The sequence below is a fragment of the Stegodyphus dumicola genome, chromosome 1, assembly GCF_044657685.1.
Source record: "Stegodyphus dumicola isolate Sdum_Otavi_A_Nest chromosome 1, ASM4465768v1".
NCBI lineage: Eukaryota > Metazoa > Arthropoda > Arachnida > Araneae > Eresidae > Stegodyphus > Stegodyphus dumicola.
The window spans coordinates 130,761,667-130,833,755 of record NC_140768.1 but is presented as its reverse complement, the minus strand read 5'-3'; the positions used below and the strand labels follow the sequence as shown (position 1 = coordinate 130,833,755).

At 32.2% G+C, this 72,089-nt stretch overlaps 1 protein-coding gene across 2 annotated transcripts; it reads left to right on the top strand.

Moving 5' to 3' along the window:
- Window positions 1-13,372: 13,372 nt before the first annotated feature.
- Nsun5 (Nop2/Sun-like domain containing protein 5) lies at window positions 13,373-48,125 on the top strand. 2 transcript variants are annotated; one of them, XM_085820611.1, is made up of 6 exons: window positions 13,373-13,945; window positions 27,166-27,340; window positions 27,432-27,558; window positions 33,275-33,416; window positions 37,148-37,263; window positions 46,273-48,125. In XM_085820611.1, the coding sequence occupies exons 1-6, from the start codon at window positions 13,787-13,789 to the stop codon at window positions 47,432-47,434; spliced, it is 1,881 nt and encodes a 626-aa protein (XP_085676737.1). In that variant the 5' UTR covers window positions 13,373-13,786; the 3' UTR covers window positions 47,435-48,125. The 2 variants fall into 2 exon arrangements, with proteins under 2 accessions (XP_085676737.1, XP_035205394.2); XM_035349503.2 differs by having other exon boundaries at window positions 13,374-13,945; window positions 27,073-27,340.
- The last annotated feature ends 23,964 nt before the right edge of the window (window positions 48,126-72,089 follow it).

Sequence of the window (72,089 nt, the reverse complement as noted above, 5' to 3'; positions counted from 1 at the left end):
AAAGAATTTAGCTTTCTGACATCCCACCACATAAATCGTGGAGAAGCTGTGAGTGAGCGATTGGAGAATGCGTCCTAAATGGTTGTAGGGAATATGACCCTCGTTCCAACGAAGTCCGTGCCGGTTTCTCGTCAGCCAGGCATTCGTCTTTTGGTTTTTTTCATTCAGTTGGTGGAAGGGGTGAGGAGGAGCAAACGTCAACGATCCCACGGTCAAAAAATCTTTTGTCGCATAGCCCAATTCTTTTAAAACGTAGGTAAATTCACCCTTCTTGTGGTTGTAGGACTGGAAACCCTCTAGATCGAGCACGATAAAGTTTTCTGAACACGCCATGGCGATGAATACGGTGATGTCTTCCACAAACAGGAGCAAAAAAGAGAATCGAAAAGGTATATATGTATAACAGGGAAGATCTAGAAAGGGGAAAAAAACAATAAAACGTTTTAGAGTCGTCGTCTTGAAAGAGACATTTTTCTTTTCAAAGGGTTAAGAAGTTTCAAAGTTTCAAAGGTCTTTTTAAATGAAGTTATGATTAAACCATATTCATAGGACCAAAGGGACTTACCAGCTCAGTTCACGTCTTCTTCTGTTCTCTGAAGAAATCTCGCGGAGGATACACACTTTTATACTCTCGCGGCATCTGTCGGGATCGCGACCCCATCTAAATGTCAGGGTCATTCCAACCTCTTAAAAGGATCGGAATGAAAGAAACACTTTGATAAAAAAATATATTTATGAAAAGATATCTGAGGGTCGTGAGAACATTTTCTCTCCCCACCCCGGGGCCTATTTCAAAAAAAATAAAAATAAAAAGTCTTTCTTGGATCGCGTCAAGATTACAAAACAACTCACAGGACTTGTTTATCTCGATCTCGTCAGGGTCAGCGTTTCACATAAGAAGATGGATGGACCCTGAACTTTAGACATGATAAAAATTAACTCTACCCGCCTTTTGTCTGGGAATAGGGTCTCACCGTTTCTAAAAATAGACCAGATCCCATTCTTGGAATTCTATTCTTTAGGAAAGGAGGAGTGATGTTCTATTTTTAGAAAGTGTGAGACAACATTCCCAGACAAAAGGGGGGGTAGAGTTAATTTTTATCATGTCTAAGACATGATAAAAATTAACAAAAAGTTTTTTTTTTTTTTTTAAGGCTTAAAAATTTTTCTGAGAGAGCTGAGAAAGATTTTTCCTCCCAATCTTTTTCGACGATGAAAAGGGAAAAACTACTGATCCGATCTCCCTACGCTTTAGGGAAAAAAAACAAAAAAAAATACTTATGAAATATTCATGTGTTGAAATTGGCTATTCAAATAAGTGACATTTTGTTTCTCATTGGAACTGTTCAACGGCGAGTCCATTCGTCTCATTCTTTGGGGTAGGGGATGAAAGTACAGCGGTTTGTTGAAATCGATGATAGTTTCCTCTTTAGTCGGCGGAACTGTAAATCTATCCCGTCTTAACTCTTCTAATCTCTTTGAAAGTCTTTCCACTTGCTCTGCTAAGGTTTCCTCGGTACTCATGATCTCTCTTAGTTTAGGGAAGTCTTGACGTATTGGCTAGAGAACAGAGGGTTTTTTCTCTCTATACATATATCATGTGGGAGCGTGTAATTTATAAATCCTTGTGAAATTATTCTACGTCTTGTGTAACTTGGAAAATTCGTCTTCTTCTCGTCGATTGGGGTGGAGTTATAGAAAAGAAATGGGATTGGAAAGAAATCAACATATTACAAAAAAAAAGGAACTTTTTTTTCTATTTTTTTTTCTCTAGGGATTTACATACCATTTCATTCATGAACATTCAAGGGTTCTCTCCAAGACCAAATTTTAGAAGAGGACCACAAAGAGTACACTTGAGGATCCTCTTTCAGATCTAGGTGAGATAAGGGTTGAGACCAATATTCTTGGGTCTCTAAAGCATCCCAACTTAGACATTTATTATTATTATTATTAGAAAGTTCATCCTCCTCCTCTTCCTCCTCATCGTCGCACGAGTTCTCCTGGGGAGATTCTTCCGCCTCCTCTTCGTCTTCGACAGCTTTGCTCTCGGAGGGGTAACAATGTAATTTCCGGAAAACGTAACTACCCTCCATCAAATGGTATCGAAAATTTCTCACCTTGTTCTCGGCACAATGAATCATCTTTTGGAAATATTGGTGTCGCGTGCATTTCGACTTGTTCCGCCACTCGGTTTTCCCTGGGATGTAAAACTCCTAAACGGATCGCTGGCAGAGCTTGCTGAAAAATTCGGCTTTATCGTATCCATTGACGTAGATCACCTCCACATTTTCGGTCAGTATTTTCAGGATTGTAGGAAGATGCTCGTAGGAAAGACGACCCTCGGTCCATTGCAGGCCGTGTCGGTTATTTGTAGTCTGGTTGACCACAGCTTGATTGCGGGACGATAAGTCATCGTAATGGACAGGAGGGAGAAAAATCATGGATCCGCATAAGGTTAAATCGCAAGTGATGTAGCCCAGTTCTTTCAAGATGAAACATATATCTCCCGTCTTTGGATCATAACAGTGAAAGTATTCCATGTCCAGAACAATGTAGGAATCTTTGAGAGGTTTGGTACTCAAAATGGTCCATCTTCTTCAATTGAGGAAAAAAAGAAAACAAAATTCTCTCTCTCTCTCGCTGTGTGTCCTGAAGGAAAAAATGGATAGCGTTCTCTCGCCGTCTTCTCTTTTATATATATAGAGAGAGAAGGTTGCACGTGACAGGTCGTATGAATTCTCGGAAAGGTCACATTCGTATATATATTTTTTTTGAATAATATCGTGAGTATCTCAATACACATCCATCATAATAATAACAAAGGTCACCTTGGTAAAAAAAAGAAATAAAAAACATTGAACTCGTGCTCGACTTTGAAGGTTTCTACGATTCTCAAGGAGCCTTTATTGTGAAAGAATTGGCTTACGTCACATTGGACGGTACTTCTCGAGGGGTATTTGTTTTTAAACCCCCGTTTCCATGGCAAATGCTCACCGAGAAAGAAAAACGAACCGCTGTGTGGGCAAGTGATTATTATCACGGCTTGTCGTGGTACGAAGGAGAAATTCCGTACAGTTATTTTCCATGGGTGTTAACGATGTTGACGGAACCTTTTTCCATGATTTGGGTGCGAGGAGAAATGAAACGGCGGTTTTTAGAGAAATGGTTGCAAAGATCCATTTATTGCATTTCGGGATCGACGCAAGAGATTCTCAAATACAATGGGATCGAACACATGAATTGTTCTAACCATACAAAAGGTTTTTTCCATTGCGCTCTACAAAAAGCAGTTCGGTATCATTATTATTTAAAGACACAGAGAAGAAATTCGCAAGGTCGATCCTGCACAATTCAATCTTGACAGAACTCATTAAAAAAATACATATATCACGTTACTTCTTCAACAGCATAGATGGTTCTGAAGTGAAACTTGGAATATTGAAATAATAGATCAGAGAGAAATCATTCTTAAAAAAAATGGTAAAGTCTCGAATCGGCTGGGAAAAAAAAAATTTCTCAGAGCTGAAAAAAAAAAAAAAACTTTTGGTTAATTTTTATCATGTCTTTAGACATGATAAAAATTAATGACCCTCCCTTTTTGTCTGCGAAGGATGTCTCACCCTTTCTAAAAATAGACCATGACTCATCCTTTCTCTAATGGCAATCATTCCATGAATGAATCACGATTTGTTTTTCAAAAGAGTGAGACAACATTCCCAGACGAAAAGGGAAGGGGGTCGTTAATTTTTATCATGTCTAAGACATGATAAAAATTAACAAAAAGGTTTTTTTTTTTTTTTTTTTTTTTTTTTTTTTTTTTTTTTTGAGTTGTAGAATTTTTCTCAGCTCTGAAAATTTTTTTCCAGCCGACTCAAGACTTTACCATTTATATTTACGAATAGTCTTTGGATTATTTATTTATTTTCTTTTAAAAAGAAAAATTCTGTGCTAGACCTATCTATTGGCTTAACATTCTGGTCATAGAAACAGTCTAGAATCTCATTTTATTTTTCGAGGCTAATGCACGGGTTCTCCAATCAAAAGGATTACTATAAAGGGATTGGTTTGAATGCATTTATCTGCAAATGTTGTAGGATTCTGTTGTTGAGAAGGGGGTATATTATTATTATTATTATTATTATTATTATTATTATTATTATTATTATTATGATTATGGCAGATTCGTTTTCTACATGGAAGTCTAATCTCCTCCGAAGACCTTTTCTGGGGATCGTCGATAGATGGTTTTTCAATAGGAATCGTTTCCCTCAGATCCTCAAGAGATAGAGGGGGGTCCTGTCTTGAGACATGGAGCGGTCTCTCCTCCTCCTCGAGAAGTCTTGAGAAAGGGAGAGGATTTTCGGTTCCCTTATTCTTGAGGGGTCTTGACAAATTGAGAGGTCCCGCCTCTTCGAAAGAGAGAGAAGTTTTGGTTCCCTTATCCTCGAGGGGTTTTGACAAATCGAGAGGTCCCTCATTTTCGAGGGGTCTTGATAAATGGAGAGGTTTTTCATCTTCGATGGGTCTTGAGAAAGGGAGATGTTTTTCATCTTCGAGGAGGTTTGACAATGGGAGAGATCTCTCCTTCTCGAGGGGTCTCTCTTCCTCAAGGGGTTTTGAGGAAGGGAGAGGTTTTTCATCCTCGACGGGTTTTGACAAACTGAGAGGAATCTGAACAGGCTTCTCCTCATCCCCATCATTATCGAGGAGGATGAGGATAGGCTTTTGGAAAGGTTTTTTCTTTTTCTTCTGAACAGGCTCCTCTTGATGCTCGGGGAGAGGGATGGGGTAGTTGTTCCACCATTCTATTTTTTCTTGCTCGAGGATTTTTTCAAAAGTCGTGGCCTCTCTATGATGAGACGAAGGAGGAGAGTCCTCGAGAAGAATATAATAGGTATTCTTCCCAGTCTTCTCGATCGAGAGAGGTTCGTGCAAACATTTATGCAACCATTCACTAAAATGAACGAGAATCCCTTTTGTCTTCTCAAGACGATCCATAATCCTATTCATTTGCGAGACGGTTAGAAAGTGGGACGTGTAAAAATATTTGGCTCGTTTCATTAACAAAATTTGTGCATCCAAAGGTGGAATGTCACGAGCCATCAACACGTTTTCGTCGGATAAAAATTCGTCCCGCATCTTTTGATAACTCCCCACGGTATAATAACCCGCACATTTCGAAAAATCGGAGGCTTTCAGGTAAACGACTCCTTGGATGATATAAAAGGAAAGATCAATATATTTATATTTGAAAGGAATACACGTAGTGAGCTGGGGATGCCTCCTCATGATCCACTTGGACAAAAATACGACTTTGGGGCTCTCCCCTTTTATTTATAGAGAGAAAGAGAGTGTGACCTTCCCTTCCCTCCTCCTCCTCTCTCCCTGCTTCCTCTATCTCTGGACGTCCTTGGATTGGAAAGGGTGACTTTGAAAAAAAAAAAAAAGAAGAAGAAGGTCATGGTTGGATAATTTTTTGTTTATTAAATTATTACTTTCACTTCCTCATTTCCACACACATTCATCTTTTTAAGAAAAGAAAAAGAGGTCATGGAGATAAGATTTCTTGGAAAGAAGAGAGAGAGAAACAAAAAAACAAATAAAACGGACGTCATAGAGCCTCTATGTGTGTCTGTGTGTGTCTATATAGATATATAAAAAGACGAGAGTACTGGGCGAGATCATTTCTTTTCCATTGGGAGCCATGTCGCTATTAGACGTTTTTCCAACTCAACGGATTTCGAACGGGGAGGATTTGAAGACGCTAAAGCAAATCTCCAACTTGAAAATTTTTTTGTCGTGTCATTGTGCGACATTTATTCCGCATTTACCACCTCATCAAGCGATCGTTTCTTTCAACCAAGATGTCGAATCCTCCAACCTGCTCGTTCAGAATATATACAGAAATTTATTCGAATCGCAACAAACGAAAGAGGAATCTCCCTTCTCTTGGAATCGGATGGATCGAGCTTTGAGACGCCCCATTCAAACAGACCGGCGATATACAGATCCGCGCACGAGTTTTCGGTGGAAGAATATTTTTCTCACGAAACGATATTTTACGTTTGGAGTGAGAACGACGGCTGAGGACGAAGTTCATATTGTTCAAACCACAGCCGCTCCTCTCGCCTATTACGAATCATCGTCCCCCAACCTGAAGGAAAGAAGTTTTAAAGTCAGCGACAGGATGAAATATAAGAAATATATTCTAAGACCTTTTCAAAACTATGTCGTTCCCCCGAAAACGCAATATCTCATCGTCACAACCCAGAAGAGTCTCTTTCTCGTCGATCGGTGCTCGTACTCGCTTTGGAAACAATTGAAAGAGGAGATTTCTTTCCAATCGCCGATGATGTTTCAAGAAAAAGAAGAAGAAAACCCTCCGCCACCTTTACCCATCCCGTCCTTAGATGATAAGAGGAGCTGGACCAAACCGTTATTTCCCGAAACAAAATCGACCCGGCAACGGAATGAAATTGAAGTCATCACAATTGAAGATGAGGAGGAAGAAAAAAAATTACCTCTTAAAAAACGGTCGACTTACCGGAACCTACCTGGCGTGCAAGATCCGCTTCAGAATCCAGAAGCTTCTTCTTCTTCTTCTTCTTCTTCCCCGACTTGTTCAAACAAGCAACCTCTTTCGGACTCCTCACAGACAGAACCTTTTCTAGTATCCTCTTCTTCTTCTTCTTCTTCTCCTCCAACCTGTCCCGACATCGTAGAGGTAGAATGTCAGACGGGTCCACAAGCTTCAAAAAGTCCCGACATCGTAGAGGTAGAATGTCAGCCGGGTCCACAAGTTCCAACAGGTCCAGAAATCATGGAGGCAGAATCACAGCCGGGTTCACAAGTTCCAACGGGTCCAGAAATCATGAAGGTAGAATTTCAGCCGGGTAAACAAGTTCCAACGGGTCCAGAAATCATGGAGGTAGAATTGCAGCCGGGTCCAGACATCCTAGATCCCTCCACTCATCCCAAAGAGACTCCAAGTGTTTCAAGACAGCCTTGTGAGGATCCAGCCCTTCCCGTATGGAATGATTATATGGACTTACAAAATTTGGTGCAACAGGAAGGAGAAGAAAATAATCATACGGATGGGTGGGTCAAAGACTGTTTAGATCATTTAACCTCGAATGAAATTGAACTGTTATGGAATTGCATTTCTGAAATCTCATCGGAAATGGGATAAAAACGAAAACAAAAAAAACAATTTTTTTAATAACAAATTGGAGGAGGGTCATGATGTCAATTTTAAAAAAAAAATATTATATAGGGTCCAATCTTGGTGGTTCACTTCACTTTTCCAGCATGAGGTGATCCACGTTTCCCGAAATATGGATCCCATTCCAAGAGAGATTGTGTAGAGCCTTCACTTCAGTTCTTTTTTTTTTTCTTTTTTTTTCTACCAAGAGGAGAGGGTCCCCAAAGGGTTACCCATGTCCAAAGAGAGAAAGTGTAGAGCGTTCATTTCAGTTTTTTTTTCAAGTTTAGGGGAGGGAGGTCTCAAAATGACACCCCCCCCCCATTTTCAAAGAGAGATGGTGTAGAGCGTTCATTTCTGTTTTTTTCCAAAGTTAGGGAGTTTTCAAATGGCTACCCATTTCAGAGAAAGAGAGAGAGAGAAGGTGTAGAGCGTTCATTTCAGTTTTCCAACATTAGAAGGTCCCAAAATACCTTCTGAATTCAAAGAGAGATCGTGTAGAGCGTTCATTTCCAGTTCTCCAAGATCAGAAGAAGAGGGTCCGCTTTTCCCAAAAGGGCTTTCCGCATTCAGAGACAGCGAAATGCAGACTTCAGTTTTCTCCCTCCCCAAGAATAGAGGGTCCCAAAATGGCTTCCCATTTCAAAGAGAGAGGGAGAGGCGTTCATTTCCATTCTCCAAGATAGGGTCGTCTGCTTTTTCCCAAAATGGCTTCCCAATTCAAAAAGAGAGAGAGAGAGAGTAAAAGGGTGTGTAGAGCGGTCATGTTCATTCTCCAAGATAGGGTCGTCAGCTTTTTCTCAAAATGGCATCTCCCCATTCAAAAAGAGATCGTAACCAATTTTTTCCAGTTTTTTCCAAGATGGGGGGGAGAAGAAAACCTAGGATGGAATAACACGACACACAGAGAGAAAGAGAAAAGAAAACGCCATCTTGTTATTTTCTGATAGGGTACCGGTGTTCGAATACTTTTGTGACCGACTGTACATGCATAATGTTAGACAACTCAAAATGTACTTTTTGACAAGAGATTTCCCGCAGCGGTATTCTTAATTTCCATGAGGTTATAATGGGTTTGAAATCACGTTTTCATATTTATGTAACTACTTTTCTTTTATAATTCAAGGTAGATTCATGTATTATATAAAAATTATAAGCCTTTCAATACAGTACTTGTATGATAATTCTTAATATCTTAACTATGCCATTTCAGTACTGATGGAGTTAAGCATATTACTTTTATTTACATTACACGTTAAATTATTTAGAGAACATTAAAGCTGTGGCTACAAATTTGTATGAAGAAAACTTCAGTAATTTTTAAGTTTCTAAAGCTTTTCTGAATCAAAAGTTACTTTTCTAAAATTGTAAGCAAATTTTCTATGATAAGTGGATAAATACATGCTGATGCTTTAATATATCTAGCCAGTTCGCATTTTAAACTTCTGAAAAATTTAATAGCTTGTCTGCATAATAATTCTTGTTGTTCATTTTTAATCTATTTCTTGTTTATCATTTTTAATATGCAGTTTGAAGTTTGCTCACATGGAATCGAATGTCTATTATTGCAACAATTTGGTTAAAAATGTTATTTTTAACCAAATTGTTTTCAATAAAAAGTTTTTAAGGTATACCATTTTAGTTCAGTTTTCCCCCCTATTAAAGGAGCTATCCTAAGAGACATATTTGTTTTACATATATCTCATTAATATGTTAAAAATATAGCTTAAGTGAGTTTTATGTGCATACTCTAAGGAGGGGGAAAGCCTTAATTCAAAACCTGTTTTAAAGCAGTAAGTAAATAAATAAAATACATTGCTTTTATTAGCATCTCAAAAAATAGTGTTTTGACTTCTAAAAACAAATCCTAAGCATCACATCATGATAGATAATAATCTTACGTAAGAAGAAATATCTCATTAGGAATACATTCTTTATATTTATTTGATAAGATCAAAACATATATGCAACATCACATTTTGAAAAATCCTGCGAATCATTACAACACTGTAAGACATTGATTAGTAAGGTAAACATCAGTTGATCATTCTTTCACAGTAGCAATAAATTTTTCATTCAAAATTCTTAAAAATATGCCAAAACAAATTTACGATTGGTGCTTAAGATTTAAGGTCACACAAAAGTAAATTTGATTTAGCAGAGCTAGATATCTTCCATAACATAAAAGTAACTGCTACATGATGGAAGTTTTTGTGAACAAAATATAAACATTTTATGAATACTTAACCTTAATGACTAACTTCAAATTAATCCAATAATGATGGAAACAATAACGTAATTGAGTACTGCAAATTTATTTTGTATAATATTTCTATGTAAAAGCTGAAATTTATAATAGGTGAAGGAATTTACATTATTTAAACAATGAAGCCCCACTTCTGAAAGGGAGGTTTTAGACGAGACATATAGGACATTAAAACATATATTACTATATTATTATATCACTCAAAAGGTATTTTTTCGTTTCGCCGGCGCAAATCTCGCCAAGCAGACTATTGGCGACTACATACAGTATACACATAAAAAATATTTTTAAAATGTTAGTTCTAAGATTTTTTTATTTTGAAAGCATAAACATTTTAATATCGCTTAAAATTTTATAAAAAGCCAATAAATAAAGACAATAAATTTGTAAAAAGACATTAATTTAAGAAATTACTATGCTTTCATGGTTCAACATCCTGATTCGCCCGTTCATATCACGTGACCCCAAGCGATCTCATCTCACGTAAACTACTCTACAGAAATCTAATGCTGTCAGTAGTTATCTACATTAATTTCAAGTTAAATCTGAATTTGCAACACAAGTTTAAATGCAAGAAATATTTCAATTGGTACGAATAGCTTGCTCAGAAATTTTGTAAAACTGCAGTGCTTTACTTCGCTAATGCATTCTCATAAGAATTGATGAATTGAACCCTTGCCTTTACCTTTTCTATATTTTCGGCTTCAGGTAAGCGCTGTGATTGCATCCTAATTGACTTAATTACCAAAAATGGTCTTAGACATAAAACTGAACTATCTGATAAAAATTCTATGTAATTATATGCCAGTATTGAAAGAAACGATCAATCTGATATGAAAAAGCTGCGACTTGTTTTGAAAATGAGGCGTAAAAGGTTACCAGCGAGAATATTCCGTTTGGCATCGGTTGTACCATTATTGGCGACTTTATCGCTTGCGCCGGCAAAACGGAAAAGTACCACTCAAAATTATTATTTTCAATAATACTGTTCTTTTGCTTTTGCTTAAAATTAAGCAAAAAAGTTAGCTTAATCCTGATTTTGAACAAACCTCTGTGGACTTTGAAGGCAATCAAATACAGGTTTCCCTTTTTAAGGGCAAATCTGAAGAAATGAGACCTGTGTCTAATAGGCCTCGAAATCAGTAATTTTAATAAAAAACTATATCAAATTGAGGTTGCTTGTATGCCTCATTTTAAATATGATTATTATAATAAAATACACATTTAATTATATATATATAACAGCAAAATTTAAACAGTGTTATGAATTATTATCTATTAAAAATTTCAATTTTTAATCTATTCTTAGGCACTGAAATTAAAGCTTATCATATAATGCCTGAATTTCAATATTTTGATTTATTTATAAAACAAATTAGTCCATTTTTAATATGAAACATTTTTTATGAAAACTATAAAACTTAAAAAAACATACATTTTAAAAACTGGATATCATTGAATGGTAGTTTGGTAAACCCAATGCCTTTTACATACTGTGGGGTCAACAGTTGTGTTGGATTAGGCACATTAAACAAGGCTTTAGTTTTTTAAACCCATCTTTCCTAGAACATTCAAACTGATTTTCTTCAAAATGCACCTTCAAATTTAACAAAAGCATGTATGAAGTTTAACATTAAAATCAAAAACACTAGTATTTAATTACAGTTGCATGTACTAAATGATTTAATCACACTATTAAAAATGAAATTTTGTGAAAAATTTTAACTTTTATATGAAAATAGGACAAAATTAAGAATAAATAATTAAATTTATGAAGCTTCCTGAAGGACACAGAATATATTTACCTTACTATACAGAATAATCTAAACAATTTATAATTTATGTTATATAGTCAAAAGTCGTTAATCCGGACTCGTCGGGACTTCGGCGATTCCGGATTATCGATTTTTTCGGATTATAGATCATCAGTTTAAATCTCGTAAGATGGCATGCAGAAATTCTAAAATTAAAAATATAAACCGTAATTTATGAAATAAAGAACAATTATGATCTAAAGGGTATCAAAATTTGCAAAAAGAAAAAGCTTAATATTTATTTGTTTACTTTATTAAACATTTCTTTCAATGTAAGTTGTTTAAGTTTTGCTTCGTTTCATGTGATAATACTTTCTCTTTAATTCTATTAAACAGACATAATTCACATAAACAGACATAGTAGCAATAAAGTCAGTTACAAAGTTCCGCTGTTCAAGTCCTATAATTGCTGTGTCGAGAACACCGACTAATTTGTCAATCGAAATTTTTTCGTCTTCACTAACCTCTGTCACTTTCTTCGCTATCGGAAGCGAATTATAATGACGAGGAACTTGTTTTAAATCATATCAAAGACGGAGCACATCGAGATGAAATACTAATTTGCTAAGGAATTATAAGCCAAATAAAATAAAAACATCTGCCCTGAAGATAAGGATAGTGCTGACAGATCAACTTCCAATTCATTACGCGCCCGCTGCGGCGTTCCCCCCGCCGAGCAGCGTGAAATTGATAAACAGATTTCGGATTTCAAAACATACTTTCGCTTTAGATCCTTTACATATTAACAAATATATATCGGAAATTCTATTTGATATAATCGAAAGTTTAAGCTTACTTTTATAAAATTGCTCTTACAGTCTGCAAAAAATAATAAGCCGGATCCAATTCGAAAATTAAGGAACGCAATCATCAACATTAACTGAAATAGATAATTAGATAATTTTAGCTTATACCTCCATTATACATAAAACGCGCACGCGAAAACGTATTGTGCACTTGCGCACTCTCATATGCGCAGTCGTAAAAGGTCTTACGCGCACGCGTAAACGCCTATGCGCATGTGTGAACGCGGCGCATGCGCAGAAAGTTTTTAGTTTTGAGGTCCGGATTATAGATTATTCCGAATTATGGGTGTCCGAATTAACGACTTTTGACTGTACTAACCAATTTTTAACACTGGCGTCAACTGATATATTTGGCGACAATACATCAGAATCAAAATACAGCATAGAACTTTAATTCACTATTCGTACAGTAAAATAACTAAAAAAAACGCATATTACGATCCCAACCGAGACAAAGTTTACATGAAATGTAGAATACAATTTTACAAACAGTATAAACTATTAGTAACAGTAAAAAACAGTATTGGCGATATTTTGCTGCACAAATGCACACACATTCCACAATTGATTTTTTATTTGTAAAATCATTTCAGCGTCAATAAGTGACAGCTAAATGAAAGTACACATTTTGAAAAAAAAAAATAATAAGAGAATTTTTCTAATATTCTATGGAAAAATACGAAGCTGCACTTACCTCACAAAAACACGCTCCTGCGACCGAAATCCATTGATCTCGACCAGAAAGAATTACTTCTTCTTCGTCTTTTTTCATTGTTTGCGAAACAAAACATCCTAAAGTTTTGTAAATTTTGTAAATTTACGCTGATTTTTGTTGTTTGACTTCTGAATCCTAAAGTTATTTCTAGAATGATTTGAACAATTTGGTGCAGCACATCTCTCCATATTTCTCAAAATCAGGTCGAAACGATCAAGAAAGCAATGCTGAACTAATAGCGAGTAGCAATAAAGTCAGAATAATAGAAATACTAAAATACCTGTTTATGGCATTTACTTATGAAATTAGCTGCGTAGCAGCGGGAATGATTGTTACATCCTTCACTACATTCACCCATTTTATCTGGCTGAGCAGTTTCAATACAATTATAAACAAACCTTTCGTCTTATCCGTACGCTACACGGCAGCCATGCTGATCAGTCGTGATGTCGCGCTGTCGATCCTTCTTCGGCTTCAATTTTGTGACGTCATGCTTACTCCATCTATTCTAACCTCCTTGGTAGCAACGCAAGGAAACGGAGAGCGAAGCGATCAGACGTCTATCTCGAACGCTGTCCCACCTCGGAATGCTAATACCTCTTTCGCAAGGTTCGCCTCTTTCGATCGGCGAAAGCCTTATAGTCGCTCGTTGCGTTTCCTAGGGAGGAAGTAAAAATATGCTGCCGCTCACGAGTCGCATTATACCACCCCTGGCCACCACATCAAAAAAACCGATATATTATTGTTGTTGTCGGTTTTTTACATTTGAAAAGTGGCATTTTGTCAGACATGTTTACATTATCGTTTTGCACACGTGTTTTCTGAAAATTGTTTTTTGCCGGATGTGATGAATTGATACATTGCTTGTTAAGTTTATAAATAAATAATATTTACATTTATAAATGAAATTCTTTTATGTATTCTAAATTTCTGAGATCAGTCATAGTTTCCGAATATAAAATATTAATTTAATAATTAAAAATGACTGAACAGTCTTCCAAAAAGGGACATAAAGAGCATTTATCAAAAGCTGAACGATTACCTCGAAGTTATAAAGATGCTGAAAAAGTTTTAAAAGCCGCGAAAACTTGTCAGGGTAATATAAAAACTATATTATACAGTACAAAGTTTCGTGGAGGGGTGAGTGCTGTTTTATTTTTATATTCAGTATTTGTAATTTTGGTAAAAATATACTTACGAGTGCCCCTATGCGATTTTTGGTGATATATGGATACCGAGTTTGTGCAATTATTTGACTTGTTATTTTGGCTTCACACAAAGACAGAATAAGAAGACAAAGAATAGCACTAACTCGTTATCCATGTACACATCGACCTATCTCTATCCATGTACACATCAACTTATTTTCACTTAAAATAAATATCACAGAATTGCAGAAAATGGGCATAGCGCGCTTCCTTGACTTTGTCCATGTACACATCGAAGTATATTCACTTAAAAAGTCAAAAGAGCAGCCAACAAAAAATATATAATCTCAATGGGCTAAAGTGCAGAATCATCCACTTATTTGATTGGCGTTTGTTTGGCGCTTTTTATAAGTGTTAGAAGAATTGGATTTTTGTCAATTTTCTTTGACTTTTTTAGTGAAAGTAGGTCATTGTGTACATCAAAAAAGTCAAGGGAGTGTGCAATGCCATTTTTGTGCAATTCTGGGATTTTTTTTTTAAATGAAAATAGGTCAATATGTACATGGATACTGAGTATGTGCAATTCTTAAAAACGCGCCAAGCAGTGGGTGATTCTGCACTTTCCCCTCTCAATAAACTATGTTTTAAATCAGACAATGCAAAAACATAAAAGAGGAAATTCATTTTTGCACTACCCAAAGGAAATATCCACTTACCTTATTTACGAATTAACATGTCTTCAGTAGAATAAAATTCCTTAACAGTATCCAAAAACTTCCTAAAATTATTTGAACTAGAATCTCTATACTGACATCGCCACATAAATTCACAAAATAAGTAAAAAAATATCCTTCGTAGCGCAGTTATCGTCTGACGTTTGACCATATGCATTTCCTTCATACAAACAACACATTTAATAATGGCTACTAAGTAAGCCTTCATTTACTCACCAGTTAATTAATGCTCTTTTCCCCTTTCTTTCCAAATTGCACAGAAACTTCAAATTAATCTTAACACATTCAGCCATTTTACTGTCTGAACCGTAAATAAATAAATACAAGAAATGTACTTCCTAACCAACACACACCACAAGCCCTTACAAATCTTTCCCCATACTTCAAAATTTACCGCAATCGTGCAACTGATTATGTCATAATAGGGTTTCCATAACATTCAACTACTCAGGTTATCATAAATGAAACAACAGCTTCCTTATAATACAAAGGTCACCCTTCAACCTATTCTTACCATAATTTTTAATAACATGTAAAGTTTTGAGTGATAAAATTTCTGCGAATTGCTTCTGCAGTGCTACATTTCCTAAATTCTTCATTTTAGGTTAAACATAAATTTTTAATTCGTAAAGGATAATGTTTCCTTTAAGAACTGTATATGTTATGTAAAGTGACAGAAAAATAATTTTTAAAAGGAAAATTTCTAATTATTCGAAGAATTTTCTTGCATTATGACGCTGAAAATGTATTAGTAAATATATAAAGAAAGAAATTTAGAACCAATTTTTCACAAAGGCCAAAAATTGAAATTCATAAGCAATAAATTTTAAAATATCCCATAAATTTACAAAAAAAGAATTTAACACATAATAAAACTAAAATTCTTCAAGTAAAACCAAAAATAATAAAAAAAAAAAAAAAAAAAAGAGCAAAAGGAAAATGAAAGCAGAATTCAATCAATTTCAGTGCCATGTCATCAGGAGGAGGAAACATTGAAACCAATTAAAATCTCTCTTCCATAAAAAATCCTTTCTTTTCTGTAACCAGAAATAGCTGATGAACCATTCCAATGTATTTTAATAATAATAGTTCACCAGAAAATTATGGCTCTCTCCTAAAGTGAAGGAAAATGGCAAAAATACGAAGAAAAACATGAAAAATATTGGCTGATCTTTGGAATATGGTAACTGGTAGTTTGGCGACATTTTGGAGGCGATAAAGGTTACTACCTAGGACTTTGGTAATAATGTGAGAAGTACTCAGTACCGATTATGCATTATTTTGTGTGAGGGAAATGAGAGATCATGAGATATGTCATGTGACATTAATGGATGAATTACAGTTCTTTAATTGGAAAAAGGGAGAAATCTGGAAATTTTGTATTTAGCTTTATTCTGTGTTGTGTGAAACAGTGTTGGTTAATTTTTGGATCCCATGGCCCTAACTAAAATGAATTCGAAATGGGTATTTAGTGGGATTGAAAGGGGTAGTAATAAGTGTTTTTTTAAGGTTGTGCGAGATAGAAGTAAAGATGTTTTATTAAGTTATTTATTTTACCTGGTACCTTGCTGTGATTTTAAAGATCCTGAAACAGGCGCACATATGCTTGCTTTTTATTTAGCGGAGGAAATAAGAAAAGTTTATTGACCACGTAATCAAGATTCTGAACAAGATTAGGTAAGTTAGTATTTTTAATTATTTGAGGATATTATTTTTATGCATTGTTCTAAATGTAAGGAGTAAATAAATTAATATGCTATTATTGGAAAATTGTTATTAGCAATGATTTAGTTTAAAGTAATTAGGATGTTAAGCTAATTTTTATTAATTTTAATGTGCTTATTTATATTTTAAGTAGTGTTTTTGAATTTAATTATATTTTAATTAAATGATAGTTATTTTGTGAATTATATATTTGTAGGAATTTGGTACAGTCAAAAGTCTTTAATCCGGACTCGTCGGGACTTCGGCGATTCCGGATTATAGATCATCAGTTTAAATCTGGTAAGATGGCATGCAGAAATTATAAAATTAAAAATATGAAATCGTAATTTATAAAATAATGAGCAATTATGATCTAAAGGGTATCGAAATTTACAAAAAAAAGAAGCTTAATATTTATTTGTTTACTTTATTAAATATTTCTTTCAACGCGCGCATGCGTAAAGCATACCTTACGCATAGCCAAAATTAGAAAATTGCAACCAGAAAACTATTTGATTTGTATTCGTGATATTTATAATGACGAGGAATTTGATTTAAATCATATCAAAGACGAAGTACATCTAGATTAAATACTACATTTAGTAAGTAATTATAAGCCGAATAAAATAAAAACATCTGCCCTAAAGATAACGATAGTGCTGACAGATCAACTTCCAGTTCATTGCCGGCGCCGCGACGTCCCCCCCCCCCGCGCAGAGCAGAGTGAAATTGACAAACAGATTTCGGAACCGTTAGATAAACAAAGGATATGCCTTTATCCATTTCTTATAGCAATTCATTTTTTGTTTGATGGAAATCGAAGCATACTTTCGTTTTCTAGATCCTTTGGGAGCTCCAGCATCGGAAATTCTATTTGACATAATCGAAAGTTCAAGCTTACTTTTATAAAATTGCTCTTACAGTCTTCAAAAAATAATAAGCCGGATCCAATTCGAAGATTAAGGTACAACGCAATCATCAACATTAACTGAATTAGATAATTTTAGCTTATACCGTCCGTTTTACATTAAACACGCACGCGAAAACGTATTTTGCGCTTGCGCAGACACATATGCGCAGTCGTAAATGTCTTGCGCGCACACGTAAAATGCCTATGCGCGCGGCGCATGCGCAGAAAGATTTTAGCTTTGAGGTCCGGATTATGGGTGTCCGAATTAACGACTTTTGACTGTATACGTTTCAGTGGAAGTAAACATGCATGGTAATAATTAAAATATTTGATACTAAGTATTTGTAACCATTTGTAATGTTTGAGGTATGAATTCGTTGGTGACGTTTATAATATAATAGATAATTTAGAGGTAAAAGTTTTTGGATATTTTATTTATTTTATACGTGGAAATGTTCATCTTTAGAAAGGGTATATACTTTTTCGCGATCAGGTAATTTCATATATGTTCTTTTTACCGGATTTAAAGAGTCACAAAATTTTCATGCATTTCGTGAACTTTTTCTAATTTATGAGAAAAAAGCAGTGTACATGGATATAGTGAAGAGTGTGCGCAATGCCATTTTTGTGCAATTCTGGGATGTTTTTTTAAGTAAAAATAAGTCGATGTGTACATGGTTTAGTGATATTTTAATTAAATGATAGTTATTTTGTGAATTTTATGTTTGTAGGAATTTGGTATACGTTTCAGTTGAAGTAAACGTGCATGGAAATAATTTAAATGTTTGACACTAAGTATTTGTAACCATTTGTAATGTTTGCGGTATGAATTCGTTGGTGACGTTTATAATATAATAGATAATTTAGAAGTAAAAGTTTTTGGATATTTTATTTATTTTATACGTGGAAATGTTCATCCTTATATACTTTTTCGAAAGGGTATATACTTTTTCGCGATCAGGTAATTTCATATATGTGCCTTTTACTGAGTTTAAAGATTCACAGAATTTTTTTTTCATTTTCGTGCAAATTTTTGTAATTTATGAGAAAATAGCAGTGTAGATGGATAAAGTTAAGAGTGTGTGCAATGCCATTTTTGTGCAATTCTGGGATTTTTTTTTAAGTAAAAATAAGTCGACGTGTAAGTGGTTTATGTGTATGTGCTATTCTGAAAAACGCGGAAGGAGTTTACGATTGTGCACTTTTTCCCAATTTTGCAGTTAATATTTATCATGATTAAGCAGATTTGTTACATAAAATTTCTAGCATAAGTGTAATTCGGCTAGTAGATAATTGGAAAAAGTGTTGAGTAAATAAAAAGAAAAGAAACATGTCTTTACTTAGTGAAGACAAAATGGCGGCGAAAAAAAAATAGAGGGTTGCTGTAGCAGAGTTAGTTACCAAATGTGCACCAAAAAATCGCCAAGTTACCATAATCCAAAGATCAAGCAAAATATTTTCCAATTGAAAAGGACGGTAAAACTATAATTGACAGTGCCCCCTTATTAATTTTTGGCAGTACATGGACACAGAGTTTATGCATTTCTTTGATTTGTTATTTTAGCTTTGTTTAGCGGCGATTTTTGGAGTGAAAATCGCCGCTAAACAAAGCCAAAATAACAAGTCAAAGAAATGCACAAACTCAGTATCCATGTACACATCGACCTATTTTCACTTCAAAAAACATCACAGAATTGCACAAACTCGGCATTGTGCACAAAAAATATATAATCTTAATAAACTGTGTTTTAAATCAAACAATGAAATAACACAAAAAAGCGCTATGCACTACACAAAGGAAATAGCCACTTACCTTATTTAGAAATTTCTCTGTCTTCAGCCTGTGGCACACAAAATTCCTAAACAGCATCCAAAAAGTTTCCTCAAACCATGTCCCCTTTCTAACGGAATGGTTTATATGGTGACGATTTGAACCTTTCTTCTGACAAACCCATTCAAAGCCATCTGAACGACCTTTACATTCGACCATATGCATTACCTTTGTACAAACAGGACACTTATAATTGCTATTAAGTAAACCTTCATTTACACACCAATCAATTAATGCTTCCTCCCCTTCGTCCAAATCCTAAAGAAATTTCAAATTTATCTTACCACATTCAGCCATTTTATAGTGTAAACCACAAAATAAGCTAATTCCTAACCAACATACAAGCAAGCCCTTACAAATCTTTTCTTTTCAGTCAAAGTCATGCAACCAATTACGTCATAATAGGGTTTTCATAACATTAAACTACTCAGGCTACCATAAATGAAACAACTTAGCAATAATCCAACGGGCACCCTTTACTCAGGTTCCCATAAATGAAACAACTTGGCGAGGGCACCATCAAATATAGGCCAGCCAAGAGGATTTTTCTAATCTAAAATTTTAAATAAAAAGGAAATGTTAACCTTAAAATGTGGAAAAAATTTTAATTCTGCAGTGAAAAAAATCTTTAAAATTTCACCATACTTCGACGAGACAAAAACGAAACATTGGGATAGCACAAACGGGACAAGAGCTAATGGTGACAAAGAAAGATAACAGAAAATATGGTACTTTCACCAGCGCATATCTCACCAAGCAGAAATGTTGATAAATGTTAGTTCTAAGAATTTTTTATTTTGAAAGTGTAAACATTTTAATGCCTTGTAAAATTATGTAAAAAAAACCAATAAATAAAGACAATAAATTTGTAAAAAGACATTAATTTAAGAATTTACTATGCTTTCATTGTATAACATCCTGATTCGCCAGTTTGTATCACGTCACCTCAGGTGATCTTATCACACGTATTTCAAGGAATTTTATTTGACTGAAGACATGCTAATTCGGAAATAAGGTTAGTTGATATTTCCTTTGTGTAGTGCAAAAATGAATTTCCTCTTTTATGTTTTTGCATTGTCTGATTTAAAATATAGTTTATTGAGAGGGGAAAGTGCAGAATTGCCCACTGCTTGGCACGTTTTTAAGAATTGCACATACTCGGTATCCATGTACACATTGACCTATTTTCACTTTTAAAAAAAAATCCCAGAATTGCACAAAAATGGCATTGCACACTCCCTTGACTTTTTCCATGTACACAATGACCTTTTTTCACTAAAAAGTCAAAGAAAATTGACAAAAATCCAATTCTTCTTACACTTATAAAAAGCGCCAAACAAACGCCAATCGAATAAGTGGACGATTCTGCACTTTAGCCCATTGAGATTATATATTTTTCTGTTGGCTGCTCCTTTGACTTTTTAACTGAATATAGTTCGATTTGTACATGGACAAAGGGAGTGTGCAATGCCTAGTTTGTGCAATTCTCTTATGTGAAATGAAAATATGTCGATGTGTACATGGATAAAGTCAAGGGTGTGCACGATGCCAAGTTTGTGCAATTCTCTAATGTTTTTTTAAGTGAAAATTGGTCAATGTGTACATGGATATAGAGTTTGTGCAATTCTTTGTCTTGTTATTTTATTGTCTTGTTATTATTCTTTGTCTTGTTATGAATAATGAATTTACATCTAATGAAACCATGACTAAATTTCTAGGAGAAATGCTTTTATCTTTTTTTACAAACTCTATTGAAATTTTTATGTAAATGTTATTATCTAATAGAGTTGAAAATCTAGAAACTAAATATTTAGCTAACGGGTATGAGACAGTGCCTAAATTTGATACAATAGGAGAAAAAAGAAATACCACTTTTATGAATTTCGGGAAGTGCATATAATCTAACACGATTCGCAACAGATGGAATAAGTGATGAGATGTTTTAAGTTTGTGGGAAGGATTTGTGATGATTTGATCGCAGCTTTTATATTTAAGAGGTCCAAAGGTGAAGGGTCTTTAGAGATTGGATTGTATGGTTCTTCATTTAAGTGTTTAGTGACACCATCGATTTCAGTGTTTTTGTTCATGATGGTACAAAGAATCCATGTAACTGTTTTTGTCCATGCCGACTATCTGCCACCTTTTTTGGCCTTTGAAATGATAATTTTCATGTTAGAATGAATTTCACACACTGTACATTTAGATTTGATTCCAAAGGCTTATTTGTTGAATTTCACATTATAAGCGATAAGATGCCTAATCATTTCTTTCTGTGTATCTGAAACTTTACTAAATTTGAAAGCTTTTTCGATAGGAGCCAAAATCTTTGGAATGGAGGGTTTTGAGGTTTGTGAGAAGTCTTGTGAAAAATTGCAAATACAATGCTGATTTTTGATGCCTTCTATATTAATATTTGTTCAGCGTGTTATTTTTACCTATGATAAATTTATTTGGAAGTTAGTAATCTTATTAATTAGTTTTCTTATTTTTAAGAAATTGTCTGGTTGCTTTATGGGTACATCTGTTATAATACTCAACAAAAGGAAAACAGGTGTGCCATAAATGTGATTTTTCTCCCAACTTCCTGAAATTCTTGTACATCACTTTCAAACACCTGCTGGTTAGGGAGTCACACTGTAGCTAGTTGCAATACATTGATTGATGTTATAGTGATGTTAGCCAGAATCACACTTTCAGCCTTTGAGTGGTTGGTTATGCAGGCACAGGGCAGGATATATTCATCTTGTCATTTGATACGATCTTTGGGGATCCTAGATTTTACTGCCTGATACTTCTCTAAATTATAGAAACTTTGTCACTCTTAAATTCTGCTGCCCAGTCCCTCTCCCAATTCTAAAAGTTTTTCTGTTTCTAAATCCTGACAGCTTTCCTGTTAGCTTTCTTCTCTCTGACATAAACAATAAGCAAAGCCTCAATGTTGCCATGTCTACTTGTCATCTCAGTAGATTTAAACTGTTCTAAATTTTAATTGCCAAAGTCTCAACAATTCTTGATCTTGGACTTTGTACTGTGTACATTTTTTTTCAGCATTCCATTATAAGAGTTGATCATCTTAGTTTTATTGTGGTATATAATAATATATATTTTTACAAGATATAAAAATTCTAACACCCCCAAAATGTGTCCATCATAAAAATTTGAAACTTACAAAGGCTGCAAAAGAAACTCTTCACCCTATTTCAAGATGAGAATGATGAAAAGATATTAATTAGGGAACTTTTTAGGATGTTTTTTAAGTACCTACATTTTTCATAAGCTTTTTATTTAACTTGGTCATGCCATCATGTTAAACTATTCCCTGATAAGCTATCAAGCTCACATTTTTCACTAACACTTACTGATACAATATGATGAAGAGATTTTTTTCAAAATTTGGTGTTGAAATGATTTTTCTCACATATCTTCGTTTGATGAACAAACTAAAAGTCTATGAATTTTACTAGTTACCCCACTGGCAAATATCTTTTAAATTCATTTTATGGGAAGTTTTAATGTAATTTCAGACTTTTTGGGGAAAAATCTTTTTATTTATTTATTTTTTTGTTATTAGATGTAGCAGAACTGTGGGATGTAAAAGAATGATTATTCATTGTTGAAAAATGATTTTTAAATCGAGTAATTTATTGCTAATGTGTCTTTGGGACTAAACAGATGCGATTAAAAAAAAGTTAAAAGGAGTTTTTATATTAAAATAAGCTGTTGTTTAAATTTCTCATTATATTAATAACTGAAAGTAGAAAAATAATTTGTTACTTATGTATTAATGCAACCACCATGGTGCAATTCGGTGATTTTTCACAGATAAAAAGTAACTTACCAGGTAACACTTGGTGGTTTTCAAGCCTCTTTTTATTTTCAAGAGATTCCCAAACTATCGATATTTATTATAAGTCGGTAAACATTATCAACGTATGAAAAGAAAGCTTACTTTAGTATTTTAAAATACAAATTTGAATTATTAAATAAAGATTATATGATATGTTAAAAAAAAACTTCAAATTTTCCTGTAATATTTTTTGCACTTCTCCAAAAGTACACAGCGATCTGTTTTCGCTTAAACAAGATTAAAGAATTGTGCAACCTCGGAATTTTGTGCAACTCTCGGCAAGACTGGCTGTCTAGGAAACACATTTCTTCATTGTTCCCTTTAGAAAATTCTTCGCAAAATTCTGTATTTTTTGCAGAAATTTTACTATAGTTTCATCCATTGCTGCCATTTCTGCAAGCTCATATTTTAAAACTAAGGCAAAAAATATCATAACTTGTTTATAAAAATTGTTGGAACTTCAGCAACCAAAAAGACTCAATACCAAAATGTCAGCGTTGCGCGTGACTGAAAGACATTGTTTTGAATACGGTTGCCAGAGATAAAACATGAGCACTGAAATACTGAAATCTAGTAATCAAATTTTCTTTTCAAAAGGTTAAGCCTTTATAAATTTATGAAGGGCACCTTATGTTTTTATTATTTATATGGAATTTTAGATGAATTTTGTAAAGAGAATTTAATCGCTTAATCTTATGCAGCTATATGAGGAATTACGTTTCTACTTTTAGCTCATTAATTATTTTATGAGATGTAAATAAAGCTAATTTTAATAAAAAACATTTTTTATTGAATTTTAATTTTCTTTTTAGCCTCAATGGCACATTAGCAATTAAATCACCCAGTTCAAAAATCATATTTCAACAAAGAATAATCACGTTTTTACTTCCAACTATTGTGTTGCATCAAATAACTGAAAAGGGGGAAAACAGCAATTTTGCCCAGAAATTACATTAAAATCTCTATAATATCATTGTGTAATTATTATAAGTGATCTTTATTTATGTATAATTAAATCATGTAATTTGTTGTATTGTTTTTATATAACGCTCCCTAAAACTGAAAATTTAAAGCTACCTTACCATTTGCTTGTAAAATTATTAACAAAATTAAAGAATTTTAGAATTTCATCATCAGAATCACATAAGCATATATTATTTTCATAAAAGCTTATGCTATATGATACGCTAGCTTAAAGATTCCCACTTTAGTACCTATCATTGTGATAGTTAAGACTGAGAGGAGATAGACATAATGTATTTTAATCTTTAACTGCTGCGAGCGGTCTGTTAGACCGCACGACATTTTCCATTAAATGCTTCCACCTCTTAGAATAATTAATGGGTATTGCCATCCTTAGTACCTTCCTAAAACAGTTGTCCAAGGTCACATACCTAATTGCGTTTTGCTAGCTCTATTTATTCTTTTATTTATTTATTTTTTTAAATTCCCCCCCCCTCAGCGGTCTGTGGGACCGATCACAGGAGATACGATTCAAATTTCGGTCGATAAAGTTAACTTTTTGTTGTTGTTACATATTTTGCTTTTTTATAAATATTCTTGAAATTGCTTCAAATGCGTGCAGGACGTTCTATATATCTTACCCAAGAACAATTTTAATGCGTAGTTCGAAATCGGTCTAATTTAGAGTTCTCTGATGAAAGTTCCCATGATGAAATTATAGAGAGCGACCACGACAGAAATTCAGAAATATCTGCCGATGAAAATGAAAATCCATGTTCTCCTGCAAGAGATTTTTTTATTAGAAAAAATTAATTCAAATAGTCTATTCAAGTGCCCAACAAGGGTGTTCGAACTCGTAGTCAAAATATTATTCTTCGTTCAATCTATACAACTGCTCGTAGAAACCGATGTTGGCCTCTGGCAATATTCTTCAGAAACTTGGATATATGTGCAATAAATGCATTCGTATTATTTCAATCTTATCCCATTGGCTCCAAAAATGAAGCGAAAAGATTTCATTAGCAATTCAATCGGTGCAGTCTCATGTAAAGTTAAGGATAACTTCATAATTTTTACCTGAAGAACTCAAACTTACAATAAGAAGAGTTTTTGGAATAACTGATGATGAAGGAAACATTGCGATCGAAGATGATAAATTAGATAAAAAAGAAAGTGCTATATTTGTCCATCCAGCAAAAAAAAAAAAAAAAAAAAAGGAAAACAGCTTACAAATGTAAAGAATGCAAAGAACCAGTGTGTCTACAATGTAGTAGAAAAGTATGTATAAAATGAAGCTCGAATTATAATTTTTAAACTAAAAATTAATTTTCTATATTCTTATTAAAGCATTCTTATCGCAAATTTTAATGTAAAATAAAAAAGTTGAATTTTAAAATTTACTTCTTCCATCCAGATACGTAAGCAAAGGAATTATTATCATAGTATATATTTTATTTTAATGAACTGATTTAAGTATAAAAATTGCTTTATATCTTCATGAACAAGTTAAATATATGAAATTAAATAACATTTATTCAAATAAGAAAAGTAAAATAATATCTTATTTTGTTTTTAGCAGAAGCGGTCTGAGAGACCGCTCACAGTAGTTATGCGACAATTTAAGTCACAGTGGTTAAAGGTTAAGAATTCTGTGTCATCATATTTGTTTAATGACAGAATAGAAAGGATTTGAATGTATTAAGATCTGTTTGTTCCCGAACTCAGGAACAAAGATTGCACTCATTACATTCTTCTCCATGGTAGACTTAAAGACCATCATTGAAGTAGTTGAAAGTGCTGTCATATTTTTTCATTATGTAGAGGAAAGAGATGTGACAGAGAAATGATATTCTAACCATAAGAACAACATTAAACCTGAAAATCATACAAATTATCTAACATCGTAAATACAGATGTCTCGGCAATGATTTGTGTGTTTCTGGTATCCAGGTCACTACAGTTGCTAGTGCCAACTACTTAAATGTGGTTATCTGTCAAAAGATTCACTTGGAATGACCATGTCTTGGTCCTAATTATTTGAATTGCCTACAGACTTAGATATCTTGTTTTCAGATCTTTATTTTAGACCTGTGTAAACTTTGAATTTATCTAATGTAACTGTTCTCATAATTATCTGTTATGCCTCCTATTCTGAATAAGAAAATTAACCATAGCGTAAAAGTCCTATCTATTAAAAAGCCCATTCATAGATACAACTGAAAATGTTACAAGCAATTAAATATTTGTTCTTACAGGCAAAACTCTAGATTTCCTAAATGAAGTAAATAAGCATACAAGATTTTATTTAAAGACTTTTACTAACCTCTTCAGGATTATAACTTTACGTTTTAATTATATGAACTTGCAGTTTTATGTGTATGTTTAACTTTTTTTTTTTTTTTTTTTGGCATTGTATTTGCATTTTATTTTCATTGTATTTTTGATTAATCCCTCTTTCCCCCCTCTTCATATTTTCCCTTGTCTGGGTCTGCAGATTTCTTTCTTTCTGCCCTGTCCCACCTTGTGATTGTTAAAGAGTTTTTATACTGTTTTTCCATATTTTGCAATCCCTCTTGTAGGTCTCCATTGTTTATAGTTTTGCATTTAATGTGCCTTTTTTTGTTTGTCTACTTGCTATAATACTGCAACAATTTTTTTCTGAGCACAGATTTTACTATATGCTCCATCTGTTTATGGTATGAATTATGCCAAAGCATGTAGCTTTGGAAAGCTGTATAAAGAAAGAGGTTTGAAGGGAAATAATTTGAATTAAAAAAAATTAGGAGCAAATATTAACAAAGCTTTACTTTAGTAATTAACTTTTAAATAGCAATATGTATTTGGTATAATTATATTTATATGATCACACATGGGTGATTCATAGTTACCCATCTATATGAACCTTATCACCTATCTAATTTTATGAATCCCTGTCTGGGAGCATATAAATGAGTAATTGACACAACTTAACCTTTAATATAGAAGCAATTCAATTATTTACTTAAGTGAATTTACCAAAATTTTCTCTTCTAAATTTAACTATTACAGTGTTAAAATTCTAAGATTTATTTGCATTCAAAATGTTGGTTTTTATTATCAGAGATGCTAATTTTTTGTTTTTTCTTTCTAGTATTTTAATAAAATATATGCTTTGACTCATAATGTTTTGAAGAATATCCAACTATTGGATAAAATTATTGAAGAAACTCATTTGTTAACTAAGGAACCTTATCTGAAGAAAGAAGTAGCTCAAATTATGATATATGAGATGGTTTTGGGTAGAGGTCAACTGAGTGGGAAAAGCAAGCCGGTGCTTACCATACTGAAGTATAAGAATGATATTGAAAGTGCATACCAATGCCTAACAAAGGCTGGAACTGACAGATTTATGAAGGAAGGTAAATAATAATAATAAAAGATATTAACTCTTCTGTGTTGGATATTCTAATTGCAGTATGAAATTAAAACTGATTTAAATATTTTTTGTAGTGATGATCACCATTCCAAGGTATGCTAGAATTAATACCTTATTAACTACTATGCCCGATGTACTGGATGATTTAAAGAAATCTGGGTATTATCATAAAGAATATCAAGAGGACATTTCAGAAGATGCGTAAGAAATAATAAGTTTAAAGTTTGAATGAGCAAATATTTTTATGGAATTACTTTTTGTTATGATGCTTTAAAACCTATTGAATTATTTTATTAAATCATGTAAAACAAAAAACATATCCCAGAAAAGAACTTTTTTTATGTGTAATTTTTTTAATGAATTTGAGAAACAATAGTTGTTTTAGTAAATTAGAATATTTTATTAAGAGACATACCAGTTTATTTGGTGCTTTCTCTCTCTCTCTCTTCTTCTAGAATAGGATTTAAGTTCAAAATGAGTCATAAGACTTTCATTTAGATTTTCGTATATCATAAACATGGTTGAGTTTTTTATTATATTATAAGGTATTTCACCCACCTTTGTTGTGTAGCAGTCAGCACACTCACTGCGTATCAAGAGGTCTGTGGTTCAAGTCCCTGTGAGTGCATTACTCATTTTTTATTTCTTTTGCTTTAAAAAAAATACCCGATGTCTCTACAGTGGCACCCGAACTGAAAAAGGTGGTGGATGATAATTCTCCACCACCAGGATTTGGCGATTAGGTCTCCTAATCCCCAGTCGCCCCATAAAAGGAGGAGTATATAAGGTATTTTTCCCAACTTCTTAGCATGCCTTCGTTGTGTAGTGGTCAGCACGCTTGGCATGTATTGAGAGGTCAGTGGTTTAAATCCCGTCGAAGGCAATGCTTATTTCTTCAATTTCCTGATTTAAAAAAAATGTCTAATGTCTCTACAATATAATTAACCCTTTGACGGTTATGGAAATGAGCAGTTTCCGTTTACTTAATTCGCGCAGCATTAGGAGTAAACAGTAGTCGAAAGTGGCAGCTGTTTTTCCCTGCTGTTCTTCCAAAAATGTCACCTTTCTCTGGCGATGCCGTAGATAGCTCGCCTCGCGCATTTTAAAAATTTCTTAAAGTATTTGTAGTACATAAATAACAGTTTTTACGTACTTTAAAATAATTATTAAACAGTAAATTATAAATGATTATAACCAATTATATAAATAATAATAGTTAATTATAAATATAAGACAAATATTAAACTGAAAGGACTAAATAAATACAACTAATGTAAAACTTTATGAAGCACAGTATAAATACAGTAATTACCTAAAAATCTTTTTGTGTGTGATATACTTTAAAACATGGAATTGCACATAATGGGGCATTACAGTCTTTGCAATACGTACGTGTTTCACGGCGAATTCTTTTTCCATTAGCATCATTTTTCCTGCAACATACCACACATCGTCTAGTAGGTTCTTTCTAATAGAGAATTTCAGAAATATTTGTCACGCAAGCTTTCATGCCTACATCACCAGTAAAACTAAATCAGCTAGGAGCGTGAGAACTTGAATCAATTATAGAACACTGTCGAACACTCAAAAAATCTTCCTCATCGCTTGAATCGTCTTCTGAGCTTGAAATACTGTGAACAAAGTCTTCATCAGATTCAAAACTTGATAAGCTTCCTGTATCACAATCATAATCATCATCATACCTATCTAACTTTCGCTTTTGAGCCATTTTATTGTACAAACACCCTAAAAACCATGCCAAAATACGTATAAAATGAACAAGGTCAAGAAAAAATCCACCTTCATTATGCAAAGAAATTCATGGAACTCGTACTGCTATCTGTAGACAGTAAAACTAACTAAATTTCGCGAGTAGCATTCCTTTGAAACAGAATCAGTGCAGAATAATAATGGCGAACGAAGTCAGCTCGTCAGCGCGCATTGGGGAAAAATTTCACTACGCGAGTAGTGCTCGTTACTAACCATTTCGGTCAAAATCTTGCTCCCGAGCGGAACTCGTTTGCGCGCATTATGAAGTACGATTCGATTGCGAGCTGAACTCGTTCATAACCATCAAAGGGTTAAGATTTTTTTAAATCTATTAGAATTTTTTCTTTTCTTTTGATTTAAGGGGGGTCTGCCTCTTTTTAATTTTGCTGTGCATAAAATTTTATTAGTCATGTTGTATAAAAATACATTGCAGCTGTATGATTATGCAACATGTCTGATAAAATGTGTATTGCATTCTTACAGCACATGACTAACAACTCAAAATACAATTGTGAAATGCTTTTTAAGGATTTTCAAAATGAACATTTTGTTGGTTATAGTTGCATGCAATTACTTCATGTGATAGCATGTATATATTTTCACTATTTTTTCTGAAATTTAGAATCTACTTTATGACCTGTTGCTAATGTTTGCAGTGCTTCATATTCAGTGTTAGTAACAAGTTGTAAATTATGACATTTTGTCACAAAATGAGCTGTGTATATTAATCATAAGAATATGTATAATATTATCTGACTGCCAAAATTTAACTCAAAAAATAATTGTCTTACTTTGTTATCTACAAATATTGTTCACTTCTGACAATGCACTTCTTTTAATCTATTCTAGGAAACTGGTAAACACTTTTCTCCTGTATTTTTTCAGAATATATATTCCATTAGATAAAAGCTATACTCAATGTAAATGAGTTTACTTAAAAAAAAAAAAAAATCTTATTTATATTAATTTTTTTTATTCTAAAATATATGCAGTTTTTACTTTTTAGATCCATACTAAATTTATCAGTTTAAATTAATTGTACTTTTATGTATATTTTCAAATGTATGCAGTTTTTCAAAATTATTGCAGCTGAAAGTTGTACATTAATACATGTACATAATCATGCTACAAAAAATATTCAGAAATGTTCTTCAATCTTCTCAGCAAGCAATCGTTTATGAACAGGAAAATAGGCTAAAAAGTTAATGTTCAGTGTAATAAGATCTAAAGTAAAATGCTTTCAAATTAAAGTCTTGAAAGCATGATTTTTCACAATATAGAACTCAATAATCAGAAATAATAACACCTACATTTACTATAGGAATTTCATTTTACCATAAGGAAAAAATTTCCATCATTTTCCAGTTTCCAGAAATTTGGTTTTAATTCCAATAAATCAAATCAATCACTTCAATAACTTGCAAAAAATCAACTGCCAAACATTGTAATGTATATTAACTAATGCTTTTGTACCATTTTGTATTAATTTTTCATTAAGTATCAGTTACATCTTATTTCTGCTATTATCCTTTAATTTTGATGACCATTATAATTGGGACAAAATTATTTTTTTTTTAGAATTTTAAGTTGGTTACTATCTGATGCTAGAAAGTCCCTTGTCATCTGAATGTCTACTTTCAACTACAGTCAAAAGTCGTTAATTCGGACACACATAATCCGGAATGATCTATAATCCGGACCTTAAAGATACAAACTTTCTGCACATGCATCGCGTTGACACATGCGCATAAGACCTTTACGGCTGCGAATATGCATGTGCGCATGCGCATAATACGCTTGCGCGTTTAATGTATAACAGACGGTATAAGCTAAGCTAAAATTATCTAATTCAGTTAATGTTGCAGACTGCGTTGTTCCTTAATCTTCGAATTGGATCCGGCTTATTAGTTTTTGCAGACTGTTAGAGCAATTTTATAAAAGTAAACTTGAACTTTCGATTATGTCAAATAGAATTTCCGATATATATTTACTAATATGTAAAGGATCTAGAAAGCGAAAGTATGTTTTGAAGTCCATTAAACAAAAAGTGGAATTGCTGCAAAAAATGGATAAAGGCATATCCTTCGTTTCTCTAACCATTCCCATCACTGATGACCATGTGATAACAGATTTAAATCTCTTTTTTCATTTTTTGTTTTTTCCTTGCAGTTTGCTGCTATACTCCCCCCCCCATATGTTCTGAGTTGGATATGGAATGAATTTTAAATATATTATTTTTTGTTTTGCATTATCATATAAATAAATGTAGCATATGTATAATTGTTATTTCATCTTTCAAAACTGAAGGTAAAGGGAGCTCGCTGGAAACTATGAATGAAGTGGTCGGGGTTCATTGAGATGTCAGAGATCTGTTAATGGAAGAGACAGGGTCTGCAGGATAGAAAAGAAGCGCAGACAATCATTTGTTATCATTATTTATATGCATAAGTTAACTGTACAGTTCTGTGCATCCCTGGTACATTTCCAAAAGCTGAAATGTATTGTGTTCTGAGTGATGCAAAATGCTTGAGTAAAATAGTATGCATGGCTACTAAGACTAATCCTTTTCTTTTTAACTGTGTAGCTGTTTTCAGGCAATCAGAACATTATGCAAAAAATCACGTTACACCTGAATTCTAGAAGATAATTTGTCATAATTTTCTGAAGCGATTTCACTAAACAGTCGCTGAACCATACTTTTGCTTTTCAGTTTTCTTTGTAAAGTTAAAATAGTCTTTCAGTTTATTATTAGTTTTTTAGGATATTTATTTATCCTAAAAAAAGTTGTTAAAAGAGTATTAATATGGATCTTTTGTAAAAGTTTAATGAAGTGAATATATTTAAGGAATGCCTATAAGGATAATATAAATTAGTTTAAAAAAAATAATAGCAATTGTATTCTTTGATCCTAATTTAAAGAAATGTAGTTAAATTTTAAATTTTTTCATCTTTTAGTGTGTTATTAGTGATAACTGTTCAGTCCATATGAGTAGAAAGTACAAGTATGGGTAAAAAAAGTGCATCTCCTTCTGTTATAAAGTACATAGTTTATGGTGAAAGTGAGATATACAGTCAGAAGTCTTTAATCCGGAATGATCTATAATCTGGACCTCAAAGCTACAAACTTTCTGCATGCGTGTTTAATGTATAACGGATGGTATAAGCTAAGCTAAAATTATCTAATTATCTATTTCAGTTAATGTTGCAGATTGTGTTGTTCCTTAATTTTCTAATTGGATCCGGCTTATTATTTTTTGCAGACTGTTAGAGCAATTTGATAAAAGTAAGCTTGAACTTTCGATTATGTCAAAAAGAATTTCCGATTCTGGAGCTGCCAAAGAATCTACAAAGCGAAAGCATGTTTTGATGTCCATCAAACAAAAAGTGGAATCCCTGCAAAAAATGGATAAAGGCATATCCTTTGTTTCTCTAACCGTTCTGAAATCTGTTTATCAATTTCACGCTGCTCTGCGGGGGGGGGGGGGATGTCGCGGCGTGCAATGTACTGGAAGGTGATCTGTCAGCCTTATCTTCAGGGCAGATATTTTTATTTTATTCCACTTATAATTCCTTACTAAATGTAGTATTTCATCTCAATGTATTCCGTCTTTGATATGATTTAAATCAAATTCCTCGTCATTATAAATATCACGAATACACATCAAATAGTTTTCTGGCTGCAATTTTCTAATTTCGACTATGCGTAATGTATGCTTTATGAAAGAAATGTTTAATAAAGTAAACAAATAAATATTAAGCTGTTTTTTTTGTAAATTTTGATATCCTTTAGATCATAATTGCTCTTTATTTCATAAATTATGGTTTCATATTTTTAATTTTATAATTTCTGTATGCCATTTTACCAGATTTAAACTGATGATCTATAATCCAGAAAAACCGATAATACAGAATCGCCGAAGTCCCTAAGAGTCTGGATTAAAGACTTTTGACTGTATTAGTTTTTTATGTCTGTAGTCATCAGTTGGTTAGAGTGAGATTTAAATATTTGAAACTGCTTGATCCAGAGTAAAATAGACAAATAAATAAAATAAAAGTGTTATTTATTTTAGTTTATTTACTATTTTAGGCAAGATAGTTATAGTGTATTTTTGTGGTTAAAATACAGCATCTGTTTCTCAATTTGTAGGTACCTTGAGAAGGTGAAAAATTTGAAACCAGGGGAATTTCTGATTGACTATCACTTTAAAGACCTTTTGGTGTTTCCGTGCAAAGAGAATCTTAGAACCTGGGATTTATATAATCAAGGACATATATTTCTTCAAGATAAGGTAAGAAATAATACTTATTATATAAAATAGTTAATTTTTGAATATTTCTACCCCCTTCCAGGTTTCAGCATTCGGTAGAATTGCCATTTTTGGGAGATATTTTGGAGTATGTACATGACAATAGCCACACATGCATGTGTATACTTATGTGTGTTTGAGTACTTTTGAAGGACATGGTTGAATTATCCACCAGCTGTAAAAATTCAAGTATTAGATTGATAAATTTTTGCCTTTTTTTAAATGAAATTTTATGTTTTTTTATAAAATATTTTTTAAGCAGTATTTATGAACAAAATAATACTTATGAAATATAAAGAAAACTAAATGTTTTTCACCAATTCCAGAAAACTGCCTTTGAGTTGATGACGTTTTATGAGGTTGTTGATAATAAAAGAGTTCTAGAGTTCTAAAGTAATGGTATTCCAGTGTCACACTGGCATTACTGTAGGATAAAAATTGTTAAATTATTTTCTTTATTACTTTCCTTTTTTCTATCTTAAAAATAAATGTATGATTATTGAGGTTTTTGCCTTCTGTCAGTCTTTGATTAATTAGATTCGTCTGTTCCTTTCTTAGAACACAGCTGCCTAATGCTTGAGAATATTTATATATTATTCATGCTTATATGAAATTAAAAGCAAAAATTAAAATTATATTTATTAAAATTAAAATAAAACATTTTAGTAATGAGCTGTGGTAAAAGAATAGTGCATTTTACTGTAGAACTATTAAAGAGTTGCTAATGCTCATTTCTGCCAGCTACTGGTGGATCTCTGAACTTTCTTTTCTTCCATTTCAAAGGAAATGTTGTAATTTGCATTCCTGGAATCTAACACATCTTGTCTCATATCTGAATGCAGTTGCTGTTCAATATTTATGGCTATGTTGAAATACTGGAAATGTCTATTTGCCTTTTAATTGAAAATTTTCTAAGACAACTTACCTTTCACCATTTTCTTTTATATAACATTTCATATATAGAAATTATATGCATATTTTTCAGAATGATTTTAATGAGAAAGATTTAAAAAAAAATATTCCAGAAAACTATGTGGTAGTGCTTTGAGTTACTTCATATTTGGTAATACGTAAAGCTATCATCTGATATAGTTAAATAGCTTCTGATTAAGAAATGAAGCATGTAAACAAATTTTGAATAAAAGGCTGTAACTGTCTTTTTTCCAGCGAGAAATATAATTGAAAGCATGAAATCAATATTTTTAAATAATAAATATTGTTGTTTGTATAAAAGGTAAAAACTACAAAGTATAGGAAAAGCAATAAAGAAATGTCAAAAAGAATATTTTTTTTTTTTTTTTTTGAGTCTGTTTCAAAAGTAAAATCTTTAATTAAAAAAAAATGCTTCCCAAACTAACTAAATAAATGAAAAACTATTAATGTCTTTATATATCTGTGTTTTAACAGTAAACAAAATAATAATAAACATTTAAATCTTGAAAAAATTAAATAGCAATGATCATTTTTTAATTTGACGGAATATAAAACATGCTTCAGAATTATTTCACTGGATATAAATGAATATGCATCATGACTTGATGAAGTGTAGATTTATTTAAATGTCCATAACTTAAAAAAAACTGAAAGAAATGAAGAAGAATGTGTTCAACAATTCACAGAAAGTTTCAATGAAGAATTTGTAATTATTTCTGAATTTTCATATGATAGAAAATTAAACAGTTGATAAAAGAGTTAAAATTAAATCTCCCTATTATGAAAAATAAAAAAATCTGATGTGTACACCGTATAACTTCCTTGTACAGAATATTAAATTGTATGCATTTTTTGCTGAATTTCATTTAACTTTGTTTCTTTGAATTTCGTTAGAGATACATTTCTCATTCAGTTAATTCAGTTCTCACTTTGTGGCAGTGCAAAAATACACGAAACCTCAAAATATCTTTATTAAAAATTGAAAAATATAAAATACTAGATACAGTTAAAACAATTTTTACAATTAAACTTCAAGTTTCTACACAAAAACAAGCAATTCGGCCAGCGGGCAAGAAGGCAGATTTTTCGGTAGACAAAACTGAAAGTTTACTTTTGGTCCCATTCGACAAAAAGACACTGAGGGTACAGCTTTTCTATCACCAAGCCTTTTTCTGTTTGAAGGGAAGGGGTTACATGTAAAATAAAAATATGTAAATTAAACTTCTTATTTTAATTGGCAGTAGACCCTTAATCCTTCATTTTAATTTGGGCATTTCTTCTTATCCTCTCCCCCTTTGTGTCCTAAAATTAGTAGCTATTTATAATATATCAATCTAAAGTGCATCATGTCAAAATCTGCATCATGCTTTCTTTTGTAACCCTGCAATGCGGACACATCTTATCCTATCACAGATCAAAAGTTCTATTAAGAACCAAAAACTTTTGACTGTTCTGAATTCGCAGTCGCTTTCTTGGCTGTTGCTAACATGTTGCACCTAGTCTCTTTCTTTCCATTGTCTTAAAATGTATTAAGCTTTCAAAATTGTGGTGTTCCTATAGTGCCCATAATGATGTGTAAATCAGATTACACATTATTCAATAATGAAATTACATATTATTCAGTAATTAACTAATGACATGTTAGTTCAGTAATAAACTAATAGTAATACAACTCTATGGCTATGTCTGTCTACAAGTGTCATACTTCTATCTAAACAGTAAAGACTTTCCAAATTAACCTAGATAAAGGCATGAAATTAATTTTAGATAGGCATGAAATTGGTAATTTTTTCCCCCTTTAAAAGCTTCTGATTAGTATCTGTGTCTTATTGTGCTTTTGCAATGATAAGAAGGAATACTGATTTAATGAGACTTAAAACATTGCATGTGTTATTTAAAGCAGTAAAACAAAAAGCTGGAGAAAAGTATTACTGCTAACTGAATGAAACACTTTTTTTTTTTTTTTATCATAGAAATATGAACCAAAATGTAATCTGAGAGTTCATTGATGGAGCCATCAGATAGAATACTGAAAGAATAAGTGTTTTAATTTAATGCATTTATTGTAACACAACAAATTCTCTTTAAATTTCTGTTAAAAACATCTTTATAAAGTTATTAAAAATGCTATAAGTGGAACATTTAAGAAAATAAGTATTGAATTCAATGCATTTATTATAATACAGCAAATTCATTTTAAATAGGTATAAGCAAGTTTTACATTTACATTATTTAGAATGATTGACCCTATTTCAGATGAACATAATTCCATTGCTTTAATTATCATATTATACAACCTGTCAAATGAAAAGATTTCCAAAGTTTAATGTTTTTGATCCACAAAATGTTGATGTGGAGTGTTACGTTTTGTGAATGAAGAGCTGTCAAAGAATAAGTTTCAGTGGGTGGCTCCATAACTTATTTTCTGAATCCAGCCTTCTTATTTCATTAGATCTTACTGAGTTTTCACTTTGAAATTATATTAAGATGTTCCTACTATTCCATCGTTGTTTTCATCGCTTTTGGATCTACATGACAATATTAAAAAATGCATAATCAGTGTTGTGGAGATAGTAACAAAGGATGTGTTGAAAGAAATGTAACAAAAGTTCAGTTATTGTTTTCTTCAGACAACCAAACTGTTATACACGTAAAACATTTCTTAAAGTAACTAAATAGTTTTCTTTTCATTTCATGTATTACTTGCCAATCTGTTTTTGTAAATTTCAAAAATAAAGTTGTTTAATATCTGTATAATCATACTGAATATTTTCTTTTAGTCTAGTTGTATTCCTGTTTGTGTTCTTTCACCACAGCGTGGGTCTAATGTTGTGGATGCATGCGCTGCACCAGGAATGAAAACTGCACATATAGCTGCTGTCATGAAAAATCAAGGGTAATTTTGAAATTTTGAGTTATAGTAGAAAGGTTATTTGATTTTTCTTGCATTTCTAACAAAATTATGCCATGTTTTAAATTTTTATTACTGAATTGTATAATATTTATAATTGTGGTTAAATCAGGCATGAAAGTTTTCTGTGTTTTTGCGGAATTCCGCTTTTTTAAACGTCACCCGGGCTGTTTCTGAGATCAATGTAGAACCATTGAGAAATCGCGACCAGCAAATGTGTGTGTGGTGGTGGTGGTGGGGGGGGGGTAAACGAAGGGCAGGCTCTCTCCATCTTTTCTTTGTAAAAAAACTTTATATCATGCCAGAGATCACATGGACCTTATAAGAAATAGACTAACCCAAATGAGTTTTCTCCTTCGTCTGACGCGTTCCCGGCTGTCACCTTGATCACATCTGGAGGAGTAGGGACGAATTGCCGAAATTTAACAGTGGTTGCCTATTGTGCTGTGTATAATTGTCAAGAGAAAGCTGGTTGTGGCGCCTCATTTCACAAATTAGAATTTCTCTATATTTTTATTTTTGAAAATGAGATTGATTTTTTAAAAATTTAGCATATTTATCAAGCATAATTAGCGTTCCAAATAATTATAGAGCTATAGCATGCTTTCAGAGGTAGACATTTTTTTAGCTTTTCCTATGCTGTAAGGAAATTTGTAACTACAGTCAAAAGTCGATTCGGACACCAATAATCCGGAATGATCTATAACCCAGACCTCAAAACTACAAATGTTCTGCGCATGCGTCGCATTGAAGCATGCGCATAAGACCTTTACGGCTGCGCATAATAAGTTTACGCATGCGCATTTGATGTATAACGGACGGTATAAGCTAAAATTATCTATTTCAGTTAATGTTGCAGATTACTTTGTTTCTTAATCTTCGAATTGGATCCACTTATTAATTTTTGCAGACTCTTAGAGCAATTTTATAAAAGTAAGCTTGAACTTTCGATTATGTCAAATAGAATTTCCGATGCTGGAGATCCCAAAGGATCTACAAAGCGAAAGTATGTTTCGATGCCCATCAAACAAAAAGTGGAATTGCTGCAACATATGGATAAAGGCATATCCTTTGTTTCTCTAATCATTCTGAAATCTGTTTATCAATTTAACGCTACTCTGCGGCCAGGGGGGAGGGGGAACGCCGCGGCATGCAATGAATTGGAAGTTAATCTGTCAGCATTATCCTTATCTTCAGGGCAGAGGTTTTTACTTTATTTGGCTTATAATTCATTACTAAATGTAGTTTTCATCTTGATGTACTCCGTCTTTGATATGATTTAAATCAAATTCCTCGTCATTATAATTCGCTTCCGATAGTGAAGAAAGTGATGCAGAGGTTATTGAAAACGAAAAAATTTCGATTGACAAATTAGTCGGTATTTTCGACACAGCAATTATAGGACTTGAACAGTGGAACTTTGTAACTGAAGAAGAAATTATGTCTGTTTATAGAATTAAAGAGAAAGTATTATCACATAGCACAAAGTAACTTAAACAACTTACATTGAAAGAAATGTTTAATAAAGTAAACAAATAAATATTAAGCCTTTTTTTTCTGTGAATTTTGATACCCTTTAGATCATAATTGTTCTTTATTTCATAAATTACGGTTTCATATTTTTAATTTTATAATTGCTGCATGCCATCTTACCAGATTTAAACTGATGATCTATAATCCGGAATTGCCGAAGTCCCGACGAGTCCGGATTAACGACTTTTGACATTACTTCTTTTAGAAAATAATATTTTTAATCTTAACTAATAGAAAATTTCAAACAAGCATTTTTATGCTTTTTATTGGTGTAAATAAGTAAAAAATACTAAAATATTTGAAAACAAAATTTTGAAAGTTTTGTTTAAAATACTAAATTGGGCTGCTTTTTTTAATTTGTAGATGAGTATTAGTGCACAATTTCTATAAAGGAATTTTATTTCAATTATATTTCATAATACATCATACTGATAGACACTTTTGACTCCTTAATTTTTATACATTTAATTCTAATATTAAAATTGTATTTAACCATAATAATTAATTTTGTTTGTATTTTACAGTGATTATTTTTTTAATTTATTTTTAGTTCTGCATAAGATTTTTTTTTTTATTTACGGTTAATTTTATTTATTGGCTCGAAGCGGCATTTTGCGCTGTTTCATTGTAAATCTCTGCATCTCCTTGCAAATTGTTGTTACCAAATATTATTGCCCTGTATTATATTTAAATAAATTAAATAATGAAGAATCTGCATGAATACATGTATGTTTCTCGCACTGTGGCAAAAACGACAGTATCTAGAGCCATCAAATTTTGAATAATGTAATCCTCCACCCGAACATGGGCATCTGGACAGCCGAATTTCGAATTTGTTTTATTATCTATTTCATATTTGGTAAAGGTTTAACGGATTTTTGATTAACAAATTCAACAATTTTAAAGCGAGCAATGGCAACACTACGAAAAATAACATTTTTATCTCCAGTGCGGAAATTCTAAAGATATGCTGCTTTCAAATGTTACAGGAGATGTTTCAAATGTGGTTTACGGGCAAAGAACATGATATTCAATAAATATAGGTAACACACAAAATGTTGCAAAAAGGTTCCTTTTGGGCATAATATATAATCTGAGTGCTTCTAGATTTTATCTTTTTTCCCCTTCATTACACTCAAAAAATTGTATGCTCCAAATTTTATAAATCACTAAAATAAATAATCCACTTTAATGTTAATAATTTAATGATGACATAATCAAATAAATAATTGTTTTGTAGTGTTATTATAGTTTTGAAAATCACTGCCTGAAAATGTTCATTAAATTAAAAAAAAAAAAAATCAGATCTTGTTTAATTTTACCTTAATTATTTCAAAGCATCACATACCATCAATCTTATTTAATTTTACTTTATTTTTACGCAAAATTAAGTTCATAATTTTTTTTGCTTAAGAGTTTTTACCGTTTAAGTAAAGATGTTTGTACAAGAATTACGCGTGAAGAAAATGCACGAAATGCAGTAAAATGTTCTTTAATGAGATGTATTAAATCCTATTTGAAAAAAACCGTGACTTTCATAATCTCATTACTATACAACATATCACATTTAATAATTAAAAACAGTTATGTGATACAAACGCAATAGGTTTCAGTGTTAAAGTAAACCAGATCGTCCCTACTCTTTCTTGCGGACATGACGGTGACACGCACCCCACCCACTGGGTTAGTCTATCTCTTATAAGGTCCATGAGAGATCGCGAAATACATTGTTTTACATCAAGGCGAAGTAGGTGGGGCTTATGTGGAAAGGCGGAACTAGATGCGTACGAATATCGAATCAAAGAAGAGCAAGCAACCATCAAACAAGAGTTGACTTCAATAATTTCAGCGATCGGTGCTGGTGCCATCTGTCAGACATACGGATAACCACTTGCATTCTGCAGTACACAAAACTCTATGTAAAAATTTAAGGAATGCTCATAAACTGTACAAAGAAGAGCTAGAGATAAAAAAAAGAGGAGCGAGAATCTAAAAAAAAAAAAAAAAAAAAAAAAAGCAATTAAACATTGCAGAAAATAAAGAAGTATCAATGGATTGTATAAAAGCTGCTGAAAAGAAATTGAGACTAGCTCGCAAACAGAAATTAGAAAAGTTGGCTGCAAAAGTAGCAAAAAAAAAAAAAAAGTTCGAGTGAGACAGACAAAATAGTTATTTTTTAAATTCCTCCTTTAACTATATGTTATGTTATTTTGTGACTATATTATCTCATATGACTACTTTTTCTTGTGTTATATAAAGTACTGTTTATTGAACTAAAAATGAAGATAATTGAAAGCTATAGTAACAGTTATATATGTATATATATATATATATAATATCTAAAACTTCTCATTGCCTGGAAATGGGCAGTAATATATAACATAAATATGTATATTAGTGTGTTGTAATGTTGTGTACAGTATTCATGTATCAACTGTTAAATTAAGTTACATAAAGAGCATCTTAAAGAAGGTTAATTCATTACAATCTCTTGGTGATTTACTGTTTTTTTTTTTTTTTTTTTTTCTTCTATAAAAAGATAAAATTAATAGCAAAATAGTAAGTACAAGTATTATTTTAGCTTAATTATATGCATACGTTTTTTATTAAAAGGTTGATATTTTATTAAAATGTGGTTTTTTGAGGTCGCGCGTGCGTATTTAGTTTTTGTGTAATTTTGTGTCCGCGTTTTGTTCAGCTTTTTTTGCCAACTTGCACTTTCATGCCTGTTAAATAGTATGCAGATTGCAGAGAAAATTCAGTTATCTTTGAAGTGTTAATAAAATTGTAAATTATTACTATTCTAATTACAGTTATGCATAAAATGTATATAAGAGTAATGTATGTAATAGCGAGTCATAAGAATAGATGGATGCAGTTTTAAATCACCATTTGATATATGAATTTTCTTAATTACAGTCAAAAGTCTTTAATCCGGACTCGTCGGGACTTCGGTGATTCCGAATTATAGATCATCAGTTTAAATCTGGTAAGATGGCATGCAGAAATTATAAAATTAAAAATATGAAACCGTAATTTATAAAATAATGAGCAATTATGATCTAAAGGGTATCAAAATTTACAAAAAAAAAAAAAGCTTAATATTTATTTGTTTACTTTATTAAACATTTCTTTCAACGCGCGCATGCGTAAAGCATACATTATGCATAGCCGAAATTAGAAAATTGCAACCAGAAAACTATTTGATTTGTATTTGTGATATTTATAATGACGAGGAATTTGATTTAAATCATATCAAAGACAAAGTACATTGAGATGAACTACTACATTTAATAAGGAATTATAAGCGAATAAAATAAAAAATCTGCCCTGAAGATAACGATAGTGTTGACAGATCAACTTCCAGTTCATTGCGCGCCGCCACGTTCTCCCCCCCCCCCCCCCGCGCGCGCAGAGCAGCGTGAAATTGATAAACAGATTTCGGAACGGTTAGATAAACAAAGGATATGCCTTTATCCATTTTTTGGAGCAATTCCACTTTTTGTTTGATGGACATCGAAACATACTTTCGTTTTCGTAGATCCTTTGGGAGCTCCAGCATCGGAAATTCTATTTGACATAATCGAAAATTCAAGCTTACTTTTATAAAATTGCTCTTACAGTCTGCAAAAAATAATAAGCCGGATCCAATTCGAAGATTAAGGAACAATGCAATCATCAACATTAACTGAAATAGACAATTATATAATTTTAGCTTATACCGTCCGTTATACATTAAACGCGCAGCGAAAACGTATTCTGCGCTTGTGCACATGCAAATGAGCAGTCGTAAAGGTCTTACGCACACACTTAAACGCCTATACGCATGCGCAGAAAGTTTTTAGCTTTGAGGTCCGGATTATGGGTGTCCGAATTAACGACTTTTGACTGTATACCAAAATAGTTAAGAAATATTGTATAAAAAGGCGACCATGCAATTAAAGTATGATGCACATTGTACTATGCAAAATGTAATAAGTGTTACAATCATTTGACATAATTTTGATTGATTTATGGAAAATAACCACCTGTTGCTAATTGATCACGTATTGCCATTCATACAGTCAGCCTAGACATGATCCAATATACATTTGGATGGAAACACAATACAATTTTGATATCTAAGGACAACCAGTGAGGTTTATATAGAAATTTTTTAGTTATACAGTTAAAAATTTTGAACTGCCAGGTTTATTTGCAATAAAAATTCTCAAGTTGCTTTAAATGTATGATCTTTTTTTTTTTTTTTTTTTTTGTAAAACTATTTAAAATCAGGTCCGTTGATGTTTCTCTATGATGCACATTTTATTGAGATTCCCATTCAAATAAAACGGGAAATCATAATTCTAAGAAGAATTTTCTTTGAGTTGCAATATTTTACCATAATTATCAATATTGTTTATAGTATTATGATAGCTATTAAATAATTACATAAGCAAGTATGTAGTTTGAGAGTTTGAGGTAACTGTTAGTCTTCTGATTATTAAAAACATGTTAATTTTTCTTCGCATATATTATCTGTAATTTGTTTTTGTAATTTTTAATAATAAGAAAATAGCCAGTTGCTGCTTCTTAAATTTTTTATAAGTATGTCTTTCTAAAATTAAAAATCTACCACTAAAATTTAAAACACAAAATGCTTATTATATTACATTTACTGATTGTTTTAGATTATTCATCAGTAATGCTGTATATATTTACAGAATATATATTCTGTAAACGGTGAGGTATATTAATGGCTGAGTAGGTACTGAAATGCCTCACCTACCAATATAGACTGGAATTTCAAACTTTTTTTATAATTTATACTCGTATAAATATAAACAAGTTTCCACCAAAAAAATATTCCATAAAGTAATTCCTTCCTAGGCAGATAGTCACATGATCTTTAGTCATAATTAAATGCCTGAATGAAACTTAACTAACTTATATGTGATAATGTATATTAGCCTTGATTTCAAACAGATTCTGTAGTTTTAAACTTGAATTAATATCTTCAGGGATTATACAGTTCTCCGATTTCATTCCTTGTTAGGGACCCTTAGTCAAAAATGGGTTGGAGCTAAGTTAAATAGCCCTTCTGTGCTCTACCTGAATTAAGTAATTCTAATTCAGCAAAAATGAAAGAGGAGAATAAATAAAGTCATGTGGTTTGAAGATAAAAGGAGAAAATAACTGGGCGATGTGAAATTTACTAATGAATAATTAAAGAAACTAATTGAAGATTAGAACTCGTTGTTCTTCTCTCTATCTTCCCCCCCCCTTTTTAGTTGTAGTTTTAGGTAAATTTTGGCTGTATTATCATTAGCATGACAGAGACCAAGAAGTGAATTAGGAGAAATCACAATGTTTATCCTCATAATGTGGGGCAATAAATTTATAGTCAGCATGAAACGGGACGAAGTTTACCTGAAAGGGATTATAATTATTAATTATAGAGAAAACTATAAGTATTCTGTGAAAAAAATGAATTTAAGCTAACTTCAGTGAGATGTGTCTAAATTTATAAGATGTTAAAGTTAAGATAGAGAAAATGAGTATTATTCAAAGAAAATTATTTTGGATTTTAAAATAATGGAACAAAATTCTAGTTTTATTTTTGCTAAACTTGTTGAAGGACATTTAATTTAGCTGTTAAAGAAGAGTTATTGTGTTTTATGTTAAAATATTTAGCTTTCATATACAGTCAAAAGTCCTTAATCCGGACTCGTCGGGACTTCGGTGATTCCGGATTATCGATTTTTCCGGATTTCAGATGATCAGTTTAAATCTGGTAAGATGGCATGCAGAAATTATAAAATTAAAAATATGAAACCGTAATTGACTTCGGCGATTCCGGATTATTGATTTTTCTGGATTTTAGATAATCATTTTAAATCTGGTAAGATGGCATGCAGAAATTATAAAATTAAAAATATGAAACCGTAATTGACTTCGGCGATTCCGGATTATTGATTTTTCTGGATTTTAGATAATCATTTTAAATCTGGTAAGATGGCATGCAGAAATTATAAAATTAAAAATATGAAACCGTAATTTATGAAATAAAGAGCAATTATGATCTAAAAGGTATCAAAATTTAAAAAAAAAAGCTTAATATTTATTTGTTTACTTTATTAAATATTTCTTTCAACGCGCGCATGCGTAAAGCATACATTACGCATAGTCGAAATTAGAAAATTGCAACCAGAAAACTGTTTGATGTGTACTTGTGATATTTATGATGACGAGGAATTCGATTTAAGTCATATCAAAGACGGAATACATCGAGATGAAATACTACATTTAGTAAGGAATTATAAGCTGAATAAAATAGAAACATCTGCCCTGAAGATACAGATCAACTTCCAGTTCATTGCGCGCCGCAACATACCCCCCCGCAGAGCAGCGGGAAATTGATAAACAGATTTCGGAATGGTTAGAGAAACAAAGGATATGCCTTTATCCATTTTTTGTTTTATCCATTTTTTGTTATTTTCGAAACGTACTTTCGCTTTGTAGATCCAGCATCGGAAATTCTATTTGATATAATCGAAAGTTCAAGCTTACTTTTATAAAATTGCTCTAGCAAAAAATAATAAGCTAGATCCAATTCAAAAATTAAGGAACAACGCAATCTGCAACATTAACTGAAATAGATAATTAGGTCATTTTAGCTTAGCTTATACTGTCCGTTATATATTAAACGTGCATGCATAAAAGTATTACGCGCATGCGTGAACGCATTATGCGTTGACGCATGTGCAGAAAGTTTGTAGCTTTGATGTCCAGATTATAGATTATTCCAGATTAACGACTTTTGAATGTGTTAAAATATGCTTCAGTACAATGTTAAATTTTATCATTTATCAAAATTATCTGTTATTTTAACAGTTTTTAATGGATAACGTAATGTTTACTATCAAGACTTTTTCATGAGTTATAAATGCAAATTATGTAATAAACTGACCTATATCTAAATAGACTGTGCCATTAAACATTGATTATTTTATATCAAAATTGAGTAAGTGATTTGTTTTGAATTTTCACATTTCTTCACGCGTATGAATGAATCTCTATCAGAATGTCACTTGAATATTAGGCTTAGACTGATTCAGATAATTAAATTGAATGTACCAGGTGAAGTGAATAAAATTGTAGTCTTAAAATTGGAACAAAAGTGAATTTTGAGGCTATACTTTGATGTATTGCAAGAAGCAGTTAGTGCTGCATTATTGACGTAATACTTCAAATAACAAAATCATTCAATCTATATAGAATTTTGTATAGTTATACTTAACTGCATGTGATAAAATTATTTTTGTGTCTGTTATTTGTGCCATTTTTTTTACGTTACAGACATTATGCAGGTATTCAAAGTTTATTGATTTAATTTTATTGAATAAAATCAATACATAGAAAAGTTATAAATGAATAAATATCAAATGCATGAAGAAGTAATATTTTTATTTCGTTTTTCAGGCAAATATTTGCATATGAAAAAGACAGTGATAGGCTTGATATTCTCAAAAGCACACTAATACATGGTAATGTTAAAATATGTAAGACTTATTGTAAAGATTTCCGAACAGTTGATCCTGCTGATGACAAAAACTCAAATATTGATTATATACTTCTGGATCCAACTTGTTCAGGCTCAGGAATGGTTAATCGTATGGATGCTGCTACAGATACTGAAAATTCCAAAAATGAAAAACGTTTGCAAAAGTTAGCAGGATTTCAAATAGTATTATTAAAGCATGCCCTTAAATTCCCAAATGTAAAGAGAGTTGTCTATTCCACCTGCTCTATTACAGAAGAAGAAAATGAGTATGTTGTACATGAAGCATTAAATAGTTTTCAAGATCAATTTACATTAGTGAACATAATGCCCGATTGGTCTGTTCGAGGTTCTCCAAAATATGAGTATGGGAATTTATGTTTAAGGTCATATCCTGATAAAAATTTAACAAATGGATTTTTTGTTGCTATGTTTGAGAGAACTGAACTTAATAAGGTAAGTAATTCCAATACATTGATCAAAATGTCAAAGCACAAGAAAAATAAAAGCAAAAGAAAAATTGATAGTGAGAATGATGATTTCCTTTCATCTAATTCACAAAAGCAATTTAAAAACAATAACTGGTCTGAAACTAATGCAGGTGATGTAAACTCAGAGCAAAAGGAAGAAGTTCAGTCAGAGACTGTTATTAAGAAAAAGCTTACAAAGAAGCACAAGATTAAGACAGATATTCAGTATAAAACTAGTAATAATGAAAAGAAAAATTTTTGTGAGGAGGGTGATTTTACTTTACCTGTCTTACAAGAAGAACTTCAGAGAAATAATTCCATTACAAATAATTTAGGGAATCTAAATCTAGAGAAAACAAAAGGAACCCATCAGTCAGAATGTCACATGAAGAAAAAACACAAAAAGAAAAAAAGCTTTGGAAAGACAGCTGGTGGTGAAGAGAAGAATAACTTTGTAAAAAATGAAAATGGTGATGATTTTCATTCATGTACCTCACAAAAACAATATTATAGAAATAAAAACAATGTAAATTTAGAGCAAATGGAAAAAACAGAAATACATCAGTCGGAGATTCATGTTAAGAAAAAATGCAAAAAAAAAGCACAAATATAATGAGACAGATAATAGGGAAGAGAAAAATGAGAGCATAAAATATGAAGATGGTGATAATTTTCATTCATCTACATCCGAAAAACATAACAGAAATATATATTCTACAAGTAATGTAAATTTAGAGGAAATGGAAAATGAAGAACCTTATCAATCAAATACTCATGTAAAGAAAAAATACAAAAAGAAGCACAAATATAATGATAGAGACATACAATATAAAAGTAGTAATGGTGAAGAGAAAGGTAATTGTGAGGAAAGTAATGATTTTTTTTCATTTCCTGCACAAAAACATCACGAGAAAAACAGGTTTGCTGCAATTGGTGCAGAAAATGTAGACTTGGAAAGAAAAGAAACTTGCACATCAGAAACTCATGTTAAAAAGAAATGCAAAATGAAACACAAATCTAATAAGACAGATGTACAAGATTCACTAAAGCATTATCAAAAAAATAACTGTGGAGAAATTAAATTAGAATAGAGAGCAAAAGGAGGAAACAGGAGAAACTTATCAGTTAGAAATGTGTACTAAGAAAAAACGCAAAAAGAAATCTATTAATTGTAATGAAGTAGAGACTGTTGCTAGTCCTTCTGATTCTGTTACAGAAAATGTAAATACAGAAATTCATGTTAAGAGCTTGAAAAAAAAATGTAATTTTTAATTGCTGAAATGAATATTTTTCATATACATTTATTGATACAATGTGCTTTATTTTAATCTTTATATATACATACATTTACATATATATGTGAAGATAAAATTTTATAATCAGATTTATATTTCTTTTTGCATTTTAAAATTTTCACTAAAACCTTCCTTTTGATTTAGTTCTCATTCTTTTTTTTAAGTGCATCATTCTAAAATGCTAGTATGCGATTCTTATATGCACTTGTACCTTGTATTCTTGATGGCAGAGGCATAGCTAGGGTTATCAGCGCCCGGAGACAAGTGAAGATTTCGCCCCCCCCCCCATCTGCCAAAATGCAGTGGGGAGCGAAAAGAAAACTTTAAAAATAATAACATTTTAATTGTTTAAAATAATAATAATTTGCTAAAATATGAAATATTTTAAATTTTAAATAGTTTAAATTATTAAATATTTTAATTTTTAAAGTACTTTTAAGCGTATACTTTAAAAGTTTCTCTAAAGTCACCAACTTAGAACGTAGTAAAATATTGAAGACAATAATGATAGTTCGAAAATATGATTATTCTAAAATATTATTCAAATATAAATTCCGAAAACTTAAACATCTTATTGGATATAATAATATAATAACTTGAAAATGTATAATGACAGTTTCATGTATAATGTTTCAAATGTAATCACTAATTTCAAAGTGAAATTTTCCTAGCTTTAGCTGCTGCAAATTTATCGATTAGTTCATCAAAATTTATACTCTGGGCAACCTGCTGCTCCACACTGAGCAAAGCTAAGGTAGACAATCTTTCCTGTACCATGGATAATCTCAGGTAGGATAAGATAAGTTTTAGTTTACTGAAAGAGCTCTCACAGCTGGCGATGGAGGTTCCAATAGTCAGTAAAATCTGAAGACCAACTTGGTCTAGATTGGGAAATACATCTTCTCTGTACTGTACAATAAAGTGAAGCAGGTCCTCTGGCGTCGAAAGCTTAACATCAGCTCTTGTCTTGAGTAGCATTCAGCAGTCCATTATTTCAGTCTACATCTCCAAACCATCCAAGTCTGTATCGTAAATGTTTTCCATAGAAATTCAGCACTGTTTCAAGCTACTTTCGTAGCCTGTAGCCATTAGTCCATTTATATCTAAAAGAAAGCCAAAATTAGAGTCTACTTTCTTTAAGCTGATGAATCTGTCTGCCATTTCTATGTGTATTTTGGCATACTTTTCATCAATCGTGGCATTTCATTTTCTGCTGTGAGTCCTACATCTTCTGCAATTTCTCCAGGCATTTTCTTCTTCTTTCTCTGTCGTCTTTTAGCTTTGACATCACAAGCATTACACAGTTCCTTGGCGTCTCCAAGAGATTTCATGCATATCTCATCTCTGTTTTGTAGAAGATAGTCTTGTAAAGCTTGAATATCTCGAGCAGCATTGTGGAAATTCATAGTGGGATCTTGAAGCCTTTTCTGAACCCTGTCAATCTTGGCAAGTACTGTATTCCGGAATCGAAGAAGAACAAAAAACTCAAAAGTTAAGATCTGATGCAACAATTGAATTGCATCACTTCTTGTATCTGCATTTTCATCATGATCCTCTGCAATATTTTCAAACAACTCTACTAAGGTTTCGAGTTGATCATGTACCAGTTTACCAGCTTCTACTCTGGCACTCCAACGACTTTCTGACTTCGACTTCAACGATACAACTAGAGCAGTTTTCAGTCTTTTCCATCGGAGAGTTGATCTTGAAAAATAAACATAGAAAGCTTGTATGGTACTAAAAAACGTCAAAGAAGCTACCTCATGATTAGCAGCATGAACCCCAACTAAATTAAGTGTATGATTATCACAGTTAACAAATATAGCTTTTGGGTTAAGTGCTGTGAGTCTTTGTTGCACTCCTGATTTGTAGCCGGATATTACAGGCGCATTGTCATAACACTGTGATCGACAGTTTTTGAAAGCTAATTTGTCTTTTTTTAGTTGTTGTAATATTATACCTGCTATACTTGCTGCATCTTTTTTATGAGTTTGAATGAATCCTAGGAAACACTCTTTTATAACAACAGTTTTCTCCTCAAAGTCAATATCTACATATCTAATAGTTTCCGACATTTGCTCTTGATTAGCAGCGTCAGGAGTTGAATCAAACAGTATACCATAGTATTTGGCATGTTGGGTATCACACACAAGTTTTTCTCTAACTGCAGCTGCTAGAAACTGGATAAATTCATTTTGAATTTCTGACGAAAGGTATTTAGTTGATCCTGGATTTTGCTACACATATGAAAGGTGGCAATTCATAATTGGATCAAATTCTGCGATGAGCTTCAGAAGTTCTATTAAATTTACAGCGTTTCTTTGACTCTCAGTGATACTTTCTCTGTGGTCTCTTAGAGCCAAATTTTGTTTGGCTAAATACTGAATGCAACACAACACCCTCTTAAGTATTTGTCGCCATTTTTCTTTCTCTGTAGCAATTTGATTTTGAAGCTGGGCATCTATTAAACTTCCTTTTTTTTAATCAGCCTTCTTTCCATTTCTTTCCAGGTTGTGAAAGAATTTCTGTGCCTTTGAGAATTCTCATGTGCAGTATTTTTTTCTAGTTTCTTGCAACTATTAAAACCCCTTTCAGTTTCTAAAGAAGAACAGCTACTGACTGCATCTTTTGATGGAAAAAGTAGACACGAAAAACAGAATGCTGCTCTTTTTAAAGGAGAGTACACCAATCAAGATCTATTCACCATACCTTTTTCCTTTTCCTAACTGTTTGATAAACCATGCTGAGGTCATCGGTCTGTTATTTTTTTGTGCAAAAGGCCCAACATTATTCTGAAAATAAATCGACCCTTTCTCGACTATTTCTATACGAAGTGCATCTGGTACGATTGCTTTTTCTGTTCCCTGGTCAAAATTCAGATATCGAAAGTCACGATGGTAAATCACATCAGCTATCGTTTCAATACCTTTCGGCTTGTCTTGTTGAGTTGGATCAGGTGAATTATCGTCCGAATTTTCTTCAGAATTTGACGAATACTTGCATTCCTTTTTATTCAAGTTTATTTCACTTCTGTGCCTCTCTTCTAAGTTTTCTTGCTCAAATATTTTAATACAGGGAGGTGATGTATGTATCTCTACATCTTCTTCCTATTTTGACATGAATGAGTCCGAATCTTTATTACTTTTCAAAAATGCTGTCAGAATTTTGCTTGACTTCACACATTCTTCATTTTGAGCTTTCCTTCGTTTTCTTCCTTCTGCTCCACTTAATTTTTTCTGTTGTACTCTTTCATTTTAATGAGTATCTGTAAAATATTGAAATATACATAAATTCGATTTCGATATCGTTTTGATTGGCAAAATAATAAAGCTCTAAAATTGTTATTGGAGGAAGATTTACGTAAGTTATTTTCGTCGGAGCGTTACAGCATTAGCTAATGAGAAAAATATAATTTTGGAAAATACAAGTCATAATGCTAAAGAACTTCTGAGCCAGATTATTTGCCACAAATTATTATTGCTCTTGTAATATACCAGAAAATTTAGCTATCCTTTTCAATAGAAGAATGTTTCTTGCTGTCCAAGCATTTACAGAAATTTCAAACAGTATACTGACTTTTAGAAAATTAGTTGCACTTGTCATAAATTATCTTTCGATGAAGATTTACTTCGTCTAGTTTTTGAAAGGCTGGAAAACAAAATTTCCTTTCTGTTCTCGACTGTACAATAAACGGAAAAGAGAGCATGATGAACAGTATGCACCATACTTTAACTGTAAACCATCAAAGCCACTCATGTTAGAAACTCAATTTTTTTTTCATCCAGACATTTTTGTTTTTGGAAATACATAAAAGTATGGAGGCTGAAAATGATTTGTGAAGAATGCGAATTAGGTATTCTTCGCTAATAAATGGTAGTTTGTTTTGAAGGAATATAGTGCTGATGTCCAAAGCATGTAAAGGAACAGAAAGAAGAGATAATTTCTGTTGAGAATTGGAATGTTATGACGAAAATGAAGTGGAATTGTTCTCTCTCTAGAATTTTCTAGGTTTATCTTTTATCTACGCATATGAGAAGCGACTTCATCTTATAAATTTCAAATTTTATTTACAAAGGATGCAAAAAATTCTACACAAGCATACCCTCCCTTCATATAAAATTTTGCTGAAGTATTTTAAGTAAAATGTAATTTCCAGCATGAAAGTTATTCATGCTGGAAACACTATTTTACTATCGCTATTTCATGCGGTGATTTTCGTTAAATTGATAACAGTTTTTATGGAGAAACTATAATTATTTCTGAAAAAAAAAACTTTGTTCGAACACTTAAATTATGAACAAAATAAATGGATAAAATTAAAATATAATAACGTATTTGGTGCGACTTTTATGAATATTTGTGAAAGAAAGATAAACTTTTATAATAATTTATCTTACTTTTTGAAACTGAGAAGCCACGATTTTGCGTTAAAAAGTGCAATTCATTTGCGTAGCTCTAAAAGTGAAAACTTTTACTTTAACCAGAAACCCCAGAGAAATGTACCAGCAGTACATACCAGCCATGTAAATACATCCTAATGAAGATATTTAGCAAAAAAGCTTCAGTTATAATTATTTGTTTAAATGTAACGAATCACACAAGGGCTATGAGATCTTTCTAAGAGAACTATCTAATACCTACGTTACACACTGTGGAAATTTAAAACATTAATGCAAGCAGCTTACTTGTCTTGATTCGAACCCACGTTGAATAAAAGTATTCAACGCTCTTATTTATTTGCCCATTGCTAGGCTTTTTATGTTATTAAAAATCATTGAAAATTCTATTTATAAATAAAAGCAATACATAAATAAATCAGCTCTCATTTGGAAGTCATAATTACAAGGCCGGCAACATAGCGTTTGAACGCGCTGTGCACCAGAATTTTGGGGCGGCAAAAGTTTCAGATCTAGGAACGAACCGGGCGGCAGAATTTTGGATTTGCGGAGCTTGCACCGGGCGACAATCGCCGGACCTGCATAATTAAGTTCACCAATGAACGAAGATGCATAGTGCTGCTCAATTGATATATTTTTATAATTTTTGTGTTAAATTAATTGTGGGTTTTGTGCTAAATTTTTACAGGTAAAAAACACATAAGCGCTATTAGTCTCGTTTCGGGATTTTGCGTCGGAAACACTTAAATGTCTGATTAACTTTTTAGATTGCTGCCGCTAAATATGTTATCGCTCTGTATTATTTTTAAAGAAATTAAATAATGAAGAATCTGCATATAATGTATAAAAAAAGATGGTACGTTGAGCTATTAAATTTTGAATAATGTAATCCTTCACCTGGTTAGGTTTAGGTTAGGTTATTTAATTACGGCGAAGCCTCGAGGGCTATCTGCCTAAGGGCAGGGATGCCTTCGTAGAGGACTTTCTACGGAAAACTGGCTCGTTTACACGTTACACATGGGGAAAACCACGAAAACACCACGCGGGTCCGAGGTTCGCGGGATTCGAACCTCGGACCGAACTACCAGTGTTCAGCGACTTTACCGCTCGGTCGCTCAATCCTTCACCTGAAAGCGCGAACTTTGAATTTAGAATTTGTTTTATTATTTTTTCATATTTTTTAAAACTTTAATTTTTAACTAACAATATCAACGTTTGAAAGCGAGCTTTGGCAACACTGTTCTATTTTAACATTAACATTTTTATCTCCAACTCGGGAGGCAGCTGCAATTCGGAAAAAATGTAAGAAACAGGTAAAACGACAACCTTGATTTTAGCTTAGATTTTGTAAATTCTCAATCGAAGGCAAACGGGTCCCTTTTCATCTATTGAGAATTTACATATCTACACCAAATACAAGGTTGTCGCTTTACCTGCTTTATGTTCTACTTTGGCTTGATCCTCTTATGCCTTGAAAAATATAGTAACTGAATGAAACTCTGTTTTTATTATATAATCCAAAAAAACAAAATCTGAAATGTTTCAGATTTTAAATTACGTCCAAAGGGGCGTTTTTTAACATTTTGTGTGTTACCTTTCTTTATTAAATATCATGTTCCTCGCACTTAAACCATAAGATCCAGTGCAACAGCAATATCGCAAAATAATTTTAAAACGAGCATATCTTTAGAATTTCCGATATAGAGACTCACGCGCTGGAGATAAAAATGTTTTTTCTGCACAACGTTGCCATTGCTCGCTTTGAAATCCTTGAGTTTGTTAATCAAAAATTCGTCAAAGTTTTAAAAAATAGGAAATCGATCATAAAACAAATTTCAAATTTCAAATTTGGTCTTCCACATGCTCATATTCGTTGGAGGATTACGTTATTCAAAATTCGATGACTCTATGTACCGTTGTTTTATCACAATACGAGAAATATACATACATTTATGCAGATTTTTCATTATTTAATTTCTTCAAATATAATGCAGGACTCTAACATTTTGTGGCAACAGTTTGAAAAGTGAACCGACATTTATGAGTCCGACGCAAAATGCCAAAACGAAACTAATAGTTCTTCGGGATTCAAATCCCTTTGGACTAAAAATAAAATATGGTATGCAATAGAAAACAGAGGTTAGATGATTTATATAACTAAATTAACATAATGTGTTTGTAAAACAAACATTTAATTTTTTCGATATTTCTTCAGCGTCTGTGCATTAATTATTGACGGAATACTCTCAACTTCTGCACTGTTTGTCGCTTCTTTAAATATTTTATGACTTAGCAATTATTAAATAATAGCAATATGCTGTTCAATATGAAAATTTATGTGTTTTCGAAAGTTTCGAATTTTCTGTCATTTTGAATATATAACTACTAGGTTTTCTCTACTATTTAATTTAAGAATTTCAAAAAGTAAATCTCTCTCATGTACTCTTTAAAATACTTTACAAAACATATTTAAAGTCAGATTACTTAAATTATTATTATCAGACATAATTCTTTAAATGATTATAAATATTTATTTTATTTATAAATCACGGTGCATAATGAAGCAATTGCATAATAGAGCATTATCTACAATGTTTTTTGCAGTTTTCAGTTATAAATAACTAAAAATTATCTACGAAATAAAATGTCTTGCTTTGGTGAATGACGCGATCTGATGAATTTAGTGTAATCAAGAATGCAAATTTGTTAGCCACCAAAATGTAAGACATATAATAATGTATAAACAGTCTTATATTTGGACCTAGCTCACTTTACTCAAAAGAAAACTTACTTAAAAGAAGGCCCATTTAATAATTTTTTTGTTGCATTGAGGAACATATGAAAGGTCTGAAAACACTATTTAAAACTTATCGTATAATAGTTTCACTTCACACTTTTTATCTCAATATAAATAATGGTATTTCAAATAAAACTGGATTTTAGGAAAGGCTTTATCTGCAAACCGAATAAATGTTAAGCTATCAAACGCGATTTTGCGTTTTTTTACGTTCCCCAGACGGTATAGTGATTAAGGGAGCAGACGGAAGGGCCCAGGTTCGAATATCGGAGAAGGCATGGGTGTATATGTCCGTTCCTTCATAGGAGGTAATGGCGGCTATCTATCAGGTAATACCCTGAAGGATTTATAATTTTTCACTTAGCAATTTAAACGATTTATAAGAATTTATTAATTTGAATGTACAATTTAAGTGTTTTATTTATATTATTTAAAAACGTACATGTTGTCTTGATAAATAGTTTTTAATACGTGGATATACAGCGGCAAACATTATACGACCTATTAAATTATACGCATTCTTTGCTATAGTTTATTTAAACTTATTTCCTCGAATTATTCTAACTTAATTAACCAATTCCTCAATCAAAAGTTGAAAATGATATAAAAAATTTCAAGTTTTGAAATAAAATATTTTTTTCAATTTTTATCGTACGGAATCCAAACTTCTTATATATTTTTTTTATAACAAATATAAAACTTTATCAAATACGAGTACAGAAACCGGGAGATCGCAATAAAAGTTTGATTTCGATACTCGACGAAAACTTACTTATTTTTTATTTCATTTTATTTATTTAATACTTTTTTTTTATAAGAGGTGAATATTTTCTTCATTTAAAATACAACTATAATTAGAAAATATATGAAAAGACCAACAATTGAGAAAAAAAAGGCTGGGCAAAGGGGTGAGTGCACAATGTACGGCGTACAGACGTCACAAAAAAAAATCTCTTTTGAGTATATTTTAAATCTATTTTACAATCCGTTTTGGAAAAAAATAATTCTTTATTTTGTCCGTACGTACAGACGTCATACAAAAAAATTGTCCGAATTGATTCGCGAAAGATCAAAATGAATATTTGTACTGAAATATGATACCCAAAATTCTTCGTGATTACAATATATCCTTTTTTTCGTTCAAAGAAGTAAAAATGTTTGCCTTTTATTGTTTTTATTAAACATGAAAAAAATTCAAAAATAATATAGTTTTTATTAACTTACTTTTAAATCACTGAGATTATAATTTAAGTTAAAATTATTTCTAAACTTTTATTTTAATTCTGAGTTTACTAATTTATGAATTAGAATTTTGCGATAGATTCTATAATACTTTAAATATGCTCAATTACACTTTAACTCTTTCTTAAGTGAAAAGTCAAATTACATTAATTCTTTTTAATTAATAGAAGCAGCAAAGATTATAACTTGTTTACAGTTAATTCTTCACTGTTAAAAAGAAGTAGAAAGGTGGCTTTATTCTTTTTCTCACATCACTAACTCAGTGGTTCTCTCATTTCTTAAAACTTTTAATACAGCATAAGAGTTTTAAGCACTTCAATTCCTGTATATGGGAACAATGAAAATGTTTCGGCATATAGATAAGTATAAGATATTATCCCTCTACAGCTCTATAAAATCAGTAAAGTTCAGGTATTATTAGCAAATCTTAATTCAATCAATCATTTGTGATCAGCTACTCTTCGAAGAAAATTTTTTACATAAAATAACTATCCTCTTATTAATATCATACATTAAAGGAATAATTTTGTTAAGACAATGATTTTGTCTAACTGCACAAGGAGGAATCAATAACTCTCTGTGTAATAGCATCACTGAATAGCATATTTAATAAAATTGAGATTACTGCAAAAGAAATAAAAGTTTCAAGTAATTTTTAATCAGATAATTAATAATTGAACAAATTACCATTAATAGAAATTTTCAGCTTAGGTAAATACACAACTCCAATGAATTTTTGATGACAAAAAGTTTTCTCATTATAAATTATATAATATCCATAACTTTCAAAAAAGGGGGAATTGCTTACCTATTCCAAAACAGAAGTGCACTGAGTAGAAATCATTTAGAAAATGTAGAATTTCTTAGAGGACACTGATAAAAGGTGTTTTTTTTTCTTTTTTTTTCCTAATTACTTTTATTCAGGACGTCCCATATTAAATTTTTTATACTAACTCGTTACAAATTAAAACATTATTTTTGTAACACACAACTAAATTTTTATGAAAACTTTCAAAGTATCTTTCGAAGATGTTAGATCCTTACTGTTCACTTTCTCATTCTCGGGTCAAGTTCGCTGCACCCCTCCTGCTCCCTTTATTCCTAAGGCTGATTGCACCTCCTGTGGTCATTCTCGCAATTGCGTTCCTTCTATTCGTTCACACGCCTTTGTTCTTAAATAGAAAAAGTTTCTTGCTACATTTAAATGTTTACTTTCTATGAAAAAAGAAAAGAAGCTTTATAACTGGGGAAAAAATTTTAATAATAAATACGTCCAGAATCGAAAAATGAATAACTTTCATATTAAAATTTTAGAACTTAAATCTAAACTATTATATGATGAATCCAGAAAAAAAAAAGAAAATGTTTGCATTCCCGTCCGAGGACATCAGTGATACCCTTTAATATTAATATTGCACTTTTTTGTTTTTCATTATGATTAAAAGTATAATGCATTTGCTTTTGATAAACGTATTAGAATTATAGTGTAGAAGAAAGGTTTTCAGCGGGGTCGGTATTGACCCCCTGGTTGTCGATAAAATTTTAAAGGAGGTAAATAATGATCAAGGAATACAATGAGAGTGGTGTGCGGAAAAAATGTCACCCGGAAAAAAGGGAAACGGAAAGAATGTCCCCGGAAAATAAGGAACGGAAAAAATGTCACTCGGAAAATAAGGAACGGAAAAAAAGGAACTCTAAAATCTCGCCAAATAGTGTCGCCGATTGGAGATTGGGAAACCTGCCAAACGGGCAGGGTTATAGCGGGCTCTCTTGAGGGAGGTTTTAAGGGTAAGACGTTGAGCTGGCTGCAGCTGAGCAAGGTCATTTCGATAGCAGGTTTTTCCAACTTGCCTGCGGGAAAATCGTATGTTCTTCCCCGTGGTTTGCTTCACCCAACGAGATATATACTGGATATATGAAGTCGTTGGCTTCACCCGTTTTATTAAAGAAACCGACCCACGTCACCCGGAAGGAAAGAATTCACGGGAAGCAAATGTTTCTCCTCTGTTAAATAATGATTGCCGGTCTTTAAACTAAATTTCATCCATCCCTAACTGGAAGCTAACAGCTTGTTCACATTAAAGTGTTGATAAATGACGAATTGTCAGTAAAGACGGCACGCGAAAGCTGCTAAACAGAACTATTGACGTAGTATAGTCTGTTATTTTTTATTACGGTTTAACGAATCTAGCAATAATATTATATTATGCATTCCGTTATTATTTAATCTATCCGTAATATGAAATATAATTTTCTAAACACTAACGGTTTATCATCAGTTAATTTATAAAACGACAGATATTTTATAGTGTCATTTTTTTTTTCCCACTTTAACGGTTTATCATTAGTTTTTTTTTTTTTTTTTTTTTTTTTTTTTTTTTAAAGTCCAAAGAGACTTCCTGGAGAACAAAGAGATCCTGGAAGACTATTCTTTTCATTTTGCGATTTTGCGTTGAATCACTATAAACGGCGAATCACTTTTCAAACTGTTGCCACCAAATGTTAGAGTCCTGCATTATATTCGAAGAAATTAAATAATGAAAAATGTGCATAAATATATGCATATTTCTCGCATTGTGATAAAACAACGGTACATAGAGCCATCGAATTTTGAATGACCTAATCCTCCTGCGAATATGGGCATCTGGAAGCCCAAATTTGAAATTTGTTTTATTATCTATTTCATCTTTTGTAAAACTTTAACGAATTTTTGATTAACAAACTCAACGATTTAAAAGCGAGGAATGGCAACACTATACGAAAAAAAATTATCTCCAGCGCGCGGAACTGTGTATCGGAAATTCTTCTAAAGATATGCTTTTTTAAAATTCTTTTGCGACATTGCTATTTAAATGAATTTTATGGTTTAAGTGCAAAGAACATGATATTTAATAAATAAAGGTAGCACACAAAACGTTAAAAAAAAAACGCCCTCTTTGGACGTAGTTTAAAACCTGAAACCTTTGAGATTTTTGTTTATTATTCAGTTTTCTTTCTTTCTTCTTTTTTTTTTTTTTTTTTTTTTTTAATATGAATGATGGTCCTTCAGCCGACTTCGACTTGACCAGAAGCAGTTGTCACTTTATTATGCAGTCACCTAATAGGTGGGCCTCCTTTACCTCCTATGAAGGGACGGACAATTAGAACTATGCATTCCGCTGGATTCGAACCCAAGCCAGTTGGTTCCCCTAACCACTACACCGTCTGGGCGGCATTTATCATTAGTTAGTTTATAGAATATTATATTCTATACTAATTAATATAGTTATTTTAAAATAATTAGCTAAACCGGCTTGGCTAGTTCCCCCCCCCCGCCAAATACTTACTTATTCGAGGAAATAATTTAATTATACGCTTTAACGGTAACATATATTTTACGCTACATTTATTTTATATTAAAATTTTTCCTATATATAAATAGATACGGCCATACACGCAATCGAATCGGCTTAATGTACTTTCATTTATAGAAAAATGCACTTCCGAATGTGAACAGTGAACTTTCTTCTGGTGATTATCTTCCTATGATGATCAGTATTTCTGAGAACTTGGACTTCGGTGCTGAGAGCTATTTCTCTAATTCGCAAAAACCCAAAATTTTATGAACCTGTGGTAATCTTAGAAAGGGTTTACTGAACTTTCTGTTCCTAACTCTGGCAATTTATTGGTATGAAAAAATTTCTTGTAGTAGAATATAATCCATTCATGCAAGCCCTGTTATAAGAATAATTTAATAAAGAAGCAAAATTATCATTTTATTCAAAATTGCATTTTTCGAGCGAGGTAATAAGGAGTTCTGACTTTCTTATCGGTTAAATGTTGCTATTTCTGACTTTTAACTTGCTAATTTAACATTTATTTATTTTTTTTTAGCCCAAAGGGGCGTTATACCCAAAGGGCTATTAGTCTCAAAACGACATTTTGCGTGGTTTCACTTTCTGCGTTGATTCACTTTTCAAACTGTTGCTACAAAATATTATTGCCATGCATTATATTTAAAGAAACTAAATAATGAAGATTCTGCATGAATGCATGAATGTTTCTCGCATTTTCAAAAAACAACAGTACCTAGAGCCATCCAATTTTGAATAACGTAGTACTCCAACCAAACATGAGCACTTGAAATTCGGAATTTGGAATTTGTTTTATTTGTTTTGCAAAACTTTAACTAATTTTTTAATTAACAAACTCATCGATTTAAAAGCGTGCAACGGGAACACTGTACGAAAAAAGAAATGTATTACCAGCGCCCGAAACTGTGTATTGGAAATTCTTAAATTTTGCGCTTTTTAAATATTTTGTGATATTGCTGTGGAATTGAATTTTATGGTAAAGGGCGAAGAACATTATATTTAATAAATAAAGGTACCACACAAAACGTTAAAAAAAATCCTTTTGAGCGCAATATGAAATATGAAAGCTTTCAGATTTTCCTTTAAATAATGAAAAATCTGCATAAATGTATGTATATTTCTCGCATTGTGATAAAACAACGGTACATAGAACCATCGAATTTTGAATGACGTAATCCTCCTACGAATATGGGCATGTTGAAGACCAAATTTGAAATTTGGAATTTGATTTATTATCGATTTTATATTTTGCAAAACTTTAACGAATTTTTGAGTAACAAACTCAGCGATTTAAAAGGGAGCAATGGCAACACTCTACGGCTGGGAAAAACCTTTTTGTCTCCAGCGCGCGGAAGTGTGTATGGGAAATTCTAAAGATATGCTGCGGCATTGCTATTGAATTGAATTTTATGGTGTAAGTGCAAAGAACATGATATTTAATAAATAAAGGTAACACACAAAAAATTAAAAAAACGCCCTTTGGACGTAATTGAAAATCTGAAAACTTAGATATTTTTTTTTTCCCCAGTGGCGTGGTAAAATGAATCATTAAAAACGAAGCTGAGCTTCTTAATTACATTTTGCAGCTTTAGAATGATACCGCTAATTTGATTATCTAGAACTCGAAGTATTGAATAAATTTGAGTTAAATAAAATTCAAAATTAATGCGAAAGAATTTGTTTTAGCAAATTTCGTGAGATAGATTATGTTCTGCTGTTCTGTAATTTTTAATTAGGACCGTAAAAGAAATGTTTCTTGACGAAGAGGTGAAAACTGTTGAAAACAGTCAATTTCCTATTGATGAGAAAACTTTATTATGACTTTGGAGATTAAAAAGTACATATAAATATTATAGTTCTCATTTTTCATGTTTAAATAATTAGTAAGAAACATGGATTCTAATGCAGCAATTGTAGTGTAATTCTAAATGAACTATTTATAACATTGTTATCAATGAAGCAACAATCGTATAATTAAAAAAATGAATGCAAAATTCTATTCTTATTGTTTTGAGCTCAAGTTCTATGTTTCAAGAGCTTTCAAGTCTGAATTAATTACTTTTCAGACTTAAAATTGCAGTATAGCTTTTGTATTTAAAATTTTGTTAGCAGTTTCTTAGCAGTTCTAAAACAAATATCATGCAGAATTTTAGCAGTATTAGAAAAGAACTCAAAAAGAGCTGACAAGGAAATTTCCTATCTTTTGGCTTTTTTAATTGTTGAAGTGTATGGAGTCAAAATTAAAGCTACTAACAACCAGTTTTTAAAGTTGTTATTAATTAAAACATCTGTAATTTTTAATAAGCATCATGTTTATGAGGAAATGACAATTCAGATAATAAGCATTATCTGATAATTCAGATAAGTATTATCTGAATTATCGTTTCCTAGTCATTCCTAGTATCATCAGGGCCGGTGCCAGAGCATATGCAATCAGTGCGGCCGCACCGGGCGGCAGAATTGAGAGAACGCAAAATTTTTAGAACTTTGGAAAGAGCTGGGCGGCAGAATTTTGAAGTTGTAAAGCAGGCACCGTGCGGCTAAACGTCTAGCGCCGGCCCTGAGCATCATTCCAAGTGTTAGTTAGTTAGTTAGAACTGATTTATAGGAATTTAGCAAAACTGCGCTACAGTAACATATCATTGATAAAAGTATATCCCAGAAAATATTCTTATTATTATACTATAATGTTCCCTTAAAAAGAATGTAATATTTAGCAATCATACTTAGTATTGCCGATTTTTCAAGAAACACAAAATTCACAAGGTTTTGCGAGCGAGTACACCATTCAATACTTTACAAATGAGTCGCACTTGATCAAAGAAACCATAGGCTTATACACAACCGTCCAGGTGTAATTTAGTCAGGTATTATTATTATTATTATTATTATTATTATTTTTTTTTTTTTTTTTTTTAGACTTGAGCCTTCTTGACGTGCTTTCGTGGTGTAGTGGGCGCGTATTCCAAAGATCCGCGGTTCGATTCCCGGAGAGGGGGTTGCTCATTTTTCAAGTCTCCTGCTTGCATAAAATATCGAATGTCTCTGCAATCTAAGTGAAGAAATATTCGACATAACAGACATTTAACTTTTTCTTATAATATAAATTTTGCGTGGAACAATTTTACATTGAGCTGAAAATAAGTTTATATATTCTGCAGTAAAAATTTACATTCATTCAATTAATTATTTATGTGTACTGAAAATTGTTTTTTCATTTTATGTAAAATTTATCTGGCGAAATTGAATTTAGAAATTATATGAAACTATAATTTTCTTCCTTCTGCAAAGATTGGTATATACAGTTAGTCACAAAAGTCTGCGTACAGACTAAATTTTAAATTAAAAAAACACTTAAAGCATAGAAAAATGTATTTTAATCATTGCATTTTTTTCTTCTATTAGCTAAAATTGTAAGCTTAAATAAAAAGTAAATAATATCAGTGTAATACTTTTTACATTTTTTCAAAAAATATATTTTGTCGAAAGAACTAAGAAATTTCTTCCAATAAGTCTGCGTACACTTTCAAAAAAAAGCAAAATATAAGTTTTTTACATTACTTCAATACTTTGTAGGATATCCTTTATTCTTCAAAACAGCTTGCAGACGTCTGGGCATTGACTGAACTAGTTTTTCAGTGTCATCCGACGTAAATTTCGCCCATTCGTCCTGCAATTTACTAATTAGCTCATTTCACGACGTAATATTGTGTGTTTCGAATTCGTTTCTCCAATTTTGCCCATAAATGTTCGATTGGATTGAGGTCTGGTGACTGTGGAGGAGTACGCAACTGTATTGGTGTGTGATAGAGGAGATATTCCTTCACAATGTTAGCTGTATGTTTCGGGTCATTGTCTTCTTGGAAAATAAAGGTATTAGAAAGCTTTAAATTTCGGGCACTGTCTCGTAGATTTTTCTTCAGAATATCCAGGTAAACATACTTATCCATGACTTTATCAATAATTGTGAAAATTTTCAACTCCTTTCGACGACATACACCCCCCCATACTATCACACCGCCAGCTCCATGTTTGACAGTTGGATTTAAATTTCTCAGATTCAGTTCTGTTCTTGGTTTTCTCCATACAATAGAGTGGCCATTAACTTTAAATATTGTAAATTTACTTTCATCTGACCAAATTATATTGTTCCAGAAGTCTTGCGAAGAGTTTAAACGTGTTTTGGCAAAAGCAATTCTTTTCTTTCTATTTATCTCGGAAATGTATGGCTTAGATCTAGGTTTGCGTCCATGATAATCGGCCTTTCGCAGCACTTTTCGTACAGTTTCAGGAGAAATTTCCTTGTTGCTAATTAAAAAAATGTCTTTTGCAATGCTTGCAGCAGAAAGCTTAGGATTTTGTTTAATTCGTAAAAGAATTTTTTTTCCTTCTCTCTGCGTTAGCTTCTTCGGTCTCCCACATCTTGGTTTTACAGCAAGACTACCAGTGTCAAGATAGTTTTGAATAACTCTTTGCACACTAGAAAATGGTTTTCCAATGGTTTTACCAATATAACAAAGAGTTTTACCTTCATCTTCCAATTTGATAATTAGTTGTCTCGTAACTAAAGGAATTTCTTCATTGGTTGTCATTTTCGTCAAAGAAAATAGAAATAACAACTTCCAATCAACGTGAAATTAGCTTCGGAAGTCAATGACCTTGAAAGTGTAACCTTCTTTGCATTCTCAAGTTTGAAGTTTAAAAGTTAGATAAAAAATCCCCCGCCTCCTTCGCGTTGTACGCAAACTTTATTGGCTTTGATTTCTGGCCATTTATCTTTTAAAAATTAGTGTGCATAAATTATTAGATATGAAAATATTACAGTTAAATAATTTCAAAGTCCCTTATTGAAACTAAATATTTAAAAAATAAAACTTTAAAAAACTACCCTTTTTGGGCCTTAAAATTTGGATTTGATGCTACTTTTCTTGATGTACGCAGACTTCATTGACTAACTGTACGTAAACGAGACATATTTTGTCGAATGCCGTAACAGCATTGCCGTATCCTTTTATGTTAATATATTCAAAAATTTTAAATGCTATTACGTAAATTACAGCATTATATGTTACATGAAGGGGATTAAATTGAATCCAAATTCAAAATATTTACATGTCTTTTCACTCATATTTCTAACAATTTTATTTTCATAGGGAAAGTTACCAAACACTGATGATATAATAAAATTGACAGTAATTTGTGTTCTATATTCTTAAGCAGAATACATAATGCAGCTCATCAGCGCTCCAGCGGTCGCCAGGGCCGTAGCTAGAAGGGGACAAGGGGGCATCTGTCCCCGGGCGCAGAATCCAAGGGGCGCCAAACTGATATTACGACATTGTAGAATTAAATGTTTTCCATCCTTGGCAAGCAGTTAAAACTTCATATGGTGGACATGAAAAATTTATTGAGAAACTTCGTCCACGAATTTCTCAATTTATAAATTTATTTGAATCTAATACTTCTCGAGAGGATTTAGAAAATAACTACGACTTTTTTATTGGTTCATTGATGGATGCAGCAACAGCGTCCTATAAGTCGAAAAGAGTACGGATTAAAACCTCTACATCATGGTGGTCTGACTCGCTCACAATAATGCAAAAAGAAAGGGATGACAATATAAGGCATCCATTTAAAATTTCTTATAAGAAGGAACTAGCAATTTTTAAAAGATTGATTATAAAGACAAAAAGTGAATCTTGGAAGGCATTTTGTGCTGCTATTGAAAATCCTTATGGCATCACTCAAAAGATTGCAGTGGACAGAGTATTTCGACCTCTTCAGCTGCCAGTAGAGGTAGCTCCGGACTGTACTTCTCTGGGAGAGAATTATAAAAAAAATTTTAGATGAGTTATTTCCATTGGATTTGGAGATTGACGATATGGATTTACATAAAGTAATGCGAGAAAAATTTAAAAATCAAATTTGGAATTCTACTTTAAGTGACTCTGCCCTCCTGGAGCTTGAGGAGTTAGAAAATACAATTCGTTCTCTACCGTCTAAGAAGGCCCCCGGACCAGACGGTCTTGATAATATTATCATAAAGATACTTTTCAAAGAATTCCCCCAATTGTTGTTATCTTTATATCGAGCATGTTGGAAATTGGCTTTATTTCCACGGCAGATGAAAATTGCCGAAATAGTTTTATTTGGCAAAAAAGGTAAAGATCCTGCTATTTTGTCTTCTTATAGACCAGTGAGTCTTCTTTCTTCTTTAAATAAACTCTTTGAAAAATTAATATTGAACAGACTAAATTATTTTCTAACTGAAAATAAAGTGATCAGCGACTTTCAATTTGGATTTAAAAAGGGGGTTTCAACTGAAATGGCTGTTTTTAATCTGCTAAACACAGTAAAACGTAACAGGGATGGTAACAGGCACACGTTAATCATCTCCATTGATATACGTGGTGCATTTGACACGGTCTGGTGGCCTGACATAATTGATGCATTGGATAGCGCAAACTGCCCTGTAGAAATTTTGAATTTAATTCGAAATTATTTGGAACAACGCAAAATTCAATTAACCCTGGATAATGAAATTTTAATAAAAGATTTGCAAAGAGGCTGTCCACAGGGTTCCTGTTTAGGACCAACCCTGTGGAACTTAGTCGCTAATTCGGCCTTTGGTATGTTTGAAAATACTGAACAAGTAACTTTGCAAGCTTATGCCGACGATTTTCTGTTAATTATCTCAGGCGTAAAGGACATTGAAGTAAGAGCTCAACAAGCGATTAATAAGTTTGTAGAGTGGGCAGACATGCATAAATTAAGAATTTCCGAAGAAAAAACTACTATGTTGTTTATCGGTAGGAAAAGAAAAATGCGTCGAAATCCGTCTATAAAAATCCATGGAAGGCCGATAAAATGTGCAAACACCTTGAAATATTTAGGCTTTGTTATCAGCAATACGCTGTCTTGGTTTCCACATGTGAAACATCTTAAACAGAGATGTGCCGTTCTTACGAATGGCATGGGACTATGGGCCTTAATTGGGGTACTTCCCCAAAAATCTTGCGGCTGTGGTATGAAACAATCACTGAAAGAGTTCTTTTGTACGGAGTCTCCATTTGGGGTTTTGATATGAACAAAACTATGAGTGGCTTACTGAATTCAATACAGAGGCATCAGCTATTACTTATTTCCAAAGGTTATAGAACAACCTCGACAGCCTCACTGCAGATTTTGGCGGGTATACCTCCATTAGATCTGCAGGCTCAAAGAGACTCTTTCTTAGGACGGATCCTACGATTACGATTGAATGGGGATTTATGGAACCAACATCACCTAGTAAATGATTATGAACTACGGGTTCCATCTAATCTTGGCCATCCTGCCTCTTTAAAACTCAAATCTGCAGTCAATTTATACTATACGGCTCCAGTAGCCAATGACATTGCTCTATTTACAGATGATTCTAAAACTGAACGTGGAACAGGTTGTGCATTTTGTGTATTTAACAATACTTAAAAGGTATATACATGGACTCGAAGGCTTGATAACAGAAATACTGTTTTTCAGGCAGAACTTTTAGCGATAAACGCTGCTCTCACTTATGTTAAAAGAAATCTATTGGGCAAGACTAAAATCTTCAGTGATTCATTATCTAGTCTGCAGGCTATCTCAGACATTACGAATAGAAATCCGATTGTACAAGTTATTCAAGAGAAATTGCTAAGATTTAATTCATCTGAAAGACCACTTCTTACCTGGGTGCCAGCTCATGTTGGCATACTGGGCAACGAAGAAGCAGATACTTTAGCTAAATGGGCTGCTAATGATATCAACGGAATTGAAAATCCAATGAAATTGCCTTTTTCACACTTGAAGAGCGAGACTTTAAATACACTGCTTGTGAAATGGCAGGAAAGATGGACTAATGACTCCACAGGAAGACGAGTCTTCTCTTTCTTTCCAAAAGTTTCACTCAGTCAAAGAAGCACATCGAATTTTTATACTCAATTTTTCACTGGTCATGGACCTTTTAATACATATCTCTTTCGATTTGGACTACGTACGACTGAGCTTTGTTCTTGCGGGGAGTTGGGAGACCCTGAACACTTTATCTTTCACTGTCCATTTACTAAAAACCTTCACTTGAATAAACCTTTAGATCAACACAGGCCAAAATGGGCTAAAATGATATTAAAAAACTCTAGTGAGAGTAAGAAATTTAAGGAAATTATGCTTTTCTGTCAGGAATTAAATTTTTCTGCAAATAATTCTCTCAGATCATCTCTATTGGGAGTGAGTAATTGACTTTCAGCGACTGTTAGATTTTTACTGTATAATGGTAATTGTTTAACTTTGTGTGTTTGATGCTTATTATTGTTCAGTTTTGTTGTTTCCACTACTTATGTTACTGATTTAAAATTAGAAGTGGTTTTACGTAGAACAGACGTATCTGACATTGAATGCATCTATGCTCTTATAAATTGTAACGGTTAATTGTAGCCTATTAGTTTTGTAATTGTTAATTAAATTTAACAGAAAATTTTTGTGACAATTTTATTATTTTGCATATTTTAATGCGTTCTTTTGTAATTGAATTGATTCACTTTGGTGAATTTGATAGGCATTAATTGTGCATTCTATTATAAAAATTTGCATTCTTGATAGTTATTTTATATTAATTTTCTTTAATTTAATCTTGAATGCATTTTGTTTTTGATTTTGAAATTCTGTAAAATTTTGTGTCGGCATTTTTCTAGTATTGCATTTGTCTTAGCGATGCCAGCAAACCTAATCTAGAATAATTATTTTGTATACCTTTTTGCACTTTTCTGAATTGAATAGTTGACCTGTTTTTGTGAATTTTATTGGTTTTACTTGAGTTCTCTATTGTAAAATGTGCATTTAAGGCAGTATTTTATAATAATTTTCTTTGACTTATTTTTGAATGTATGTGCTTTTTGGAATCGAATTTTTCATATATTTATGTTGGCATTATTCTTGTACTGTATTTCTATCGCGTCGCCAGCAAACCTGATGTAGAGTTTTTATATTACTTGGAGTGGTTTTGTTGTTAAACCAAATTTATGTTTTGCATTGTAATAATATCTCAGGTTTAGTGTATTTTATGATAATATTGTTCAGGTATCATAGTTATTGGTTCTTAATTCTGAATTCATATGAAAAATTTTATTTGGCAGTTTATTATTGTCTTAGTTTATCTTTATGCATTTTTTTTTTCTTTTTTTTCTTTTTTTTCTAAATTGAATGGTTCTTCTTGAATTTGTGAATCTAATTGATATTAATTGTGTATAATGCAGTAATGGATGTATTATATTTTGTTTGTACTATAGTTTTTATTTAAATTAGTTGGACTCAGTTTTGAAAGTATTTCGTATTTTCAGTACAAATTATGAAAGTATACTCGGTTTATTGTTTAAATGCTATAGGTACTACTTGTAACATGCTTTCTTTAGGGTCTTTTATGACTATGTTACTTATGTTCTTGTGTTCTTGAAGGCCTTGTATGCCACTGTAAACTTATTCTGCTTAGTCATAATAAATAGCTTCTGGAGGCAGGGGTTTTAATCCGTGTAAGGCAGACATCATGTCAGCTAGGTAATGGAGACCCTGTTCTCTGGTTAACAGTAAGGGGCGCGAAATCTTCAGTTGTCCCTGGGCGCTGAAAACCCTAGCTACGACTCTGGCGGTCGCTTAACACTGATAGTTCGACAGGGGCTCAAATCCCAGCAAACAAGCTGGTTGCAAGATAATTTAGTTATTTCTTCATGTGTAACGTAAATACAATCAAGTTTCCCTTTCTCATACTTCGTTAAGTCCTCCACGAAGGCATCCCTTCTCTTAGACAGACAGTTCCCGTGCTTTGCCATGATTCAAATAACCACAAACAAGAAATGAGGAGAAAATGCAGTAGATACTATCTATTCAAGGGATAGAACAATTATTAATAGATGTAGAAGAGCATTTTTGAAATCATTTCTTGAGTACCAATTCCGGGGAGTTCTAAATCACTGAAAGTTCTTAAATGTTAAATAACTTCAGTGCCTTTAATTGAGTCTGAAAATTGGATTGATGGATTTGAATTTTTTGAATTTTAAAATTTTCAATTTGCTAGAAATGACGAATTTTCTGCTCAAGTGCTTGCAACAATATTGAAAATTCAAAATTTGCGAATCTATGGGCGACGTGCGTCATTAATTACATCAAATGCTTCTAATAATTTTTCTAATAACTATTTTAGAGTTTAACATAAAAACTCTAAAATTGCAGGGACTGTAAATAATCTAAAGATATTTAGAAATATAAGATTTGACAGTTGAGGAAAATTGAAAAATACACTATTTATCATAAAAGATGAACTGAAAATAATTATAATGTAAGAAAAAAAAATGTTCTCCTTTCTTTTTGTTTATTTTCACAATTTTAAAAAAAAATTATATAAATCTAAAATTTGGTTACTTAGGGAAATTGCTATAAATAACGCATAAAACAAATCAGTGCAAGAATGGTTTTGCATACGAACTGCGACTGCAACACATTTCACCCAGTTTTAACCACCTTCAGATGTTAAAAAGTTCCAGAATTAAGATCTTCTTATTGTAAATGCACAAAGTTTAAATCTTGGCATAAAATTAAATAACTTGGGCATTTAAAGCCCGAATATTGGAAAATATTATAATTAAGAATTTTTAAATTTTTGCAATATCATACGTACAAAATAATGATCAACAATTGATTCAAGGCTTTCATACGAATACAATAATCCGAATGGAATGTAAAAGATTATTACTATTCTAATTTATATTGAAAGTTGTTACACGACCTTGAAAAATCAATATTATAATTTATAAGGCAGACATGTAACTGAAATTATTAAATGCCACAAAAATGCAAATATAATGAGACTTTTCTAATGCGACCACTAACGGCCGCTTCAAGCGATTTTTAAGCCACTTATATAGATGGTTGCATTAGAGAGGCAAATGTATAAAAGCCTGTTTATTTATGTTGTAGGAAACACTTTTAGAGTTCGCCGTCATGAGATTCTCTGTACTTATATGTAAAACAGTTACAAATAATACGTCTTACTAAAACGATTCCTAACGATCTGACATATTTAGGCTTCTAAAATGATGTCAAAAATTTCAAAAAGGAAATCTAACAGAAAAAATCCTGATTTGGTTAATTTAAAGCAGTTAACACAGTTTATGATAAATAAAACATTAATTAAAGCATCACAGGCTTCAGTATGAGAAAAAATTAGCATGATCATCAAATCAGATTATTTAGGTTATGGCCAAGTACTATAAGATTATCTGCCGAAGTGAATATGGATGCCTTCATGGAGAACTGTTTATAGCGGGTAGTTGACAAAAATTATTTCATACGTCTGATAGAAACTGACTCGTATTTATGTTACACATGGAGAAAACACGAAAATTTCCTGGTAAGCAGCACATCCGCCATGGTTTGAACGCCAGTCGAACTACCAATATTCAACGATTTTTACCTCTCGGCTGCTAGTGGTCAAAGGCCATTTAAATTATTCTCTGAATTTCAAAGTTATCGGTCTATGCTTTATTACACCATTATTCATGCTCAGATTTTTGGAAACAAGAGATAAATTAAAAACTGGAATTCTAGATAACCAAGTTAAATAATTAAATTTATTTAATTTCCCCATTTTGATACGTTTTACGTTATGAATACGAAAAGCTCCCACGTATGACTTATTTGGATCTCAATTTGGAGAGTAGAATAAATAAGCTTCTTTAATTTGGTTTGGTTTACTTGACTATAACAAAGCGCACGAAAGGTATCTGCCTAAGAGAATGGTTGCCTTCGTGGAGGGCTTCCTAAGGAAAACTAGCTCGTAACCACGTTATATAGGGGAAAAACCACGAAAAGCTGCTTTGCTAGGAATCGTACCCAGATATAACAACCAGGGTATTCAGCAACTTAACCGCTCGGCCGCTTTTAAGTTTCCATAAGCTGTACACGTAATTGTAATTAATATAACTACTATAAGTAAAAATCCTTTCTAAGATATCCATCAGCCATCCATCAGATTTCAGCCTATCAGCGGCTGAGCGGTAAAGACGCTGAACACTGGTAGCTCGGTTCGAGATTCCAATCCCGCGAACGGGCTGGCTGCATGGGCACTTTCGTGGTTTTCCCCATGTGTAATATGTATACGAGCCAGTTTCCCTTA

Bases quoted from the DNA above. Each gene is read 5' to 3' on its own strand.
- Nsun5 (XM_035349503.2), top strand. From the start codon at position 13,787: ATGACTGAACAGTCTTCCAAAAAGGGACATAAAGAGCATTTATCAAAA. The intron at 13,946-27,072 runs GTGAGTGCTGTT...TTTTCTTTCTAG, and splicing joins GTACAAAGTTTCGTGGAGGG to TATTTTAATAAAATATATGC. The intron at 33,417-37,147 runs GTAAGAAATAAT...ATTTTCTTTTAG, and splicing joins ATATATTTCTTCAAGATAAG to TCTAGTTGTATTCCTGTTTG.